Source organism: Dermacentor silvarum, chromosome 11, assembly GCF_013339745.2.
Source record: "Dermacentor silvarum isolate Dsil-2018 chromosome 11, BIME_Dsil_1.4, whole genome shotgun sequence".
Taxonomy (NCBI): Eukaryota; Metazoa; Arthropoda; class Arachnida; order Ixodida; family Ixodidae; genus Dermacentor; species Dermacentor silvarum.
In genome coordinates, this window is record NC_051164.1 from 70,350,411 (window position 1) to 70,421,987 (window position 71,577).

Sequence of the window (71,577 nt, forward strand, 5' to 3'; positions counted from 1 at the left end):
GGAATTGTAAAAGGCGACGATTGATCATTTTTCCAAAGAGTTTGCAGATACAACTTGTGAGGGCTATTGGGCGGTAACTTGTTACTAATTTGGGGTCTTTACCTTGTTTCAGAATCGGAACGACAAGGGATTCTTTCCATGCCGTAGGTAGGTACCCGGCAGCCCACATAGCATTGAAAAGTGCGAGTAGCGTTATTTGGGTATCACTGCGAATGTGTTTGATCATGTCGTACATGATCCTGTCGGGTCCAGGTGCAGAGCTCCGACATGCAGTCAAGGAGGCTCTCAATTCGGCGATGTTAAAATACATGTTATAGGGTTCGTTCTGTCTGCATTTGCGGTCAATAGCCTTGCGTTCTGCGATTTCTTTGTGCTTTAGGAATGCCTCGGAATAATTATTTGAACTAGACACGTGCTCGAAGTGTTCGCCAAGAGCGTCAGCTTGGTCTTCCAAGCTGTTCGCTTCGTCGTTCACTAGCAGCTACGGTTGGATTTCTTTTCCCTTTAGCCTCATTAGCCTGTCCCATACTTTTGCCTCTTGAGTATACGAGTTGATACCAGAGAGAAACCTTTCCCAACTTGCCCTCTTAGCCTGTCTTCGCGTCCTTCTTCCCTGGGATTTAACATGTTTAAATTCTATGAGGTTTTCAGCTGTAGGACATTCACGTAGTTTGCCCCAAGCTTTATTTTGTCTCCTTCGTGCCTGTCTACAATCGTTATTCCACCAGGGGACCCGTCTTTTAAATGAAGTGCCACATGTTTGAGGGATGAACTTCTCAGCGGCGTCAATGATAAAAGCAGTAAAATATGATAAGGCATGATCTATAGTAAAATTATTTATAAAATCTCGTGATAAGTACGTGGATTCGCTAAAGCATTCCCAGTCAGCTGAGGACAGTTTCCAGCGAGGGACATGGGGAAGAGAGTCATGTTCGGTTACTAAGTTTAGTGTTACTGGGAAATGATCACTTCCGAATGGGTTTTTAATTACATGCCATTCTAAGTCAGGGAAAAGTGAGGCAGAGCCAATTGACAGGTCTATTGATGAATATGAACTATGATGGATATTGTAATATGTTGGTTCCTTCTTATTGAAGAGGCACGCACCGGAGTTAACAAGGAAGTTTTCAATGAGTCGACCTCTCGCGTCGCATCGCGAATCCCCCAAAGGGTATGATGAGCATTAAAATCACCAGTGATAATGTATGGTTCTGGGAGCTGGTCGATGAGGCTGTAAAATTCCGTTTTAGTGAGGTGATGGTTGGGTGGTATGTAAATGGAGCAGATCATTATAAGCTTGTTGAATAAAATTGCTCGCACAGACACAGCCTCGAGAGGCGTGTGAAGGGCAAACTGTTGGCAAGCAACAGACTTATTTACAACTATGGCTACACCTCCGGACAAGGCAGAAGCATTGTCACGATCTTTACGGAAAATGGCATATTGCTTGAGAAAGTTGGACTGTGTAGGTTTTAAGTGTGTTTCTTGGACACACAGCACCTTCGGATTAAATTTATGTATGAGTTCTGTGATGTCGTCGAGGTTACGAAGTAGTCCTCTGACGTTCCACTGTAGTATCTGTGTGGCCATGTTGCAAACGATGTTTGTGTTGTGTGTCTCGTGTACAAACACTAACTTAACTTACAGAGCCCTTGTCGGGCCCAGTGATGCGGGCTTTTTCTTTTTTGGAGCGGTCGAAAGATTCTCGCCGCTCCTTTGGCGCTGTCTGCGCCGTCTGGCTGGAAGATGTGTCCATCGGCTCTTGCGGAGCGCTGGACACCCGCTCTTGAGAGCGGTTTGTTCGCAGTGAAGGCCTCCTCGTCTCGAGAGACAAGACCTTGGAGGCCACCGGCCCAGAGGTGGATGGACCCTTCTGCTGGGGTGGCGGAGCAGCGCTAGCTGCAGTCGCCGAGGGGGCAGATGACTTCACCGCCGGCTCACTACGCATGGGCCGGACAGCAGCCGGAAGCCGCTGCGACGCTGCCCCCTGACGCGTCACATCGGCAAAGCTGGTTTTAGACAGGTAGGTAACCCGCCTTCGTGCCTCTTTGAAAGTTATGTTTTCTTTACCTTAATTGTCACTATCCTTTTCTTTTTTCCAAGATGGGCACGACCGCGAGTATACGGCGTGCTCCCCATCACAGTTAACACAATGTGGAGAACCTTCACAAGACTCGGAGGAGTGTTCGTGAGCACTGCATTTCGCACAGGTTTGGCGGCCTCGGCAGTTCTGCGAACTATGGCCGAACCGCTGGCATTTGAAACATCGAAGGGGATTTGGCACGTATGGCCTAACACGAAGCTTGATGTACCCGGCCTCGATGGACTCGGGCAGGACACTTCAGTTGAAAGTAAGTATTACGTGTTTGGTCAGGAGTTCTTTGCCATCTCACCTCATTTTAATCCGCCCCGCAGGGGCGTCTGCGTAAGCAGGCGTTTGGTGCGTTGCGACACCACGTACCCGAGCACATGAGGGTTGGACCCTCCCGCGTGTAGCCGTGCGCGGCTTAGCCGTGTCCGGGGAAAAGGGGATCCTGGGGTTGAGCCGATGCCGGGTGTTTGGACCTTTACGGCCCCTCGGCGGAGGCAACACACCTCTTTGGCCTCTGCTTCACGTAGACGGCACCCCCGGACCGACCCGCCCGGGGGAAACCGGTAGTCGTCTTTTCCTATCTCTCTCTACCCTCATCTTCGTCTTTCCCTTCCACTTTTAATCTGTCCTGTCCTCTCATTTTTTTCATTCACTTCGACTTTTCCTGGCGGCAAGGGTTAACCTGGTGTGGCTGTCCTACCTTGGGTATACCATATTGGGTTATAGTAACGGCATACTGCTGGCGCTGTGCAGACTTTTTTCATGTTCTGCCACGTCCCCTTGTTGGGCTCCGTGGTGGGTGGCAGACGCCGTTGCCGAACTAAGTAATTTCTTTCCATGGGATCCCTCAAACCCTTCTCTAACCGATCGTGCCTCGAAAAGGGTACGCACCGACGCAACCTCGCTATTCTGGCCCAAAAACAAGGAAACGTTTCCCGAAATTCCACGTCCTTCACTGTGAGCAGTCATCTACGAAAGCTAGATCAATTTCGCCATTTCTTGTGGCCAAGTGCCTAAAAGAGACTATTGGAGCTGGTTATAAGGTAACAAAGATGTCAATTGGAGATCTGCTCCTCGAACTAAAAGACAAAGAACAATACCTCGTAGCCTTTGGTAACATCCCTGTTTCTGTAAGCGCACATCGAACAATGAACACAGTAAAAGGCGTAGTATCAGACGAAGACCTAATGACATTGAATGAAGAAGAACTCCTGGATGGATGGAAGGACCAAGGGGTAATCCATGTGCAGCGCATCAAAATCAGACGGAATGACAACGAAATCCCAACAAAGCATCTAATACTCACTTTCAGTTCAACTACTTTACCCGAGACTCTTGAAACCGGCTACGTAAAACTTCATGTTCGACCATACATTCCGAACCCGCGACGTTGCTTCAAATGTCAAACATTTGGTCACGCATCTCAGAGCTGCCGAGGGCAACTTATGTGCGCAAAGTGTGGCACAACCGGTCACTCTTCTGACGATTGCAATAATGACGAGGTAAATTGTGCTAACTGCGATGGCAGTCACCCTGCATACTCCAGAGCTTGTCCAGCCTGGAAGAAAGAAAAAGAAATAATTACTGTAAAAGTGAAGGAGAACATAACATTCCGTGAAGCACGACAACGCATCTCCTCGTTATTCTTGCTCAAAACGTCTTTTGCCGAAGTGGTGCAACGGGGGGCGGCACCACAACGGCATCTGGCGGCAGCCCGGACCACGCCTAGCGTACCGAGGCTAACGCCACCCGCCCCTAAGGTGGGAGCAGCCAACGCTGCCCTGCCATCTCTCAAAGTGCCCACACCAGTGGCCTCTACAAGCTCCGGCAGCAGCCAGGGCACCGCAGAGGCCCCAGGGGTCCTGTCGACCTCCGGTCCGGTGGGGACGAAGACTTCGTCGCTCGAGATGAAGTCTACGCGACGCACACATCGCTCTCTGGAGCGGGTGTCCAGTGCCTCGCAAGAGGCTATGGACACCAGTCCAAGCCAAACGGCGCTAGTAGCGTCGATGGAGCGGCGAGGTTCCCTTGACCGCTCCAAAAAAGACAAAACACCAATTACAGGGCCTAACAAAGGCTCTGTAAAGTAAGTCACTCTCGTCCCTTTAGAGCCACACAGCACATTCTTTTTTTTTTTCAACATGGACAACATCATACAGTGGAATATTAGAGGACTATTAAGAAACCTAGATGACGTCCAAGAAATTCTCTGTAAGTTTAATCCTAAAGTGCTGTGTGTGCAAGAAACGCATTTAAATTCCAAACACACCAACTTCCTCCGACAATACTTGACTTTCAGGAAAGACCGCGAGGATGCTGTCGCATCATCTGGCGGTGTAGCCATTATTGCTGATAGGAGTGTAGCGTGTCAGCATTTGAAGCTCCAAACGGCCCTTGAGGCAGTGGCCGTTCGAGCCGTTCTTTTAAATAAACTCATAACCATCTGCTCATTGTATATACCACCACATTATCAGCTTCATAGACGCGACCTAGAATCATTAATAGATGAGCTCCCAGAGCCCTATCTGATTCTTGGTGATTTTAATGCACACAGTAGTTTGTGGGGCGATTCACGCTGTGATGCGCGAGGTCGCGTTATTGAACAGCTCCTTTTTTCCTCTGGAGCATGTCTCTTGAATACGAAGGAGCCTACGTATTTTAACCTGGCTAACAAGTCATACTCTGCCATAGATCTTAGCATTTTATCGCCGACGCTTTTACCGTATTTTAAATGGAATGTGCTTAATAACCCGTATGGCAGTGACCACTTCCCGATAATCCTGAGTACGCCGAAACAAGATCAGCTTCCCCCGCAGGTCCCTCGGTGGAAGGTTGACTCAGCCGATTGGGAACGGTACCGAACTCTTACTCACATGACGTGGGCTGAGATGTCCGGTCTAACCATGGATGATGCTGTTAAATATTTTACAGCTTTCATACTTGACGCTGCCTGTAAATGTATTACTCAAACAAGCGCCATGGGCTCCAAGCGGCGTGTTCCCTGGTGGAACGATGCATGTAGGCAAGCACGGAGGAACCAGAACAAAGCGTGGGCGCTACTTCGCGATTCTCCAACAGCAGAAACCTGCAAAACTTTAAGCTTGTCAAATCGCAGGCAAGGAGAACGCGCCGACAAGCAAGACGAGAGAGTTGGGCAAAGTTTATATCAAGCATCAACTCGTACACAGACGAAGGAAAGTATGGAATAGAGTGAAGAAAGTTAACGGGCAACAAACGTATTCCCTGCCTTTAGTAAACAGCCACGGAGAAAGCTTGGAAGATCAAGCAAACTTTCTTGGTGCTCATTTTGAACACATATCGAGCTCCTCACACTACTCCGAAACCTTCCTAAATTACAAAACGCGAATAGAACAACAAAAGCTAGAAAGAAAATGTACAGGAAGTGAGGCGTACAACAAACCATTCTGCATAGCAGAACTGCAGGCAGCACTGAACTGTTGTAATACATCCGCCCCAGGTTCAGACCGCATAATATATGATATGTTGAAACAACTACCCTCCGAAACACAAAAAACCCTCCTTTCCCTTTACAACGTTATATGGTTTTCTGGCGAGATCCCCTCTGTTTGGAAGGAGGCTATCATAATTCCAATTCTGAAGCACGGAAAGGATCCCTCCTCTGTATCAAGTTACAGACCTATAGCATTAACAAGCTGCCTCTGCAAAGTATTTGAAAAAATGATTAACTGTCGCTTACTACACTTCCTCGAATCAAACAAATTGCTCGACCCATACCAGTGCGGATTTCGGGAGGGCCGATCCACCAGTGACCACCTCATACGTATCGAGGCACGTATCCGTGAAGCTTTTGTTCATAAGCAGTTTTTCTTATCTGTATTCCTTGACATGGAGAAAGCCTATGATACTACGTGGCGGTTTGGGATATTGAGAGACCTCTCACACTTAGGTATACGCGGTAATATGTTCAATGTCATCGAAAGTTATCTGTCTAACCGCGCATTCCGTGTTCGATTGGGCAATGTATTGTCACGGAAATTTCTACAGGAAACTGGAGTGCCGCAGGGCGGGGTGCTCAGCTGCACGCTCTTTATAGTAAAAATGAATTCTCTTCGCGTCTGCATACCACGTAACATCTTCTATTCAACATATGTTGACGATGTGCAGATCGGTTTTCAATCAAGTTCTCTCGCAATCTGTGAGCGACAAGTCCAGCTTGGTCTCAACAAGGTCTCCAAATGGGCTGATGAGAACGGGTTCAGACTGAACCCACAAAAAAGCACCTGTGTAGTTTTCTCTAGAAAGAGAGGCCTGCACCCTGATCCTGAAATTGTGTTACATGGTGAGCGTCTGCCTGTAAACAGGGAACATAAATTTTTAGGCATAATTTTAGACGAAAAATTAACCTTTGTAGAGCACATAAAGTATTTAAAAAACAAATGTATGAAAACAATGAATATATTAAAGGTGCTGTCACGCACAACCTGGGGTAGTGATAGAAAATGTCTTATGAACTTGTATAAAAGCCTCATACGCACACGACTAGATTATGGAGCCATAGTGTACCAGTCGGCTACTGCAACTGCTCTGAAGATGCTGGACCCTGTCCACCACTTAGGCATTCGTCTGTCCACAGGCGCCTTTAGAACAAGCCCAGTAGAAAGCCTTTACGTTGAATCGGATGAGTGGTCACTTCATCTGCAGAGAACATATTCGTCTTTTATGTATTTTCTAAGAGTGAACGCAAACAGTGAGCAGCCCGCATATTCCACTATAAATGATTTGTCCAGTTCTCAACTTTTTCGCAACCGGCCCAGAGTGGCACAGCCTTTCTCACTGCGCGTTAGAGACATAGCTGAAGAAACAGGGGTTCCACTGTCTGAATACCACCTAATGCCCCTGCTATACGGCCCCCGCCGTGGCAGTGGCAACTTATACACTGTGACACATCTTTTGTAGCTATTACAAAGCGTGCACCTGTCGCGCATATCCGAATGTACTTCCTCGAACTACAGCACAAATACTCCTATCCTGAATTTTTTACAGATGCTTCGAAGTGTAATTCCGGCGTGTCTTACGCAGCGGTCGGTCCGTCCTTTTCGGATGCCGGTGTTCTGCACTCTAACACAAGTATTTTCACAGCAGAGGCCCACGCGATATTGGCCGCCGTTAAACACATTAAAGAATCTAATATCCCAAAGGCAGTTATATACACAGACTCTTTGAGCGTCGTAAACGCTTTAAAAACTGTCAAAAAATATAAAAACCCTGTAATTCTATCCCTTTACTCTGTACTATGCACCGCTTATGCGTCCAAGCAACATATCGTGGTATGCTGGGTGCCGGGGCACCGAGAGATAGAAGGTAACGTGTTGGCTGACCAGCTAGCCACATCCGTCCACGCGAACGTTTCCAACTCTTCTACGACTGTCCCTGTAATGGACCTCAAGCCCACCTTAAAGAAAAAGCTGAGGGCTTATTGGCAGCGGTTGTGGGATAGAGCAACAGAAAATAAACTGCATGTTATCAAGCCGTATCTTGGCAACTGGCCGCCGGTATCGAAGAACCGCCGCACAGAAGTAACACTTTGCAGACTTAGGATAGGACACACATACAGTACACACGCTTACCTCTTGTCCGGTGGTGATTCACCCACGTGTGATAAATGTGGTGAGCCACTTACCGTGCTTCACATCCTGCTGCAATGCACTGAATTGAACGCTAATCGGAAAAAGCATTTTCCATTACCACACCGGCAGCAAATTCCACTTCATCCTCTAATGATCTTAGGTATAGAACCTCTGTTTAAATATCAATCATTGTTGGAATTCTTAAAAGATGTACACAGTTTTCGTGTTATAGCCCCAGGCAATCCGTAGCACGGCCTCTTAACAGAGGTTTCTGCTGCGGTAGCTGCGTTAAACAAAGCACCTGCCTCACAGCCTTTGGGCTCAAAGGCCTTAAGGAGGCATACGTGCTATTTTCATTCTCTTGCATTTTAGCCTCATGATCACTTGTCATCCGTACTGTACCCATAGACCACTCCACATATCACTATCATATTTTTATACTATATATCGTTTTACGCTACTACGATAGCGATTGATTTTAGGCCACTTTACAGCCATGTTACATCCTATCATCGCAACTAATCAATCAGCGCTTAACACAACATTATCAGTCATGGCGCTCTTTGGCCATACCTGGCCCTTGCGCCACAAAAAACCACATATCATCATCATCATCATCAACCTTGTTACACATCTCATACTCATAGCATACCCCACTTCAGTCACTATCATATTTTTAATTCCTATATATTTTAATCAATTTCTAGCTCTGAGTTTTAGGCCTCTATACAGCCACGTCACATGAACCATTAGTCCATTGAGCACTCATCATTACTGCCTTGGCGCTCTTTGGCCACACTTGGCCCTTGCGCCATCAAACGCCACATATCATCATATACGTCTTGCCAGAACGCATTGTCAAGAGTGTACCTCAAAAAAATAGATATATACACGGCGTTATTCCAGAGTTCCTTATTATTGCACTAGCAGAGAGCGTAAAAACTTTTGGATGTGATTTATTTTTCTGAATAAGTAATACAGTCTGATTAGACTCTACATAAAAGCCAAGATAATTACGTCATAACAATGCACCCCTGCGAGTCATTTCTTGCAAACATCGTTCATCATTGTTCAGTACCCCCTTAATGTGCCTTTTAATTAACAAGAGTGTCCGTTTCGCAAAGCTGAGTAATTAAATAGTCTTGAGGTGTGAAATAAGTACCACCAAGGCACTCTAATATTTCGTGATGTCAGACGTTAAGCGAGGAAAGTATTTCTGAGTAAACCACTTTCATCGCTGCTGGTAGATAATCTTGAAAATTTAGAAATGTTGTGCGTGGTTTAACTGGACATTTCAATAACATTGAATGATAGTTACGTTGTCGACCTTCCGCGCACCTAATGAAATTATTAATTCTAGCACTTCACTATATCTTCTTCGCAAGTGCCAACTCCTAATGTTTCTGTTATAATGAATTTTCTGTAAATACATTCGGTACTAATAAATTCATCTTGGGTAGCGTGTAATTAAAAACATTAAAATGTCTTCCTCGTGCGCGAATGGTGGTACGAGAAATAGATATTTATGAACCGCTGCGAAATGCGTACGTCCACGAATTTTTCGCTGTCCGTCGTTTCTGGTGAGTTACCCAACCACTGTTAGTTTGGGCAAAATAGTACCCATGTGTCCCCAGCTCTCCCTAGCAGACGAAAGGGTGGCAAACCAAGAGAGAGAGAGAGAGCAAGGAGAGGAAAGGCAGGGATGTCAACCAGAAGAGCATCCGGTTTGCTATCCTGCACTAGGGGTAAGGGAAAAATAGGGAGAGAATGAGCACTGAGTACACGTGGGACGATGTACAGGGACACTATAGGCGGTCTCTTAAACCAGTGCACTTCAAATACAGTACTAATGCACGCTACGCTTTTTGTGCCAGTGACGGGTGTTGCCACGGTCCGAGTATCTTTGACTCAGAGAACGGTCTCGAGTCCAGCCGGTTTAAAGTTGTCCTGAGAGAGAGGCGTTGTACGTCGTAGCGAGGACAGGTACACAATAGGTGCTCGATGGTTTCCTCGCACATACAGGAGTCGCACATCGGGCTCTCGGCCATTCCCATACGATGTGAGTAAGCGTTCGTGAACGCCACTCCCAGCCACAAGCGGCACAGCAAGGTGGCTTCACCGCGGGAAAGGCTAGATGGCAGTTGTAGCCGTAGCAAGGGGTCCAACTTATATAATCGGCAATTGAAGGCACTTGAACTCCATAAAGCTTGTGACGTTTTGTGTGCAAGCAGACGAAGTTCCCTGGCAGTGTTCGTCCTCGCCAAAGGTATTGTACTCGTCTGGGTATCTTCGTGGGTAGATCGGGCAACCCTGTCAGCAATGTCGTTGCCGATGATGCCACAGTGAGCAGGAATCCACTGGAAGACTATGCTGTGCCCTGTTTCCAGAGCATGGTGATGTACTTCCCTGATGTCGGATATCATCTGCTCGTAAGTTCTGTGATGTAAGGTTGACTTGATACTATGAAGGGCTGCCTTAGAGTCACAGAATATGACCCATTTCTGTGCCGGCTCTTCTGTGACGTAGGTCCCCAGCTGCATGGAGGGCTGTAACTTCTGCCGACGTAGATGTAGTCATATGTGACAATTTGAATTTAACTGCAACTTGCTTGGCTGGAACGACGAATGCGGCAGTTGAGCTGGTAGGTGATGTCGAGCCGTCGGTATATATATGTATGTAGTCATGATATGTCTGGTGCATTAATAGGAGCGTCAGTTGCTTCAGAGACAGCGATGGATGATTGGCCTTCTTGGTGATTCCGGGAATAGAAAAATTCACTTGAGGCTGTCGCAGGCACCACAAGGGAAATGAAGGCTTCGACGCTGGTGTAAACGATGACGGTATACACTCTTGATGGGCGCTAATCACTTTTGAAAAGGTCGCTTGAGGTCTCTCCGCTGGCAGGGAAGCTAAGTGATGGTTGGGATCCTTGACAGATGACGAGTGTGCGCTCTGAGGGAGTCGGCAGCTACGTGTGTCTGAATCGTATCGTCACTTGCGATGGCTATTGTTGCTGTTGTTGAGGTGCACCGAGGCAGCCCTAAACACGGTGGCAAACCAACATGCCGCTTAAAGTATAGTAGCTCTTGTGTGACAGTGTTTTCGCTTCCCTTATTGACTGTCAGGGCTCTTAGCATTGGCTGTGCTGCGCGAAGTGGGTGAGACTCAGTATAGCTCGTTGAGACGGCCGAGCAGCGCCAATCGTTTTCTCACCGCGGCCGGCGCTCTTCATCACGCCAGCGTTGTTGTGGCAGCGAGGGTTCGTGGTCATCGAGTAAGATTGGTTCATATTGTGCGCGTGCGACACCGTATATAGTAATATAATTTGTAAGCGAATATGTACTGTAGTTTACACGACGCATAAAATTGCGAACCTTACTTAATGTAGTTGTCTAGTACGTTGCGACGTTATCAATGCGGGTGAAACGGGTGAAACAGCGACTTTATATTATAGCAGCCTCCACAGCTAGCTATAGTTACACACAATGAAGGCAGTCGTTCGGACCATAACGTGCCCAGGAAATTGTAAATTACGAAATGTGGACAGCAGTCGGTAGTAGGTAGCAGTAGTAGCAACAGTAGGTAGTTATTTTTCCAACTATGTCGCGCGAAAGATCCCAAATGCAGCGATAATGTTCCGACACTTTTGAAATTGGACGCATTTAATTTTTCATGGGGGGAAATGTAGACTGCCTGTTATTTCTAAGAACAATTAGGCACCTCTGAAGAACGTGATCTATACTGCGCTGAATAATTTCTTCACCTAAAGCTAGAAAGTGTAGTCCATGTGGCACACCTTAAGCGTTTTAGCACGCGGAAGCTCTCGCCGCAAATTATAAGTTCGAATCACTAAGTTTTCAAATATGTCTAAAGGATGGCAAATGACCTTCCCTATAAAACTAATAGCATAACCAGAAAATTTGATACAGCTAGCGTGGTCGAATTCTCCATGAGCAGCACTTAATTCTTCTCGTCGCCGATTTCAGTTGCAGTTTTATATATCGAGCAATGTCAACTACCTTCTTGACAGCATTCCTGTAAAAGAAGATATATGTTACTGAAGTATTTAGGACACTACGACGGAAGTGAGAATAAATTGTAGAACGCTCACACTGAAAGGTCTGCTTGAGTAAATGCGTCGCTTTCAGAACTCTGAAGCTCGTTTTTATAAGCATTATATTTTACCAGCAAGAGCGCAACTGTGTGCGTTCGTAACGAATTTAAATTCAAGTTAGGTATAAGAACTTGGACTTACCTTTAGAGCTGCACTAGATTTCTTGCTGCAGGACAACTATGAAACGCAGGTAAGTAGACTGAGAGTGAATATTTCTTCTTTTTATTTCTGAATTTCGTTTTGTGCCGTTCCCCAGTGAACTTGCTGAATTCTTCTAAAAAATCCTTCCCAATGTTGATTACGGAAACAGCAATGAACGTCAATTGATGTAAAATTGCGATAGAAGCAAGACGGAAAGAAAATAATAGTTCTCACAAGCTGCATTCACTGACCTTCAAAAAGTGGACTGTTTTATAGCAGTCAAATTTTCTACAGTGTGACTATGGCTTCATTTATTTGGAAATGTTCAGTTTGAGCTAAAAACATATATAATCCGCGTTCGAACATACATTTATATTTTGCTGAAGACGCAATTCCGATGCAGCGGTCAACGCTCTGACAAGAACAATTAGATGACGCTCCTTTTTCTTCAAAAATCTGTAATCTACGTGTCACGTCGAACGATCAGTTCTGTAGTTTCTCGCTGAAATCAGCACTGTCATCACGGGCTTTCTCTTACTCCATGTTGTACATCGCCCTCCAGAACGCGACTTGTAAGGTCGGCTGCAGCCCATTCCTGCCTTGATGTGCTGTGCACATATGGAGTAAATTTCGTTTACCCCGGTCCCTTTACGATCATTACCGCTTTCTTAACCTCATTTGACAAAGTTCCCGGAGCGAAAATTCTGTGGTTAAAAGTACAGGACTCGTGAAAAGTTTACAATGAGCGGACGTTGCGAAAACCCTTAATTTCCGAAGAATTTCGGTTAAACTTCACCGCAATTCACCATGGTAACGTAATGACATCGGCAAATTAAGTGTCAACAAATTTCTATTAGCAATTTGTGATGGCTCTTTCTTGTAATACCACGTGAACTTACGGCTCTTAGTCAGCACTTAGTGCGGTGCTATAGCATTCAAGGCTAGAGGCTAGGGCGTGTTGGTAATTCATCGTAACAGGTGCGCTGTGAGCTCTTGGCAAATCAAAGTTCGCCACTGACACCCTAACTTATAAGACGTGGACTAGAACACAAAATTTGATAGCTCATTCGTTACTTCTCCGTCAATCGCGCGGACAGCAAGAGAGATTACTTGCCTACATCGGTTCTAACTATGTACAGGTGTCTTGTGAACTGTGAACACGTGGAAATACAGGGTGTTTCAGCGAACAATTTCAAGAATTTTTAAAGATTGCCTCTGGCAGATAGCACAATTCCAGTTCATGAGCTGGTCTACTCGAAGACGCGGACAGTACTCGCGCAAAAAATTGAAGTGCATAATGGACTGAAAAAAAATTCAATAATTAAGTGTTTAACTAATTACTTTATGGCACATATTATAATTTACCAATTCTATACGTGGAGTTCTCAAGGCGGATCCGCTTGGAACGAATGGTCAGGATCACACCAGTTTCCAGATATTAATTCTCCAACTCTGCGGAGAAATGCACTGGCGTTGCAGTTACTTTCTTAAGACAGCGTAATTTATGCATTGAAGCACAAAAGTAACTGACATATATATATATATATATATATATATATATATATATGGGAACTTATACTGAAGGGACGTAGAAGGTGCAGGTGGGGTGGTACCACGAGTCCAGGGTCCACTGGCTGCTCGACTGACCTCGCCGAGGAGCGCTAGTTGCGCCTCTCGGTCCTGGCTGGCGACCCGAGTCTCCCACTACTCCCGTTGAAAAAAGTTTCCCGGCAGAGCTGGTTCGTTAATTTTGGGGCGAGCGAGATTCGCATTTCCACGAGATGTGGTTGATAGTGGGCCTGCCTCCGCACCAAAGGCACATATTTGAGTAGGCCTTGGGCACATGGCTAGTAGTCGGCGTCGATTTCTATACGTGTTGGTCTGGATTCTTCGCAAATCGTGAGAGTCCCCGCCATCCAGAGCTGGATGGGGGAGTGCGCATTCCCATCGCTGTCGACAGTGGTGTTGTAGGACGTCACGCACTCTGTCGGCACACAGATATTGGGGTTGGGACAGAGTAGACGCTCGGTGGTTAAGTTCGCGAGCTGCGCTAGTCCGCGGTTTCGTTACCTGCCAGGTCCTCATGACCCGGGCACCAAATCAGCTTGTGCTAGCGGGCTATCTTATCCTCTAGTATTTTTGGACCGCAGCGGGGCACTCTACCCATCATAGAGAGCCGCCATGCCACCTGGCAGTCTATGATTGCTACCGAAGTAGAGCCTACTATGTCTTTGGTACGGAAAAGCATGGCGATTGCCATCGCCTCTACCATATCCTTCGAGTGGGTGGTGGCAGTTGAGCAGGTTATGATACGGATTTTGGTGTCGTTACCTACAGCCACTAGTGCCTATCTGTTTTTTTCCCATAGCATGCCGCGTCGGTAAAGACCACTTCTAAACTATTCACGTACTGTTTTTGCAGATTCTGGACTCGCGCTTGTCGTTGGCCTTGATGGTATTTCGGACTCATCTTTTTGGGGATGGGAGAAACCACTATGTTCGCTCGCACTTATTTGGTGGATCCTATAAATCTTCGTTCATGTACTGCGGGCGCTGGTGGAAGCCCAGTCTGCTTAAGATTTCTCTGCTCGATGGGGAGTTGGGTGAGGCACTGCCGTTGCGACATCCGCACTGCCGCTCGCAGTTCACCAAAGTTATTATGTATGCCTAGAGCAAGTAGCCTTAATGAAACACCAAGTGCCGCCTTATAAGATTTCATCTTGGCGTCTACCGGCCCCTCCTCATCCTTACTGAGCTCAGGGTATGGTGGAGTATGTAGCCGGCTTTCATCGATAAACATGTTGGAAGTCAGTGCGGTGTGTCTCTTTCTTTATTGTTTTCGTCTTTTGCGCGTTTCTTGTGTTGATGTAGCATTGTTTCGATCAGGAGCAAAATACTACTATAACGCAGTAGCAAGTGTCGGCCAAGTGCCGTAATTGCGCATGTTATTCGACAGTTTTAGTTGCTCAGCTCATTACGATCCGCTCCGCTCAGACTTCACGCGCTGAGGCACTGCAGGGAACTGCGCAGATTTCGCCTTTGATAAGCGAGTCTTACCGAGGCGCGAGCGACGCGGTATGAACCCGGTTGCAAAACAACCAAGAAGCCAAGCAGACGCACTGTTATGCTCACCAGTACGTGTAAAGCATTTCGCATTCACCTATAGTGGTAGCTGCATAAGCACATGATTAAGCGGTGTGTACGCGGGCCACCCGCTCGCGTGTTCCATTCCAGGAAGGCGCTCCTTGTACAGACTGGCCGCAAGAAGCTTAACTTTGGTGCTTATATCGCAAAGTCTTCCTGTAATTTAATGATAATGACACATATGTTACCTTAGATTCTAATACTCTTTCATATTTCTTTTCTTTCAGACCAGAGGGTTGGCAAAGGATGCGATTGGTGATAACCATTGGAACAGTTTTGTTGGCAGTGAGTGCTGATTTCACACGTCTGTACACATTTTAAAACCATTAGCGGTCTTAGACTACTTCGCTCACTTTCCGGGATGTTTGTATGTTTGTTTCTGTGTCTCTAGCTATTTTCCTGCCAACTTGACTCACTGAGTAGTTAGAGTCTAATGGGTAGAGCACGGGGCTCCTCTGGTGAAGGAACCGTGTGTTCGAAACCATCGTAGGACCAGCTTGGTTCTGACAGAATGTTTTGGTTATTGAAGTTTTGCTTGGACAGCTGCACGTATTATCAGCTTTTTATTACATGCTACACAAAATATGCGCAATAACAACCTCAAACAAATCAGGTCGTGCCTAAGATTATTCGGCTGGTCAGTAGTAGTACGCGCATGTGGCATAAGAAGAGCGCGTAAAAAATCACCGCGCCTTCTCTAACCTACAATCCCGTTTGCGCAGGAGTTGTCAGAGAAACACAGACGAGAGACTAGTACAGCCTTGTCTTATTTCTCTCACAAACACTGTTCGAATGCATAAAAACTACGATTTTTGCTAAATAAAAATTACCCAATCACTCCTGGGCTTCAATTTTGCAATTGACAAATGTGCGCTAAACCTATTAACTACCGAGCAAAATAATGCTTTTTTGTGTTTAGCTAATATTACTGAACAGTTTCCCTCAATAATATAGTGTTCACCTATTCAAGTTATCCAAGTGAAGTCGCATAAATACAGTATTTAACATATAATATATTTGTGTTTATTTGTGGTTATAAGATATAGTGTTTTCCAATCGAATCGATAACCTTTTATAAAGCGTTTCACTAGTTTGTTGATGTATTAAGTTCTAATGAGACTTAAGCCGCACCACTATTTCAACTCTACCTTGAAGCCAAATTTCAGTTTATTTTCGTTTCTGCTCTATACCATGAATCTGCACGCAACAAACCCAGTCAAGATACTAGACGTCAATTTTAAATCCTCGATTTCTCATTCCTATATTCAACAACTCCTAAACAAAGTAATCGGCTCGATTATTTAGGTCTCGCGAGAAATCTGTTATTGGAATATTGTAATAGGCGTATTTACTGCTGTTATTATAATTACCTCCTTTCGTTCGTATTTAATCTGATTTTAATTTATCATTCAATTTGATCGCGGAAGACTAATTCCCTTTAGGTTATTTCTGGCACTCAAAATGGGAAAAAAATGGCGATGTAATGAATAATTCCTTACTTTGTAATTCAGCCCCGGTCTTCCTTGGTATAAACTTTTTCTTGTAATTTGCACAACCAGTTTCATCTACTGCAGCAGCTGATCATGGAACATGTGGTTGGACACAAAATTTCCTAGGTAGGGCGTCGGTCTCCACTGTATAGATAGTCAGTGAGCCTTCGATTCCTTAGTGGGGAAGCTGTTGATAATTTTCCAAACTTTTCGATAGCAAGCTCTGATTTACGATGAATGTCGCATGATGAAAGTCTGCTCGCCTTCGCTGAATACGTTTTCACCTGGAAAGCAGCCGTAACTACTAAAGCGGCGTTAAATTCTATTCCTTTGGCCATGAACTTATCTTGCGTCTTTTTCGAGAATCTACCAATTTGTCACACATGCTGCTGCGTGGCCGTCTTTTATCATAGAGTTAAATTTTATTGAACCTAAATATTTCATCTTTATTTAACGCTTTCACAAACCTGCATCCTTAATCTTTCCTCTTCAGCACCATGCGGCATTTTCCGATACGCGTTTATATTTTGAAATTTATATAGCCTTCTCGCCCACGTAAGCTTCTGTTCTAAACACGAATTATGCCCTATTAACACATTAGGTGCCTTGTCAACTATGACTAGCTCAGAGGATAGCTATGCACCCTCTCATTTACTCAAAAAGCAAACGTGGCAAGATTTAAAATTGGTAGAATTTCATAGCGTCCAGAAAAGCAGTCTAAATTATACTTAGCGTAATTATCGAAGTAGTGTGCTCTGTTGACTTGCTGCCCCGCTTCGATTTTTTGGACTGCATAGTTGGCGGGAATATAACGTATGTGAAGAAGAAGACGCGCCTCCGTCCAGCGGCATCGCCAACGCTCGGCCCGCTCTGCTCGCGCTGTTGGTCGCTGGTCTATTTGGAGACGATGCTCCACGCTGCCTCGTCGTTCTTGGAATTCGTATCCTTGAAGGGCACCGCCAATAGACCTCTTCTCAGGTACAATAAACCATAGGCGCGTTGTCAGTTGTAGCTTTGGTCACACTCTGAACCACATGTTGGAATTCATGTAAAGAGAAGCTTAGAGAACGCGGTTAATGAAACGTTTTGTAACTTTTAACGGCTATGCGTTAAATTTTGTTTCATTCCATCTTATGCAGCTCTAATCAATTGGTATGTTTATGTTTATTCAATTTCATGGAAACAAATTCTAAAGACGCTCGGGTGCATTGATTTAGTTCACGCTAAGGAACCCCAGGTAGTCAAAATTATTTCATTGTTGCCAACTCTCTTGTGCCTGATAATCACGCTGCGACTCACACGGGAAAAGGTTCATTGAAAACTTGAAGTAGGCTACGAACACGAGAAATGGCCGCGGCGCTCGTCTTTCTTTTCTCCTCTTTCCGACCCCCGTGTCTTTTTTTTTTTCGTACTTGGATGCAATATATCTCTCCTCGTGGACAAAGCCCACCGGACGAGTAAACTGGCTTCTAATTACGTGTATTAGTTAAACGTGGTGACATGTAAAAAAAAAAACATCCAGCTGTGTTCGTGAGGCGCGCGAAAGTGCAGTTCACTTCGCTGGTCTTCTCAAGGACTACATACGCTTCATCGTAGTTTATCAGCCGCTTCTGGCACAAATCACGCTTTCTTGAGGCAGTCCAAAGTCAAACTACGAGTAGATTACCACGGTCACAAGTAACTGGCCGATGTCGTGCTTCGTAGCGTGCTTTAGAATTTTCTTGCGATGCCAAAGTCCGCAGACGCGCAAGTCACTGAGCCTCTTCAGTGCGACATAGAGTATCGGTGACCATAGCGTTCTCAACGTGGTAAAAGGAGAGGACACTGTCAAGCCTATACCAGGGCGAGCAAGCATGTAGAAGAAAGGGCTGCAGCCAGTGTTCTCGTGTTTGGCGGTATTGTATGCAAAAGTAATCGAAAATAGAAGTTCATCCAAATTCTTTTTTTATCGGACGCAATATACATGAAAAACATATTGTTCATGGTTCGATTAGTGTGCTCTGTAAGACTGTTCATTGGTTGCTGATGCGGCCTCGAGTGCCTGAAGTTCGATTCACACAAACGTAAAATCTCTTCCAAGATATCCGCTGTGAATGGACTCCTTGGTCGCTTATAATAACACAAGGCTCCCCAAGTCGCAGAACAATGAAGTAAAGTAGGAAGAGCGACACTTCGGTGTCAGTGCTTGATGGTATGGCCGCCGTCTCGCAGTAGTGGGTGATGTGGTCGGCGCAGACAATTATCCAGAGGTTGCCCTGGGATGATTTAGAAAAAGGGCCTTCCAACTTGCTGAAGGGGCAAGCTTGGAGGCGGCAAGGGCGAAGGAGACCAGCTGGTGCTGTCGGTGCACGTTTTCGACGTTGTGACTGCGCGCAGCTGGTCACATATAACGCAACTAACTGTCGCCTCTGGGGCCAGTAAAATCGTATTTCCTAACGATACGAAGTCCTCACAGTACCTAGTGACCGAAAGTACGGTTGTCGTACATAGCCTGCAAAATGCTTGGCCAGAGACACGTCAACACTACTACAAGGAAGATGCACGTGGTTGTCGCGGCAAGGGCTCATCTGGGCAAACTCGCCCGTTCTTATCAAATAACTTAATTTGCCGAGGCGTTCTGCAGCAGACGCGGCATCCGTGGTGCGGACAGCTGAGTTACAAGGGCTCGAAACCAAAATTTTGGAAGTAAATCGGACCGATGCTGTTAGCTGCGCCATGGATGCGGCAGAGGGTCTCCATTTTCCTGCGAAGGGCTCTGGGCACATCAGCTCACTTGGGCAACAAGAATGAAGGACGCTTCCCTTTCGATCTCCTCCTCTTCAATTTTGGAGTTTCCATCACCAAACCCTTGATCGGAGTCTCTGACTCCGGTAAAGGACCTCGTACCTACGCCATCGCCTCCTGCCGATAAAGCCGGTGTGCCCCCAGGGTGTGCTAAGCAGCTCAATCTCGCGAAATAGATCTCGCTTGAGCTCCCCAGGGGTCTTTTACTGACGTCTCTTACGAGATCGCTTAAAAGAGTGACATTGGACGTTCGCACTGGCTGGTTGGGAGCACGTTAGCTGCACTGCTCTCGCCTACTCTGGCCTGACCGGGGTTAGATGAGCACCCAGCTCAGCCGAGTGCGCATGCTCCGTACTCCTCGGACTCAAAGACCGGCCAAATTCATGGTCACGGGAAGGTGGCACTGGGAGAGTAGCAGAGGGAGGGTAATGATTCGAAGCACGAAGGAGCCTTAAGGCCGACACCTGCACTTCCCTCGTGCACTTTGGACTGTGCAGTGAACGAATGCAGCCCGCCGTCGTGGTCAAACCTCCTGTTAACAGCTACGGTAGAAAGTGATAACATTTAGTATCACAATAATAATGAAACTCTGAGTTACGTCTGCCTCACTCAGCTGTCCGTGCTGGCCGCCAGTCAGCTGCTATCGCCTGAACCGGATGAGCTAGACACGGAGAGGATGCACTGCAGGAAACGTTCTGCAGTCGTACCCACTGCTAGCTCATTACTGCCAATGGACAGCTCCACAAATGCTCGATACTGGGTCGGGCCGAGTTGTCACCTCCTCCTGGAGAACGCTACAGAAATCAGAAACTGGCTGCCATTTATGCCTTGCGATCACTGGAAGCTATTAAATGGCTACGTGAGAGCCACACTTATAGAGAGCTATTGGCAGGAGGATCAGAGTTACCGCAGGAACGCCTTAAGTATACAGTTCTTGCTACAGATCTACAGGTGACAGTTTCGAGCAGGAGACTCGCACGCCAGTTACATTAATCAACGTCGAGGAGATTAGAAATACCTTTTCCGATTTCAATCCTAAATGCCCTGGTCAATGTAGCCGATACACCTCTCACTATGAACTATTTGGCCCTTAGCTACGAACATTTTGGGGTTCAAAAGGGTTCAAAAAATAAAAAGGGGCAAGCGCACAACAGCGCGTCTCATTTGTAAATCTAATAATAAGTCTTGACAGTTTAAAAGACGACAATACGAACAACATCAAAGGTTACCTCAATTAGGTTCGAAAGTCCTCCTTGAGGACCTTATATGCGGGCAAGGGCAATTAGGAAAGATCGAAATTAAAGACATGCATAAAATCTTTATAAAATACAAGGTGATGAATATATTTCGGTTGATCAGGTGGGTGTGCAGACAGACTCTCCACAATGTGACGCGAACCTATTTTCGGGAAAAGAAATTCAATGCATCACGAAGAGCATGGGCGTGGGTTCGGCCCCGGGTCGGGATGCTTTGACCGTTCGGGAGATGCGAAGGATTCCCTCTGCTGTTTTCATGGTGATCTCTAATAATTTCTAAGCGTCCGGCGCTTGCCGGATGAACTCCGGTTCTCCCGAAGAACTGCGATCCAGCTACCGCGACAGAGCTTAGGTACATATCAATTTGCTCGGCCCTTGTTCGCGCATATTCTAGATTACTTCACAGAGTCCAAAACTGGTACTTTTTCCACAAACTCCAGAGTGGTTTCTCCGTGGACCGCGCCGCGCAATCGAATTTTCTGTTCTAGCAGGGAGCCATGAAACATGCCTAGAAATTCCAGAGGCCTCTCTATACAGCCTCTGTGGACCTCCGCAAGGCCTTTGACTGCATAAGTCAGAACGCCCTTATTACGGTTTTGGAAGAGGGCGGTGGCCACAGTTCATGCACAGAGAGCACTTAAGACCTGTACAGCTGTCAGGCAACGACATTCATGTATATATAAAAATCCGATGAGGTAAGGGTCTATGTGGAAAGGGGGATCAAGCAAAGCGACCCTTTATCCCCTTTGCTAACTTAACACTTGATGCTTAATTGCTGCGTGGGTTCAACTCATCGGGATTTAGTTATGCTTCAATGGCGCGGTGATCGCTGCTTCGACGTACGCACATGATCGTCTGATCGTCTAGTTTTCGCATATTCTTACGAAGCCAGGAGCCAGGATGTTGCAGGAGCCAGGATGTTGCAGAGCCTCTCTTAAAAAAGAAATAGATTGGCATTAAACCCCTTGAAAATCCAGAATTTTGGTTGGCAGTTCGGCTCCCATAGCCTGAAATGGTTCGACTATGGCAGTCCCCCCCCCCCCCCCCCCTGCATGCCGGGGTGCCATGATCGAACCTAAGGATCGGAATGATCTGATTCGGTGCATGGCAGTCGACATCCTACGGCTTGAATTGATAATATTCGGAGTGATTTAAAGCTTATTGCTTCGGCCAAGTTGAAACCATTTCAGAAACTTAATTGCATATCCACCTTACTTCTCCCAAAAATGATGCTTGCAGCCTTCAGCTCTGTGACAGTTAAATCACTAACCCTGAAGCTTGATCACGACATACGGCAGGAGACCGAACGCATGCTTCATCTGCCGGCTTCATTCCCGAACATCATTGTTCATACACCTCATTGAGCAGGGGGCCTGGGTGTGCTGGTGCTTTCGAGGGTGGCTGCAGGATGCCAAGTGAAAGCATTCGCTCGGCTTCAGCGCCTGTGTTTGAAGGCGCACTTCACGGGGACTGGGAGGAACCAGTGTGCCGACGGACCTCGTGGAGCCCGCATCGCTGAAGAAACCACTACAGCCAGCGCGTAAGACACACCTCGAGGCCTGGAAGAAAAAATTACTCCAACTCCCGCTAAAGGGAACCATGTGTGGATTCAAAGCAGCGGGGAGATGGTTAGCTTGAGCGGGAGGTGGTGTAATTTTAGAGAGAGGACGACTGAGAATGTATAAGAGAAGATAGAGAACGTGGTGGTTGCCTGTTTATTTATTTAGAGACCGTATGCGATTCCTAGCGCCGGTGCACGCGGCGCTTTGAAGACGACGTTGACGTTTCGATTCGGCTTCGCGTTGCCGGACCGCCTCGGGATCCACCGCTCGACGTTGACATTTCGATTCGGCTTCCCGAGCCCGGAGTTCAGGGTCCGCTTGCCGCCGTTCACGTTTCCTTTCGGCTTCGCGAGCCCAAAGTTCGGGGTCGCCAAGTTCTCATCGGCGGCCCGAGTTCTCATCGCGGCGCTGCGCAGGAGAGAGAATGAGGCGCGCGCTCCGTCATTTTCATACCGCGGAACTACCATGGCGCCACCAGCAGAGTATGCAGCTGTCGCACCACCTGGTGTGCGCGCCGCTCCGTAGATTAGAAGATTCCCAGAGGAGAGAAAGGGGGAGTGTAGGAGAGCAGAGAGAGAGGGAGGGACGCGCATGCGCTGTGGGGGTGTGGGATGCCGCGGGACGGAAGGAGGGACGGATAAAGCCCCCACCATAACACTGCTTCGCATCTAAAACTATTCAAATAAAAGCCTTTCTTCTTTCGAGAACAATCCCGTTGGAAATGGTTAGGTTCGGCCGGAAGCCAGGTACGTGGGGGATGGCGATCGTATTCGATCCCTCCGCCTGCGCACAAACCTATTCCCCACGAGGACACTCTCCAATCGGCATTATAAGGATGACTCGCCGAAAAGGTTTGTAGAAGATGCCATCAGGCTAAGGAAACCATACATTATATCCTCCAGGTGTGTCCATCCATCCACGAACCGCGTTGCTCACGGCGTAATGTCATCTCACAGACCATATTACTGAAATGGGGGAAAACTATAAGGATGCTGAGATTTCAAGCGAGTGATTCCTTGTGACCAGAAGTGGTACCAGGCTTACGCCTGACAGCGTTCTCGAGCTCAAGTAAAAAGCATTCATCTTGAATGCAGCGATCACTAGAAATGTTAGAACAGAGACATGTGAAGGCATGTGGGAGCCAGAAGTACAAGGCTTTGGTGCCGGTACTTCAGGCCAAGTGCCCTGGTAAGGAGGTGAAGGTCCTGAGACTTTCGTTCGGCACGCGCGGTCGCCTTTGTCCCAGCACCAAGAAGGCTACCAAGAAAACTTGCTTAAAGGAGGTGGAGTTGGCCTGGCTTGAGGCCAACTCCAACACCCAAAGTGATCGCTTCATCTGGGGATCTTGAAGGATTCTTGGGGCAATCGTTGTGCCTTCCCCAGCTTTTTTTTTCTTGCATTTTTTTGCATATTTCTCGTCTTTTTTAGAACTCATGCATTAATAGTAACACAAATTTCAAATATGTTTCATCAGTATAGCTCCTTTGGGATATCACTAGCCTGTACTTGTATGTATTTCGAGACGCAGTTATATGGGAGGCACTTTCTTATATCTGCAATAGGAATAGGAGATCGGACAGTACTAGGAATAAGTACTTTTTTTTCGTAAACCTATAGATTGTTTGAAGTAAATAATAAAGTTTTCGGTCTGTCGTATGGCTGCATACTGTAATGTGGTGTTATTGTAGTTTTATTAAACATATTACACAGTTTGGACGTTAAGTTTTGAGGCTATGACTCTCTTGTCATAGGCATTTTTTTTTCTTTTCTCTCTCTCTCTCTCTCTCTCTAGTGTCCTATTTGTATTTTTGTTTAAGCGTAATATATATAAAATGCACATTTCATGTCGCCTTCTATGTGTCTAGGTATTTCCAGCTGCTACATTCCTATATTGCTAAACATACCACTTTGTATTTCGGCCTCAAATGGGGCCCCATCAGGAAAAAGTCTGTATACAATGCCACTCCGGTGCACTTCCCAATCCGCCAGCGTGTCTCCCCGATGGCTTTAATCCCTTCGGCTCGTCCCTGTTAGAATACTTTCACTGCATGCTTCATTTTTGTGCCTTCTGTCGTCAGTTCTTTTTATTCTTTAGTAAACCGAGATAGGACTTTACGCTGGTTGGTGCCTCTCGAGGACCACAGTGTCAACACGGAAAAGAAAATCTACAAAGGCAGCGTCGTAACAAATGATAAACCTTCAAACGCGTCATCTCTGGCGGAACCTGAGCGGAAGCAAGTAAAGAGTTTCTAGCCAAATGCCTCGTCATATAATTAGTGACGCGTGTGAATGACATTACGAAATTCCCAATCTCCCTATATTTACTATCTAGCGAAATCACAGCCATATCTTCTCCGGCTTTTTATTCGAAAGTGAATTAAACGCGGTAGGGCTGCCGAGAAACAGCTGGCGCTCTCCTCAGAGCGGATTTATTCTTAGGAATTCTGGCTGGCTTCGTCAGATAAGTCAACTGAGGCTGGTCGAAGCCTGGCAAGTCGGCGGCTTGGGCGAAGTTCTTGGAGCGCAGGCTCCATCATTAGGATTTGCACCTCCCCCCCTTCACCAAACTGTGACGCACACGGGAAAATATTTATTCACGACTTGAAGTCGCCTACCAAAAGCAGGAATGGTCACTTCATAATTTTCGTCTTTCTATTTTTTTGCGTTACAATTTCCGTGTGACGCAACTATATTGTGATTCCGGCGCGCAAAGCCACGTCATTTGTTTTTAATTATTTTTCACTGTTTAAAATATTCAGCTGTTCTTTTTGTTCGGGCTATTTTACTTGTAGTGATAAAGTTGAACGGTTTTAACATTGTTGATTTGGTTTAATTATCGCAGCACCTACAATTTAGCAAGCTTTATTATATGGTCAGGTTTGAGAATTTGCAATAGCAGTTTATTGAAGCACAGCGTGGCAAGCCACTGAATGTGCGGAATGTGTATTTATAAACGCTCTCCAGAGTACGCGTACCATCCAGACCGGTTTGGCAATTCCAGTATTAAATAGTCACACCGATAAAGAATCCTTATCAGTATCTTGCTCCCACATACGGATAATATGGCTTTAACCTCACTGCAAGGAATGTGAATGCTCATGTCTGTGATTGTGCAGTACAGGCGCTAATGTTTGTGCACGTACGCCACGCCTAAATGCTACAATTTCTGTTCAATATTTCAGATATTTCCAAGAGAAGGTAAAGTATCTTTCTGCTTATCCCTCTATATAGATACCCCAGTTATTTTAAGTTCTCCATGTTTGCTTCCCTCGCTCTAACGGCGAGTGGATGTTCTTAGTACGGTTTTCGCCGCGTACTAAAGCTGCTTTTAGAGTATGAGACTCTATCTGGCGCAACATACCAGGTGTTTACTATTTCCAACAGAATACTTGTAGCTGTCCTGTGTCATGTGACCAACATTTGTCCTTACTCCTGGAAAACATTTAGCCGATATTCTTGTCGAACATACTTAAAAATATACATTACGAAAGTTGGAAGTCAGTCCTGCAAAACTGAACTACGGCAGGCCAGCCAAAAAGTGAGCATTGATTAAAAACTGCTCAGAACCAAACTCCCGGCCAATACGCTGAATCTCCCAGGTCACGTGTTGGGCTGGCACTGCAAGGGAAGAAGCGATTGGAATGGGTTTTTGTAGAATTCACTTTCCAAGGCTGGCTATGGGACGTAATGTTGTCTCTTAGTTAATTCCATCCCTGCATAATGCACTGCATGGTTACCTGCCGTGGCAGATCATCAGCTATGGCGTTGCACTCGTGAGCCCAAGGTGAAGGCTTCGATACCGGTGGCGAGGACCGCATTTCGATGAAGCTCATGTGCAGTGCATTGGGTGCACGTTAAAGAACTCTAGGTGGCCAGAGTTAATCTTGGGTCCCTCAGTATGGCGTGTCTCACAATCAAATCGTGGTTTCGGCCCGTAAAACTCCATATTTTGTTTAATTGCATGTTTAAAAATATAATGCAGTCAGCGCGTTCGCGGGATGTTTGAGAGCATAGACTGCGTTAGCGCTGTCGTGGCGTGCAAGCGGCAAGCCCTTCGGCTTTCGTGAAGATTGAGGACTGTTCTTTAATTACGAGCAAAAAAAAGCGGCGCAAAAAAGGTGCGCGGTCAACAAGTGAAACTTATTTCTTGCTCATATGGATTCAATGAGAATCTTAACACATTGGTTCTCTTATAAACTTCTGAAGATTAGGTTTTTATTTACCTTGGAAGAACACTAAAGATACTTGTTTATTTCATGTGACTGCTTAACACGCGCCGATGTTAATTTGCCGTTCAAGTATATTTACTGCAGGCAAACAGAAATTCCTTAGGTTTTTGAGGTGGCTTCTTCTAATCGCATAGAATTAGCAATATTCACAATATCCGCTGTTTCTGCAAGCTGCTTCCACCGCATAGCATTGACAGAGGTAGCTGGGGCAACTCTGAATAACAAACCGCTACCTGTGATACGTCGTCTCTCCTTTATTCTTTTTTTTTCACTTGTTCCGTTTATTTCTGGATTTCAAAAGCTGCTGGGCTGTAACATGGCACCATGCGCACTTTTCATCTATACTACACCTAAAATCTTTCGTCACTGTATTTTTGTTCTTTTCATTTTGGTTCTGCAAGGTTCATTGATAAAGGTCGCGAAAGCGACGCGACAATGCGGTCTAAATTGCCGTGAACATCAGCTTTTTCACCTGCAGTCGTAGCGCAACTTGATCTTGCGGTGTGTTCACGAAAAAAAAAAAACACCGCCCAAGCACTCCGTACAGATTGTTAACCAGCGAAGCTGAAACGTGCGGCTCAGGTTTTTACCAGTGAGTTAATCCCGACGCTGTATTGAAGCGTTTTTCAATTATTAGTTACATGTTTGTGTTTCTAGTGGAACGCAAGCGCCAATACCGGGTGGATGCGGCTAACCACGTCGCCGAGCTAACTCGAGATATCTAACGCATGCGACAACGGCGAGCCGAGGTGGCGGCGTTGCGGCCAGAGCAGCGTCAACGTGGCAATGGCGGGAACGCGTTCGCTAACGACGTCGCTAACGGGGCTGCCAATGGCGCGCGCACATGGGTGCGACGTAGAGAGCGACGTAACTGACGGCGCAGCCAATGGAGACGTTTATCGAAACTTGGGATGAACGGTTTTTCGTTTCGCCTATAGCCACATACAGCTTTCGCTCTAAAACAGTCATACTGTAGCTCACTCGTGGAAATATTTTTAAAACTACAGGCAGAATATGGAAACTATGAAACCATGGCTTGTTTCCTTCCATCCGCGAACTATGTGTGCGAAACTGCCTCAGCTTTCGGCCATTTTCTTTATGTTTTGTGGGGATGCGTGCTAAGATATTCCGAGATGATGTTACCGTACTTGACATTGTGATGTTGGCAGAATCTTGTTGTGTATGTAACTAGAATGTTATGTAACTTGCTAAATATTGAGCGCCTTCTAACGTGCAGTGGGTGAACTACAAAATGTGGTTGTACATACGGAATATCCCGCTATCGCTATTGGTGATACCTGGTCGTATCTCGGGCAGAGCCAATTTCGTTGTATGAGATAGCGATGACATGACCTCGAATGCGCGCCCTTCACGACTAGTTACCTCTTCGCCACTGATTACCCCTTCGCCACTGGTTACCCCTTCCCTGTTTACCACTTCACACATCACCACTTCCCTTGACTGGTTACCCTTTCAATGGTTCCACCACTTCACGAACATAGCTATTGTCACGTATGTTGTCTCAAACTAGAAAAAGGCGCGTCAACCAATGCCGACGGCAGAGACAACAATGTCTAGATACATGGTATATGTGTCTATATGTATGGAAAATGGGGGGGGGGGGGGGGGGGGGCAATAAATGACGCATTGCCGTATATTTGCACGATACTTTTGTACAATTTTCATTCTTTTCTCCGTTACATTGTCTGACCTTGCTTCTTTTTTTTTTTTCAGGACAATCTCATTTTTTATTGATTACAATATTGTACCTTTTCTTGCGCACATTACACTACGTCAAGGTTGTTTTCTTTCGCGTCAACTTTGGTTCTCACGCCTTTGTCTTTTTTTTACCATGTAGCCAGGCAGGCCGATCCCGGAAGTGTTTCAATCTATATCACAATTTGGTTAATTTTCATGCTAGATTGGTGCTAATTACGTTCCTACCGTCCATTACCGTTCATTTTTACCTGAATCGCAACTACTATTCGCTTCTTGGCTTCTTAAAACCTGTATTTTGATACCTTATGCGACTCGCTACGACGCTTTCGAGGCACAACGTGGCTGTTTTGTCATTAAGAGGCCCGATAGATGCCAACATCCCACGTACGCCAAACCCGTGTGAGTTCGCCAAAGAGGACATTGTCTTCGAAAACAACCGCGTTCGCGCCAACGTACGCCAACTCATTACGTTCTTTAAATCATGGCATAACGTCCAAATAGATGTCCAGGCCTTACACTAATGCATTAATCGCGTCAGTCATGCAATAACTTACAGTAAGGTACAGCGTGCGTGCTGACAGCATCCACATACGGCAGCGCATATTCTATCCAAATGGGAAATTCCGCATACTGACGAAGGTTACGCTGAGCCAGTCGCGTTGCTACACATGATTCGTCTGGGCGTTGCTTTCAGTCTCCGCTACACACACTTCATCGGTTGGTTATGTATCCTTAAGTGCCAGCAATGTCAGAGGCTTGAAACGATGCCACATACATGACTGCATAGCATATGCGCCCGGGAGACTGACGCTGGAAGGTTTCCAAACAGCGTCAGCAGACAACCACTGTCGGAGACTGCTGTTCTCAGCCCATGGACGGACATTACAACTACAATGCAAACAACAAAAGTGTTGTTGGAGTTATTGCATGACGCGGAACTGTACTGAACAAGCAGTTGGGTCGTTTATTTCAAAATACGCATCCACTTCTGTCCTCCTCATTGATCCCCGTAGTTTCCCTTTTCCGCAGTGCAGAGTAGCACACCAAAGCGCACTAGCTCAAGTTGACCTCTCCACCGTTAATGCTAATAACAACTCTCATCTTGACGATTATTCGTGTTTTCTGCCACATATTTTTCCTCCACCTCACGAAAGACTAAACTAGCTGCAGCTTTAGTAAATTTACCTGATGTGTGTAGAGGGATGTCCTTTTCTTACATTGGAAGTGTGACCATATACGTGCATTTTATTTTTAAACAACAAATGTCTCCATATATTTTGTAGCACTTGTAAGGTACATGTACCTGCAGTGTTCCCATTTTACGGCTAATTGTATTTTTGTGTGAAGCATGGTCATTGCAAATTATTCACATTGTTGCCAAAGGAGAATGCGGCCAGGACCATGAAGCTTCTCAGTGCCGTCGCTATTGTGCAGCTCATCCTTGCCTCTAATCAAGGAACTCAGCGTCAATTCAATTGAGTTGAACAAAAACCATGCCTACCAAGTGACACAGGCACTATCGATCACGGGAAGTCAAGAACACACGCGCCAACTAACAGAGAACTGACAACACATCAGAGTGCCCATAATCTGGCCCGATGTCGCACACAGGAAATAGCAGGTCATAGTGTTACGGGAATAATATTGCTACGGAATATGGTACATGGGTGGTGTTGCCCTTCTGTAATGTCTCTAATGTTTTTAAAGAATAATTTGTTGCATTTACTGTGTTTGTGTAACAGCCCAGATTTCTTTATTTCAAGGCATGTGCACAAAGCCGAACAAACTTAATTTAACGAAGGAGGTGGAGCAGTACGTGCTTTCCAAAAGGGGGAAAAACTTGGTCAGCTTAAACCTGACGGGTGGAGACCGACGGCCCAATGAGTAAGCATTACCGTTTTATTGCAATAGCAATTGTTTGGACACTGCAAGCGCATTCTTGCCATCGGCATCGCCATGATATTCCGTATAAAGTCCAAGGCGTAACACTGTTGCCGCGCCACGTATGCTGTATGTGCGAATAAATGTGTGCGAAGGGAACCGACGATCGCGGCTCAGTTTCGCACGCGCAGGGGGGAAAGCGGGAAGGAAGCGCGCAATCTTCCGTCGCGCGCTGTAGATTCCGGGTTCGGGGGACGGGAAGGAAGGGGTAGGGCGTTGTATTATCGCAGCAACTGGTAATTCCACTGCCGCGCGCGCCGTATCTTCAAAGCGATCTGCGTTGTGGGCAGAGTCTAGGGGCTTCGACGGCGCATACCTTTGTGCGGGCTGCGTTCTCGCCGCTCAGTTTGCGTTGAAGCGATATACAGCACGAAGGTCACTTCGCTCGTTGCTGCTGCCGCGCTTCCTCATGCCAGCGTTTTGACAGCGAGTGTGTTGTCTTCATGTTTTCCGGCGCGTGCTGCCACCATGTTTGTTGATTTAGTTAGTAAGTGAATGATTGCAAATTTATACGGCCGATAAAACTATACTATCCTTATTTTGTATAGCTGTACATTATTTTCCTTTCGCCATCGAACCCTCCGCTTTTCTGTGGCAACAAACTGTTTACAGAGACCGCTTAAGTCCTTTTTTGTAGGTAGCTTCAAACAAACGATGATGTGTGACAAGTGACCTTCCTCGATTATACGTTACACTTATCCAGTGCCTTATGGTGCTTATTGTGCTCCTTTCGTGCATCGTCTCGACATACGAACCCACAAATACGTTTACAGGCAGCATTCTTTCATGTCATAAGCGAATACACGACTCTCAAACCAGTCTCGCACATCGTGTCACCTACGTAAAAGTTTTTGGTCAGTTCATGGCAAAATGAAAATTAAGAAGGGTTGGTGGTGGTGGTGATGTTGAAGCAGGCGGGGTTAGCCTGGCATACATAGCCGGCAATTGTTCCACCTGATCCTCCTTCGAGTTGAGATCAGGGGTGTGTCACCAAGTGTCTATGAGACCCGTGTCTTGCAGGAAAGCTAACAGCAGTCATTGCGCTCTCTTCCTGGTTGTCGCAGGCCCTCCGGGGAAAACGACGTCTTCAAAGGTCCTGTGCGTAAGACCGCTCTTTTGTAGGCTGTCGACCATCGCTATTCTTTCTGTGTCAAACTGCGGGCATATCCAAATGAAATGTTCGAAGTCACCAATGTCACCACAGAAAGCACAGAATGGGGAAGCGTGAAGCCCAGTCTTGAATAATCACGCTGTGGTGCACGCGGAGTCAGCCCTGATGCGGTATAAAAGCGTCGCTTCTTCGCGGGTAAATCCATGAGTAACACAGGCTTCGTGGGGATTCTTGTGGATCTCCCTAAAGTGAAGGCTTTTCAGAACCCTTAGGGTTCTGAAAAGCTTTTGGAGCTTTCACTTTTGGGACACATGTCAGCGCTAGGCGTGCAAGGGCGTCAGCTTTCTCGTTTCCATCAATTCCTACGTGTGATGGTATCCACTGGAATCTTATATTAAATCCTTTGCTTGTTAGATCGTTAATCAGTGCCAGAGATTGCCTTGTAAATTTCTCTAGAGGTAGGCCACGATGCAATCTCTGTAACGCTGTATGACTTGGAAACCGTCAGCACCACGACATCTCGTGCAGAAAAGGCCCGTAGTTTCCGCAAAGCCGCGGTGATTGCGGCGCTTTCTACTGTTGTAGAGAAAACTACGCGATCCAGTCGGCCAGACCATGACACATCCAGGGATGGCATGCAGAATGCCGCTGCACAGCTGTCTGTTTGTGCGCACACCGAACCGTCTGTGTACACTTGTAAGTGGCTTTGAAACGCTGTGCTCAAGTGTTCCAGCACAATGAACTTTGTTTCTGCAGTTGAAATGGTGCGTTTCGCTGGTAGGTGGGGTACACTGAGGCTGCAGGTAACGTCCGAAAAAGACCATGGCGGGTCAAGGCGACTTCGTTTAGGCCATTTGAATCCTGAAAATTGGAAAGTGTTCAGCGCCACATGGAGCGAGTTCTTGCTCTTAGCCGCCGGTGAAGCGCCGTGTCTGCGCGGGACTCGCCCAGCCTTAATAGCTGCGTCAGCAACGCCTGAGATGCCAAGAGACGGAGTGGAAGAGACTCTGCCTCATTAGTGACTTTCTTGTTTGAAGCCGTCTGTGGAACTCCCATCGCCAAGCGAAGTCCCTTTCTGTGCACAGCCTCCAAGCGCTCGAATTGACTCGATGACGGTGATATCAGAGGAAGCTGATAGAGAATGCGCTTTGTTATCAGTGCAGCGTTCAGTTTAAGCGTGGACATAGGATTGCTTCCCCAACGTACACCTGCCAATCGACGAAGTGCGTTGACTCTTTGCACTGATGCAGCCACAACACTTTCGACCGCACGACGCCATAGTAGCTTGCTGTCGATGGTGACGCCCAGGAATCGAACAAGTGTTGCACGAAGAATTGAATGCCCTCTGATATTCAGCGTCAGGCGTGTTGACTTGCGTCTCACTCCCGGGAAAAGCATGAAGGCAGATTTTTCCGCTGATAAAGATAGGCCAAGCATCGATAAGTGGCGTTCGATGGCGGAGATTGCACCCTGGGCTATCCGGGCCAACCGTTTGTGTTTGTAACCCGATATACGTATCCGTTGATATACGTATATTGTGGTTTGTACTTATAGGTTTGTTATCAAGTCGCACGCATGCAACCTGGACCACCACTTGGTTTTCTCGAAACTACTGTGCTTTAATTTATTCATATGCACGCAGTACTGTCTTTTCAAGGATACCGTAAAACGCGCTGTATAAAAAAAAGCTACAGAAAACATTCATGAGCAAAACAACTACGGTCGGTGACGACATCGGAATGGAGTAGAAAATTCAACACCTGTTCAACTAAAAGAGAACTGTATATTTGTAAATTCGAACTTGAAATTTCGAAAAATACTTGTATATATGCGCTCGGTCATTTGCGTGACGTCAGGGGGGACACAAAGGTATTTAATATCAGCCCCTCTTAAGAACTAAGTTTTCGATTGCGGAGACCAAGAGGTAAGGTGCAGTGAGCTTTTGTGAGGGGTACAAGTACAAACTATGCCAGCCCTTTCAGCTGGCAAATGACTGCAGTTGCTGAAGTTTTTCGCAGAAAATCCTATCCATCATCACAATTAACATGTGCTGAATTAGAGTATCCAGAGTAACAGATTCTTATTCGATACGAGGATTCATTATTTTAAGTTGTCGAATATTTGTTCTGATCGCATAATGTTGAAGAAAGATGAGAGAGAGAGATTGATTGGTTGACTGCGAATACGAAATCCCGCTGACTACGCCGTAATTGTCCCGCTCACGGCCAGTGCCTCAACATTGTTCAGCAGTGTGGGGAAAGAGGATAATTTATGACAACACAACAAAGATAGAAATGAAGAGAGTCACTACTATAGGTGCGGTGTCGGCGGGAGCTTCAAAAATACACATGAATACATAAAACCCTAATATAAGGTAAAATAGTTTTTAACACTTGAAAGGAAAAAGACTGATGCAAGTGCAGTACCTTGTCAATGATTCTACTGGAGGAGAACTGCGATTGTAGTACAGGTGCGCCAGCTCATGAACAAATGCGTTGGAGGTGATCCCCCATGACCCCAATATTTATTCTTAAGCATGTCTCGCATAATGCAATCTATGAATTGATGCCTCGATTTAGGCAAAGGGACTTATTGGGCCAATGTCACCATCTTTGGAGCTTTCTTTTAACTATGTGCGTTGCTGTGGCATTGCGTTTAACTCATTGAACGGGCGTTATAGGTACACCTTAGTATGCACATAGTGGCATGTTTTTTTTTTTTTTTTAGTGGCGCGAGCATCGAGTGACACCCTTTTTTCTTGCGCAGCACTTCCGGTTCCCCTCCTGAGACGACCGGGGACAAAATTCAAAATAGATTCGAAACAAATAGAAAAACAATAGTACAGTGCACAATTCATGGATTTCCTCATAGATATAATATCAGAGAATAAGTTTAGTTACAAGTTCAGTTACTGAAGTGCCTGGAATAATTTGAATTATATAGAAATCACTGATTACCACGGACAACGTTGAAAATAAGTCAGAAGATTTTTTTTTTAAATTAGGGGCAGCTTCACACTAAGTGGTGCGAAGACTGGAAACAGCGAAGCTGGTGGCCCTTCCCTAGCTTTAACATTGCTTTCCTTTGCTTAACTTGGTTTGGCTTGGCGGGTTCTTCGAAAAAAAAAATGATGCAATACAAAATTTACAGATTTCTTTATAGATGTCAGATCAAAGCATAAGTTTAGTTACAAGTTGAGTTACTGAAGTGTCTGGAATATTTAGAATTATTTAGAAATCACTGATAATGCAGTAACGAAATTCAATGTAAATCACAAAAAAATTAATTGAAAAAAGAAATAGTACAGGTGCAAAATTCATGGGTTTCATTATAGAGCATAAGTTTAGTTACAAGTTGAGTTACTGAAATGTGCGGAATAATAAAAATAATTAGAAATTGCTGGCTACCACTCACCAAAGCACAGAATCGTAGACTTTCGTGACCCGCCACGTGAGCACGAATCAGGCGAAATTCCTGGAAACCCGGAAGTAGAAAGCGGAGGCAGTGACGTCACTAATGACGCCATCACACAAGAAGGTGGCGTTATATTTAACCGGCTAATTAATGGAAATAGTTGCCTGGCATAAACTGAACATCGGCCTAGCAGAGCGGATGTGACGTCACTCCCTCCTCTCTCGCTTCTCGTCTCCCGGCGCGCACCTGCTCGCTCGCTGGTTTGCTCGCAACAGCTACGCGCGCGCGCTCGCTACATGCTCTGACGTCAGCACCCGAGAGGGCACGTAAGGTCCGCTTCGTGCGCCGCTCGCTAGGGGGCTACGCCCCACCAGGTGGCGCGCGCTGCGCTTCCTTCTTGCCCTCCCTTGCTCTTCGCCCGCATATCGTGCCAGACGAAAAGCGTTCGCTCGCTTGCTCTTCGGAGTTCGGTTCGTGCGTTGTGTTCGCCACGATGAAGCCGCCGGGCCAAGCACAGCCTACCCACAAGAATAAGACCTAAAGACGATGGTTTTCTGTGTCTGTGACATTCTTTCGAAACATACACAGACAACGTTAACCTAAAGAACACCAACCCCGAGGTTCGAGTGCCACTACGAGACACCTAAGTGAAAGATTAGGGTCGCCTTTCGTTTTTTCACTATTGTCACTGGGAAGGTGCTCCAGATAAGACTGCCTTTTTATACTTTCACGCTTACAAACTTGCATAATAGCTGAGGTTACAGGATATGCCAAAAACAACCAATACGCTTTCTGTAGCGAAAGAGACTGTACAGAACTTTTCAACTTCACTTTATAAATTGCAAGATATTCGTTATTCGATTTGATATTCGGAGGTAGTTTTTCTCCAATATTTTCCATTCCATTCGGAAATATCCCTATTAACAGCCCTAATATTCACTGAAAATCAAGCTCATCTATGCTGTATGCATGCAATGGGACACCTGAAAGGATATCTTAAGGTAAAAATTGCATTGTTTGTTAATGCTGTAGCAATTAATTGACCGGCTGTTACTAATTTGTGTGGCATTTTATCATTTGAGATTTCGGTGAGTGCCTGTGCCATATTCTTGTTTATAACAAAGAGAAGCTTGTTATGGCTGAGCAACAGAAAACTGCCACAGATAAGCCCCTTCAATAACAACTTCACGCAAAGGTCTACAAGACAGCAAGCTAACGTTAAGCTAAGCAATTATAAGGCAGCTCTAACATGCACGCTTTCCACTACAGGTGACCGTACGACGGGAAATTGTTCTGCTGACCCCTATTAGTGTAACTATATGACTGAATATGCATTTATGTTTTCGTAAGAGGTAAGATGGGCCGAGCTAAATATACTATAAGCTGTAAAAAGCTGTATGCGCTTGCCTAAATATACGTGTATATATTAAAGCAGTAATTTGTTGTCCGCGCTTCCTTTGCTCTTCACGCAGCTAAATAGATATTTTCACACCTCGTTCTTCTAAGATGATGCACAAGCTGAAAAAGAGGCCCTTATAATAACTTCAACGCTTCAGGCATATTTCAAAGTGAACGTTTTATAATAGGGCCACACCAATGATCAACGAACTTGTTTCCTCGAAGTTTCAGTTGTCATCCTAAATTTGCTAACCATAGGCCAATACAGGAATATATGGTCCTACACTACCAGTGCATGCTACCAATTCGTCTTATGCACCCGTGATAGAACACACCAGAGCTCATAGATCGCTATGGTACGGCTTTATTGCTGGAGCTGCGAAGGAGTTGGCTATTTAAAAGAAAAGATTTCCGCTTTTCTCAAATGATGCACTAAACGTTACCAAAACATTAATGAAACCACTAGCGAGCGTCATTAAAATTATGCGCTTATACTGTCCTTCTTAATATTATTTCCAGTAATTCATTTTTGCGCCACATTACCATACCAATTGTTACTAATTCTCAGCGTCTGCGGTGTCAAGTTCCTTTGATTTTGAGCAGCTATCAATGGCAGTATTTTTTGTCCTGATTTTCAGACAGCCAGTTACGGCAACAGTGCATAAGCTTCAGTATGAAAGTGGTTGTAAGCACGTGCAGAAATCGGATTATCCTAGATGCAAAGATTTTTATATCTGGTACATATATGAAAGTATTGTGACTCCATTCACTTTGCCCGTCAACCTCACTGTTCTTTATAAGGGAGAAAAGAACGAAACATTGCCATCTGACCTGAATGATGCCACCCATGTATATTGGAACCCCGAAAACCTGACGACCCCAATTGTTTATACTCAAGAATATTACGAAGAGGTGCGTATAATTAGATTTACTATATGGCACAGAATCCTTAATTGAATTTGTGTCATGTAGGAAACGCTCATGGTAATTGCCATGGCGTAATGCAGTCGAATTTACATGATGTGACTAGATTAGCTAACCAGCAGTCAAGAATGTTCTTGTTTTCTTTTACTACCAAAGAACGCGTAGCGAGCTCCCTATGTGATAACGCCTGCGGCGTAATATAAGTCCACGTGGAGCAATGAACATCATGATTATTTAACATAATACTGCGTGTGCGTGTTCTCTATCAAGCGCGAAATGGTCAAAAGTGGCATCAAGAAGGTCTTACCTGTGCTAACGTCTCGAAGAACCTTGTTTCTCTTGCGTACGCTCGCCAAACGGCGTTAGTCAAGCATGGCTAAACATTGTTTATGATGTAACGAAAGAAGACACCTTATTAGCTACTTGCTGCAACGATGACGTCAAACAAACCTTGACAAGAGTAGCATGAAGCTTCAGCAGTTCCTTCACATTAATGACCAAACGAAGAATACCCAAGTGATGTATGAAGCGCGCAGCCATTCGTGAATATTTAGTCGTGAATTTTAATCTGGTGTTTTGTCTCGCACTAATAAAACAATTATTTAGTGCGTTACGACTCCTCTGACTTTCTTATTTCGCATCAGATGGCTTCTTTGTAAGTATTTCTTCAAGCTAAAAAGAATTCTCTAGAACTTGCTTGCCGTACCAGCAGTCACATCATCGAGCCTTGGATTATCAGCCTGGTGCAGTGGAGAGTCAGCAGCAGCCTTGTAACCGCAATCGTTCTTTAATATTACGAGTTACTGCTTCTTGTAGAATGCACAATGCAAGGTGAATGCCTGAATGAGCACTATGTGCAAGTAACGGTTAGGACGCCGGTGGCGGTAACATTATGCAAAGAAACACGCTCATCAGCAAACCGGCCTAGAACGAGTGTGAGTCTGAAGAGGAACAGCCAATAGTCTTTGTCGCGGAGACCAAAAAAATCGTAACACTTATAATTTGTGGAGTCACAACTTAATATCATGACCTACTACCCCCTTCGCCTGCCTTCACGCAAATGTATCACAGCCGCCATTGTTTCACTGGGGTCGGCAGCGTCGAACGTGCCGCTACTTCGCTCTCAACGCTCTCGAATTCTTAATTCAGAATTTTTGTTGTGCCGTTATTTGTGTCTCAGTCGTTGGACCAGTTGCAGGTGCTTGCGCCGCTGAAGGTGTTTTAAAGCAGAGCTGTATATGACTAGGATACCAAGATTTCTTCGTCTCCAGAGACAGAAAACTCAACCAATCGCAGCGGAATGCGCGCGCCCCGTGCGCCGCTGGGTTCCTTGCAGCACCACCAGATGGCGCTTGCATCAGCGCATCTTGCCATAGAGCAAGTGATTAGAACAAAGAATATTCCCGTTGGATGGCGTGAAAGCAAGATGAATCTTATCTACAAAGGCAAAGGAGATAAGGATAAGACGAGCTCGTACAGGCCAGTTACAGTAACGTCGGTGATATATAGAATAGCAATGCAAGCCATAAAATTAGAACTGTTGAAGTGGGTGGAAGGAAACGGTGTATTGGGGGAACTACAGAATGGGTTCAGGCCAGGCAGACGCTTAGAAGACAATATGTTTGTACTAACTCAGTGCATAGAGATTTCAGTAGCTCAGAAAAGACCTTTATGGATAGCATTTCTAGATATTAAAGGAGCTTATGACAACGTAGACAGGGAATTGTTGTGGGATATTCTTCAATACGAAGGCATAGATGACGATTTCGTGGAGCTGCTGAGGGAGATATATCGAGACAACCAAGTACAAGTGGCATGGGAAGGCCGAAAAGGAAATGAAATGGTGGGAATTCACCAAGGATTGAAGCAAGGATGCCCTCTGTCACCATTGTTGTTCACGCTTTACGTCAAGGGCATAGAAAGACGACTGGAAAACAGCGAATTAGGTTTTGATTTATCCTACATGCGTAATGGACAAATGGTGCAACAGAAGATCCCTGGACTGATGTACGCAGACGACATTGTGCTACTAGCGGACAATAAAAAAGATTTACAGATACTTGCGAATATCTGTGGGAACGCAGCGACAAATCTAGGCCTTAAGTTTAGCACAGAGAAATCAGGGATTATGATCTTTAATGAGCACACGAGTAACTTCGTGGTGTCAATTCAACAGCAAGTAATACCCATAGTGAAGCAATATAAGTACCTCGGCGTACACATAAACGAAGGAAAGAATTACTCAAGCAACCACCAAGATAATCTGAAAATAAAGGGGAAGCGGAATGCAGCATTAATGAAACACAGAGCACTGTGGGGCCACAATAAGTATGAGGTGGTGCGTGGAATCTGGAAAGGAGTAATGGTGCCAGCGCTAACATTCGCAAATGCCATTATATGCTTAAAATCGGATATATTGGCGGGTTTGGAAGTTAACCAAAGATCAGTAGGCCGGTTGGCTTTGGGAGCACACGGTAATACGACAAATGAGGCAGTGCATGGAGACATGGGTTGGGCCTCTTTTGAAGTCAGAGAAGCACAAAGCAAAATTAGTTTTGAAGAAAGGCTCAGGAACATGGATGAAAATAAATGGGCGGCTAAAGTGCACAAGTATCTCTACATGAAAAGCGTGGACACAGAATGGAGGAAGAGGTCAAGGAAGTTGGCAACCAAGTACAGGATAATCGAAACTGTAAATAGACAACCAGGGGTCATCAGAAAGAAAGTGAGAGAAATAGAGACCGTGAATTGGATGCAAAGAATGGAAACGAAAAGGACAATGGAGATTTACAAGAATGAGAAGAAAGAAATTAGAAGGGAAAATCTGTACGATAACACAAAGGGCAGTGCCTTGCTATTTGAGGCTCGAGCCGGTTGCCTAAGGACGAAAACATATCGGAACAAATATTCGGAATTAGATGAGACATGTGTATGCTGCAGTAAAGATCCAGAGACCACTCAGCACATCCTAATGGAATGCGACGGGATCCACCCAGCGAGAACCGTAGGTAACGTGCAACTCCAGAAGCGCTTGGGTTTAAAGTGGAAGGAAACATAAACAGATCAGCCGTAGAGATCAGCAAGAGACGATTAGAGTACTGGTGGAAAAAAAGTAGGGAAAAGATGGATGCGACCTGATCTCTTAAAATCATAGGCAACGGTACAAGGTAAATTTTTGAAAAAGAAAAATAATGATAGGTATACAAAAATGCAAGATAAAGAACATGTATAGTATACCTGATTAAATCAATCAGGCTAGGTGACTATTTGTCGCCGCCCCGTTTCAAAGGGGATGCCAATAGATCATCATCATCATCATCATCTGTGGCAGCGGTGGCGCCAGCAGTGCTGGGGAAATAAAAAAAAAACACAGAAAGCTCGCCTTCGCGCGCAGCATTCCCCTGAAAAGCTTCGCCCTAAAGATTGCGGTTGCATGAGCTGCAGTTGCCGGGAAGCGGCAACTGTAGCATACAAAGTACGGATGACGTCACTACACTTTCATATTTAAAAGAAGAACCTGCCTAGCAGCTGATTTCATTTGTGTTGTGATATTGCTATGGAAAGGTCACTCACAGTTACGGTGCCTGAAGAGCAGCGCGAATACAATGAGCAACGAAAAGACCAGCAACCAGTTCAAGGCTACGTCACATTGCTCTGGGGGATCGGGTGATACCAGAGCGTCGCTGGCCAAGCATCCTGACAGCGTGCATTGGAGCCAATTTTTTTTATATATAGCGTAGTTTTAAGGCGCCCCTTCCTGCGGCTAGTTTCGGCGGCGTGGGCAGCGGCGTCGGCGGCATAACCGAGCGAACGAGCACAGCGAAAGATAGAAGACGCGAACGGCGAACGGCGGAGACCAATGAAAGAGGCCCCTTCATTGACGTGCGCGCGGCAAAGTGTTGCCATTCGGACCCGCCCGACCGCTCGTTTCGTACTGTCGTCTGCTTGCGCCAGCTCTCGCTCGCGCTTTTATGGTTTCCTTGGTTTGGTATCGTTCGGGCTTGTTTCGATTGGAATGGTTTGTGATTGACTGTTACAATGATGAGTTTAAACCGATACATCCTGATGGAATGGTTTTTGGAGACAGTGCGAGCTATCTGATTCTGTACGACAAGAAGGATTCTGAAAACAAGGACGCGGATGCGACACCCTGTACTTCATTCTCCTTGAATTTTGAACGCGGCGACGCCGCAACAGAAAAGAGCACCACCAACATGATTATGATCAGTGGAAACGACGTCGTCGTCTTCATAAGACATGGCTCGAGTGAAGAACGAATGACGAATAACGTAAACACAGTGCCGTCCTGTCAGCGGACAAAGAAAAAAGCACGCCACATCTCGCCTCTATTGAAAGGAGGCGAGATTTGCATACTATCGCATGACTATCACGGCGGCTAGCCGCCAGTTATTGTGGCCGCTCTGCCGCAGCTGCGTTTTGACGCCGTCGGTGCGCCGAGCGCGTTTTACCGCTACGGTTTGTGGTGCTTTCTACGGCGGAGATCGCTCCGAGATAGCGCAGAGTAGCGCGTGTCGTCTGTTCACCGATGACGCCATTGATAAGCCTTGCGGAGAGCCCGTCAAGGCAAAGTACTGCATGAGGCCAATCGCGCCCACGTGTCTTCCGCGCGCTGCCTCTCGCAATCTCGCGATTAGCGAGTCAGTCGAGCCACACTTCGCTCCGTTCACAGCGTGCCGCACGAGACATATTGTCCGCGCCAGCCAATATAACGCCAAATCAAAACACGTATAGAGCTGCGCTCCAATTTCGCGGTATGGAGTATTGTAATCGTTGGTGCATTTTTAGTGGCTTTCTTCGGAGTGGCTCTCTTGAAGAAATGATGTTGTCAAGCTGTTAACCAATACAGCCGTATCATTGCTATCAAAATGAAATGTATTTTGAGACAAATTTAAAATCACCTTGATAGATATGTTCACAGAGAAAGCGGCAGAAGACGAGAGACCTTATAAGTAGCACACACGCCCCCTCTCCCTCTCTCTCTCTCTCTCTGTTTTTCTTTTACCATTTTGACTCCCTTCACCCTATTCTGCAACCCCCCCCCCCCCTTATCCACCTCACATTCGGGCGTGCTGGGGAGTCGGGTATTTAAAACAGCCAACGAAAACAGCTGTTTCCATTATGAAGACGTGACAAGACCTGCTTTCCTTTGTATAAATGTTGGCTCCCTTCCGGGACATCCTTGGTTGGACCAGTGTCGACCGCCACAAGCCTTTCTCTTCCTTTCAACCTTTCCCTTAATGTAGTCCGTGTGATTCATTTTGATGATCGCAAACTTTGCTCGTCACTGTGGGTGTTGCTGAGTTATTCTTTTATTGCGCTAGCACTAGAAGGGCCGAAGGGGAAATATGTATGTGCGTGAAGTGTGGGACGCTGTTCACATGGTAGACGTGGATAGGATATGGGAGAGCTGGGAAGAGATTGTATGTGTGTATGTGTGTGCGTATACGTACGTACATATACAGTGCAGCTGACGCTGGTCTTCTCCGGACTACCGACCGTTTCACTTCGCTCTTCGAAGAGGGAGGACGTGTGCCGAGTGAGCTCCTGAACAACAATTCTTAATGTGGTGAACATGGTTTAAATCATAGTTCCCGGACCTCAAATAGGTGTAACTTATGCTAGTGTAGTTCTCTCGCATTCACCGCTGAATCACCACTGAATTACGCTTGAGAATTTAGGCCACCAAAGGGTTGGTATATTCCAGTTAGCTCTAAAGCTTCCCTGGCCCTCGGGCATTCATTCACGAGTGACGACGTACATAGGGCCTTCGGCCTTCAACTAATACAAATTCGAATGCGCTCAAGGCGTATAAGTCAGTTGCGCTGCCCAGGTGGCGCTCTGATAGCGCTAGTCCATCAAATAAGTAGACTGGGTGACTATTTGTTACCGCCCCGTTTCCCAGGTGATGCCAATAAACACCATTATAATCATCGTCCACAGTGCCCAGCATTTCGCGTATTTCTGTTTTGGGTGAGCTACCAAACTCGGTACTAAGGCAATAAATGCGCAAATGGTTTCCAGCAGAACGTATGGACACGGACAGAAAAAGGACGACGACACACGCTGGACTAGCAACTGATTCCAGTTGCTAGTCCAGCGTGTGTCGTCGTCCTTTTTCTGTCCGTGTCCATACGTTCTGCTGGAAACCATTTGTGCTATGTGCAACCAATGAGCTCAGGCCAACACTATTCTGAAGTTCCTTTCTAGTTCTCTGAGCCCCTCTTCTGTGTTCCAATAAATGCGAGCAGCCACAGCCACGTGTAATCTGTCGGCTGCGTTGCGGTGGCAAGTTCAGAAAATTTAATGCATGGAAAGATTTGTTACTGCCCACAAAGAATAATGAGTATGTGGGGCCCAATATGTACACAGAACATGCGAAATCGTAGGCGCCGTTTCCCCGCGTTGCTGTTTTCTAGTACCGCAGGAGGTCAGGCGAAAGTGGACTTATACTTAAAAACTCGCTCATAAGGATAGACTGAAGGAGGGAGATAAAACACATGCGCTGACTACAACTGGGTGATTGCTTGGAAAAAACCGCTGGTACATAAGGCAACATACAAAAACAGTGCACATGCGGCCCCCCGACATCCTCTTAACGCTTATCACGCATCCATCCTCTTGTACCTCGTTTAAGGGCTATTTTTGTGTGAAACACCACCAGCTCGCAAAGTTTGATACTATTGTGGACAATGAACCGTCGCAATGTGTGTCCATTGATTCGATTCACACGTGACCACTCAGAAACATTGTTCTTGAACAAACAGCTAATTGAGCTAATAAAGTGACAGAATTAGCCGCACCCGGACTGACCGTCAAAGCGTCTGAGCAGGTGTCTACGTTCTTCTGTTTGACAGTCGGCTACAAACATGCGCCAGCGGCAAAATTTCCAGCAGTCATCATATGTAAATCGCACGAATAGATTGCGAAGTCTCTGCGAATACGCAAGTGAAATTTGCTTTGGTGCGAGAGCGGCGTGGGGGTGATCGTTTTGTCGCTATGGCAAAGTGTAATGTCACGTTTCCATCTATTTACTAGCCCCCCCCCCCCCCCCCCCCCCTCAAATAGGTATCGTCGTATCTGGCTCTAAGAACCGTGTCACCTGCTTCTGTCATGCTTGTCAACTGGATAACGCGGATCACAGACAGCGCATCCTTCAATGAGCTATCACTTAAATTGTTGTGCACGACTGTTGTAGGTTAGAGAACCAACGACTGCGTGCTAGACTTGTTCGGTTGCTTTCGTGTTTTGTGGGGTATGGAAATGAGTGGGCACCCTTTTGGTGCGCTGCGGCACAGGCAAATCCCAGTAAATTTATGTACCTTTTCCACTCCTTGAAAACCCAAAATACCTACAAAAATGAGCCCTCACCAAGTGCAAAAAAACATACAGCCAAACGAGTTATACTTCGTAATACCAGCGTAAATTTGTGCGCCAAGCGGTGACTAGTTCTAGCAAGCGACTTTTTCCGCATCATGGTCTCTCGATGAAATACCAACTTTTTCATCATGAGAAGCGTTCCTGTCAAAGAACAAGACTCAAGAGGCGCACGCGCATAAGACAATACAAATAAAAAAAGTATAAGTACAACTGACCGAAACGCCCTATAAGAAAGAAGAAGAAATGAACTTTATTGAAAGGGCTGGCAGTTTGATTTTCGTGGCCTCAGGTGGTGGCTCGAAGTCCATGGGCTCGGGCGGCATCTTCGGCTTGCCAGATGGCCCAGAGCTGGTCTTCCAGCTCCAAACTGCAAATTATGCAAACCAAACTACTGGTCGAGGGTTTTCGAAGTGCTAGAAACAACCATAATAAGAAATTCCTAAGCACTTTGTTGAATCCGCAGCACTAACCCGGCGCCACTGAATCCGGCACCACGTAGGACGCTGTGGCGAGAAATCTGGCGTCACTGGTGCCGATGTCACTGTGGCTCGGCGAGAAGGTGAAGCATTCATCAGACCTATGCGGCTGGAACGCTCCATGGAGAGTGAGAATAGGCACCGTCTCCAACTGCTCAATATACTACACTTAAAGACATTTCAGTGACACCCATGGAAAGCTTATTCTACTAAACTGTATCAAATATTATTGCATTTTCTGATAAAATTGGACATTGCTTGAATGAATGATAGCTGCAGTAATAAGCAGCAACTTCAAAGCCTAGAATATGAAAATAAAACTCACGCCATTATTTTACACTTTTCACTAAACATTGTTTAGGGCTTTAGATGAGACATACAAAGGGAAGGACACACTAGGCAAAACGGCTACTACCAACTGATTTATTGACGCAAAACACCGAGCATAGTGCAATTTCTGCGCACGCGCAACACAAGACAGATGGCGTGACAGTAAAGACTTACCTCTCTTGATACAGCTTTGCTCCGAACAGGTGCTTCTCTGAAGAATATAAGGTGCTCAATTATCACTGGCACACGTGGGACCTTTCTGACAAAGTGTACCTCCAAGATTTGTGATATATTGTCTTTTGCACCATTAATACGTCGGTAGCTGACGCTTGGGTTCGGTGATGTGCCGTTTCCTTTGCATGCCTCATCTATGGCCCAAAACAAGGTTCAGTAAACCCCGCCACCTAATTGCGCAAGAAGTTGTTTCCGGCTAGTGCATTTCGCTGACGCGTTTCAACTTTCTCAGGCTAGGCTTATCAACAGCATTTGCGTAGCCTGTTTCCCGCATTTATGGAATCCGGTTTTACTAACAGCATGAATTTCTGTTTCAGAAGTGCAATTTCATTGTCCCCATTACCTTCAAGGGCTGGTTCACATATGAAGTCCAACAGTCAGTGGGAGACACCCCGCTTAAGGACGCTCTGGGAATAGGAAATGTCGTGGAGAGTAGTAAAAAACTTACCGCAAGCGATAGCTTGACGGTGCTTTACAACGTTAGTGGTGTATTTCAACATACAGTCGTTTGCACATCTAAAAAAACGACATAACGTCGAGGGATTTCATAATAATTACGACTGATACGGTGTTTGGACAAGCCTGGGACATTGTTTTGTGGACATATGACAGAATGAAAATTCGGAGGTCGGATTTACCCTGTGCGTTTAGTGTTCTCAACCACTTTTCGCACCACAGTAATAATCCTGAAAACATAAGTGGAAGCAATAAAGTTTCTCAAATATATAATGCATAAAATGTGTGTTTCTCTAGTGTTTCTGCAGGGACTTTCCGGCTGCATGTTTAAGCTTTTTAGTCACAGTTATCGAAGCGCTTAAGTGTTTTCATACTTTCCGCACAAAATTTCAATAATATATACTACATGCGCGTTCCTTTACGGTATTACGCGAACGATGACGCAACAATAACGTGCACAAGAAATTATGCAGATCCAACGCACGTGTTCGAATCTATCTGAAACGAAGTTTTCATGACAGGGTTAAATAAATGCACATAGAAAAGGGGCTTACTTTCATTTTATGCAGTGTACTATCTCTTAAAATGTGTATTTTTATATCCACCGCAAATGTTTGTGCAGTGCTTCGCTCACAAGTTATGCCTAAATGCAAACTCCAAATAAGGCGGATGCATTGTGAGACGTATGCGCAGCGATACCACAAGGACGAAGGCGATGCACGATGCTTGTCGAAACAAGTATGGTTTGCACACAGCATTTAGCGCTGCCATTCTTGGAAGGACAGTGAGAATACTACTTCGTTTATAACATGATATTACTTCTGAGAAAGGTTATCTAACCTAGTAAAAGTAAATTGTGAACCATCGTTCGTAACAGTTGCTTCTGTCCATCGGCAACCTACAAACAATCTGCGCAGTTTCTCCCCCATATTTTCGATATTTATTACATTCATCATGAACACTTCGGCTCTTTTTGGGAGGACAATCCGCAAACACAAGAAACAGTGTGGATCCCGGTTGGCCAAAATCAGTGAGCGATCTGTCCTAAGCGCGTAAGGAGATGCCAAGACTATAAAGAAGTTTTGGACACAGCATTTCTGTCACATTCATTGTGTGGCGCTATCTATCACTGTGCGTTCATATAGTGTCAATAAGTGGTACGTGAATCACGACCATGCCACGTGGCTTCGCGGCAGCATCTTTATAAGCGTTATTCCAGAATGACTAAAAGCTTTTCGTGTAGGGACCCGGGGATGGTATGCGCTTGTTACATGTTCTCGTTCGACAGAAAGTTTATTGCGTAGATCCAGACAAGGTTCTAGCAAATCATCTGTAATGTTAAGCGTAAATCGCATTCTTATTGACAATTTGTCTTTTGGCGGGTGGAGCCTGATCTGTTTTGAATAATGTAAAACGTCAAGCACTGAAAAGCGGTGCATTCGCTCTGGCTTATTTGCTTCGCTAGCAAGCGGCAGCCTCTACAATACGACAGCAGTTGCAATATCGCTCGACTTGCAGCGTGCAGCGGTGTCCAATATTGGGGGGAACACGGCTCAATATGGCCGCGTAGGCTGCAATCCGTGGAGCTCCAGTGCTTCCGGCGCGGCCGCGCTTCAGCGATGCGGCACCGGCACACATGCACCCAGGTGAAGTGCTTCGCTTCGTTTGCTACAGCGTTGGCGCGAACCAACGGGTACTCGGTTGCCTAAACGCAGGCGACCGAGTACCCGAGGCGTCGTCGAGGGAAAGCGCACTTCACTCACTGGAGCATTTTCCGGGTCGTTAGGCTACAGCTTGTGAATATGCATAAACATAAACAAGCTTCTCAACTCATAAATGACTTCAATTTTTTGTATGAAAGTAAAAGAGGAAAAGTTATTGTTTGCGCGCTCTTTATTAAGCTGGTGCCATTTTATTTTACTGCCACAGCTGTTGGTGCAGAGCATCCGGAGAACCCATCAGGAGTGCTTTTAATGTATCTTTCGCTTTAACAAATCATCCCAGAGTCTTTCACTTGTGAGTGACCAGCCACTCAATTGAGCAGCCGCTGGCAGCAGCGTATAAGCATCGTAAGCTCATAAGAGAGGGTAGCATGACGCAAACGAAACATGAGCTCGGCGGTAGGTCGCCTTGACGCCCATGCCAGTAAAATGTAGACAGCCAAACCTCAGTCTATCTGGGTCAGGCCTGGCTTGGCTTTTGCCAATAGCCACCCCATTCGCCGACCACTGGCAGGCGACACCGGGCCAGTGACTTCCCCGCGACGGCAACATCATGGCTTATCCGCGGCTAGCGTTCCTTTGCCGGTATTCATGTTTATAATTTACCCACTCATTCTACCCCCCTCCCCCCTCAAGAAAAATAAGCTCATCATACTCACCAAATTTGTCCGGTGCCCACTTCTATAGCGTAACGCAGAGGCCATGTGTTGCTTCAGGACGTACACGCCACAATTAACCCGTTATAACATTTTAGCGTGAATATGCATATGACGTTTTGTGAAGAAAACATGAAGCAAATAACGGACTTAATTACCTGGCAAGGCGTAATGTAAGCTAGAAAACCCATACGTTGATTACAGAATTTCACTCCAACCACCTATTCAAAATGGATCGAAGCAGCATTCGCATGCTGTGCATTGACTCCAAGGATACGAAAAAAATTAAACAAAAATGTCCGCACCGCCTATTTTACATCAGCTTATCAATGTAATCAAATGATTGATCGATGATTCCCCTAATTAAGACCTACTTCCCGCATCATGCTTGCAACAATGGACCGGTACTGCTTCCGCAATTTTACATAAAGTATGACAACAAAAAAAAATCACCGCCCCTTCCACTCCGTAAAAATGGTCGAAAAGCAAAGCTGTGCATTTGCGGCCCCTTCGCTGGCCCGAACGGCGCTACTTGCGAGGGATGGGACGCGTCGGCGTACACGGGCGACGGTGTTCCTATAGCGGGTTCCTCACGCTTTTTTTTTTCTACGACGCTCTCAGGCAAGAGCTCCGTATAGACCTTTTCACAAACCGACGTTTGAGCAGCGCCATTTGCCGACGCGGGCGACGTCTAGCGTCAGAACATGTTATGCCACCATTTTGGACTGTGCGTCTTGCGAGAGCAGGCCGGCCGCACTTCGTTTGTGTGATGTTCGCCGAGGATTGTTTCAATTTTCTCCCGCTTCGCTTGACTTGTTACGTGTTGCACGTGCTCGCGTGAGCGATCTGTGTGAGGAGCAATGGGAACAGCAAGCCCAGCCAGTGGATCTGACATTTTGTCGTCGGTAGCGGCGGTAGCCGCGTCTGCTTCGTCGAGACCTGGCGTGCTAATCAGCGGTAAGTATTTTTCATTGCTGTTGCTGGGAACATGTGACTGTAGTCGCAGATTGAATCTGATCACCATCGCGGTTGAGGGTTACCTCATTTAGCGACAGCAGACGCGTACGTAGCTGTCGAGCTAGAACTAGGCGCCGGCGGCCAGCCGACGCGTGTCAGCGGTTGGTAGATATGCGGTGGTTACTCCGTACGCTTCCGACGCAACTCAGCGCTCAGTCATGCTAAATTTATTGAATCTGGTGCAGCGCAGGGTGCTCATAACCAAATGTCAAAGCAGGAGCGTGACGCTCGAGCAGCGCGGTACCTGCAGTGAACTGATGCGCGACAGCGATCACAGATGTCAGCGCAATTGATACAGCCCAGGTGCTAGATTTCGAAATTACCTTTATGTGCAGGGCCGCGCAAGGCGCCTGTGAATGTCGAGAGAATGTCTTGGCGGACACAGGGACTGCATACATCTTAGGAAACGATTTTTCCAGATCGTTGCGAAGTTCCAATTTACCGACTAGTTCTCTCGCAGAATGCTTCAATGTGTCTTATACCGGTGTCACACGGTCACTTTTGATCGCGATCGAGCCCGATGGATCGAAATTTTCGACCGCGATCGGCTCCGTTCCGCCGATCGAGCAAAGCAATTTGATCCAGATCGGGCTTGATCACGTTCAAAAGTGCGCTGCGTGACCCCCGTATTGGGCAGTGGAATGAAGTGTTTGAAAGAATAAGAAATGTAGTCTCTGCCACTACATACGAGAAAATATTGCATCGAAGAGCTGACAATTCTCACATGTGCCAAAAATGGTTTACCAAAATGCGTTATGTAACTGATGTGTGCATTGGTTCATATTAGACTGAAATGCTACGTCCTTCTTCACCGGCATGCTATTTCAGAAGCTCATTTGTAGCAGAGGTACTTAGCAAAATAATTGCAGGGAAGTATTAAGGAACATGAGTGAGCATGTGAAAAAACGGTGCTTTACACGCAAACATAGGGTGACACCCTATTTCTTTATTTGCAGAAAACTTCGTTTATGCCCATCCGGATGACATTAAAGAATGGACCGAGGACATGCGGGACTGGCCTGAAATTAGGGGACCAGATATAGTGTATTATTTACTGCATTCGAAGGCCTGCGACCTGCAAGAAGTACGATGTTACAAGTCCTTGCAGTCATACAACTATCTGCAGTCAGGCTGGGTCGGCAAAGTTCTCCTGCACAAGGTGAATGAAGACATTGTGCTTTTAAAGGCAGATGTCACGCCTTCACAAGCTATAAATAGCAAGCCTCATCGTGTGTGGGTGTCCGCAAAGAAGCAAGGTGAAGTTTTACGTGCAGGCTGCACCTGCATGGCTGGACAAGCCAGAGTTTGTAGCCATGTAGGCGCCGTACTATGGAAAATAGACTGTGCTGTTTCCCGTGGCATGACTGGAAAGACTTGTACCGACGAAGCTGCAAAATGGAACAAGGGTACAACTCGAAACGTCCAGCCCTCTGAAATTGAGGCAATCAACTTCAAGCTTCAAAAAAGAACTGTTGACCCAGCTGTACAGCGTCCAGCACGAAATGTGCAAGTGCTGCTTTCTGAAGCTGAAGTCAAGAAGTTGCGTGATAACTCCGGTTACCCTGAGCTGTTCAATATACCAGGTATGCTTCGTAGCACCTATGAAACTCCACCAGTGATTACAGAACCACAAGTGACAGCTTAAGAAAGTAAAAAAATAGCTTGACTTCTTGATGTAACTGGATTAACTGGCTAAAAACACCATTAATGCATGTTTTGCTGTGAAACATCAATGACAGTATTCTGAAAGTGACAGCTTTACATTTGAAATGTAAACATTGCGGCAGACTTGCCTCCAAAACCTGTCCACCCTAAAGAACGTGTCGAATTGGCATCGAAACGTCAGTTCTTTAATGAATCTTTCGTTGGAGTGCAGTATTTTCCCTCTAGCTTTACATTTTGTGATGACGCTGGATGCTAAAATCAGCTTCTTAGTTCCTAAAGGCCATATTTATTCTAAAGCTGTGAGCTGCAGTGATAGCGATGTTGTTAGCTTTACATATTCAATAAGTTGCACTACAGTCTCTCCACTGACATGCTTTCTTACATTCACTTCCAGGAACACTGTTGCACACAACGTTTACAGCAGTACCCCGCCTGGCTGCACCAATAGCTGACCATGATGACTTGCAGCACTGTGCCCATGACGACATCAGTACACTGCCCACGAGCTGTGACCGGTGCAACAGTTTCTACACAAAGTTTATAGATATTTCACCAAGAGCTGCTGCATGCCTCGAGGAAAACACAAGAGAGCAGGACAGCCCGCTTTGGAAAGTTGCTCGCTGCTTGAGGCTAACGGCATCAAATGTTAAAAGGGTGCCTAAAAAGAGCACAACTTCATGTAAAGCTGCAGTGGTAGCCATGTTGTCACCTAGATTTTCAGGGAATGCTGCTACAAAACACGGCCATAAATACGAGCCTGTTGCGCGTGATCAGTTTTCAAAAAAAACTGGGCTAAATGTGACACGCTGTGGCACAGTTGTACATGCGACAATGCCTTGGCTGTCTGCTTCACCTGATGGTGTTTTGCAGGCAGCTGACGCACTCCTAGAAGTGAAATGCCCATATGTAATGGATGCAGTAGACCTAATAAGGGCAGGGAAGTATGATGTGAAGGAAGTCGGAGATAAATACATACTGCCAGAGAATGGCCCTAACGGGTATTATGGCCAAGTGCAATTCCAGATGTATTGTACTGGCCGCAAGCTATGCTACTTTTACGTTTGGAGTGTAAAAAGTGATGCACTAGTAACGGTGCCCTTTGAAAGCTCTTTTGTAGTTGCTCAAGTGCCAAGACTACAAAAGTTTTACTTCTGCGAGCTGTTGCCGGAAATGGAAAAGCAGCATGCACAAGGCAAACTTTCATTGTGTAAGGAGTATATGAAACTATGTGAACTGTGATTGCTAGCAGCATTGAACTTTGCAGCGCTGGAAAAGTGCATGCCAGCCCAATTTGTGTAAATAAATGTCTAACCATGTAACACACAGTGCAATAAAATTTATTTCCAGAATGATACTGTGATGAACTGCATGGTTGAGTGCCTACTCATCCCTTCCTTCGACACATCTGGCAATTAAAGGGCCTTTTAAATTGCAGAGGCCAGCACAGACAAATATCATGTCACTTATGATTTTCTTTGATCGTATTGGCAGGGCTTGCTTGAATATTCTAAATGTCTTCATTCTGTTTATGGCCCTTTCAACGTGTATGCGCACAGACGCAATTCTCCTTGTTTGAGTTACTTCACTTTCACTGAGCTGGGATTTACCTGTAAAGAAACAGCAGGTAAAACAAACAGATTAGTGAAGTTTGGAAAACAAGAGAGGTAAGTTTAACGCTTACCTCTTGCGAAAGAAGGCACATTGAGTTTGACGCCTTGAACGTCAAGATATTGGCTCAGCACAATACCTCGGTCGGCCATCACTTCATCACCTGAGCCTAGGAAGTCTTCCACGCCACAGTGACCCATTATATATTTGTCCGAAGCTCTTCCACCATATGCACGAGACACAAACATCACATAGCCATTCGGTGCAATGGCAGTAAGGAACTTCACTGTATTGTGCGCTTTATAGCTGCTGTAGGTTTGAGCTCTAGCAAGCAGCTTCTTAGGCCGCTGAAGGAAGACCTCGGAGCAGTCTATGATGCAGGTTGTTTTCTCATAACCATTCTCAGCAAAAGATTCTGGCATGCTATTTCTGATTAGTGATCGTGGCAGCCACACCACAACTGTCTTCATAACCTTCTGCAACACAGACAGGGTGTGCATGAACAGCTTGTGCACGTATGAAACGGAAATTCCAAATATTTTTGACAAGTGTCCGTAAAGCAGGCCAAGACGCATTCTCATTAAGGTCAGTAGCAGTTGGTCCTCGACTGAGAGTCTTAGGAAGTTCTTGCTGCTTTCAATTTTTACAGCTTTGACTAAGCTGTCAAAGACGGGTTTTGAGATTCCTGTAAAGAATTCACAGTCTTCTTTTGTCAAGCTTGATGACAAGCCTTGCTGCTTTCCGAAACTGTATTGCAGCCCAGATTGGGAATAGGTGTGGTCATTGTGGCCAATTTCCTCCCACTGTGTTGACTTGTCTTTTGTCGATACCTGTTGAAGGGAATTGTTGTAGTTATTGCACTTAAGCTATTCCTTAATATGGGGACTGCTGTCTACACTTAACTCGGAAACTGGTGTCCCTGAGACTATGAGCACTAAAAACACCTGCCAAGCAAGTTTATTCACTGTGCAATGTGACTTTTCTCAAAATGTCCTACAGCCAGAAACCAGTGTGCACAGTGGTGAATTGTTTGCATAATGTGAGTAAACGCTGTACTTCATCAACTTGGGCATTACATTATGGACATTTAATCAGTGGTAACTGCACACATTCTGGGCTTCACTAATACCGGCAGTGTGCCTTGTAGTCCTCTCTCTTATGTGCTCGCTGCGTAATGGCTTGCAATTGTGATTAAGATAAAAAATACCTTGCAATGCTCTTAGTTACCCTAACATGTCAGATGGCTACCTGTATTACTCACACTGTAATATAAAAGTTGACGCAGGAATGCCTAGTAGGCTACCACTATCTGTCACGAGGAAAGTATGTAATAATTGCATCTTGCCAATACTCACACTGTGGGGCAGAAACTTAGGCTTGAAATTATATTGAGGACAGAGCAGTGAGCTATGGAATGGAAAATGACAGGCATAGCATTAAGAGACAAGAAAATACAGTGAGTAGGAGAACAAAAATGAGTAAAAGATATCCTAGCAGCAATCAAGAATAAGAAATGAGTGTGGACAAAGCAAGTAATGGAAATCAGAGGTAACCGCTGGTCTTTTAATGTAATGGAGTGGATTCCAAGAGAATACAAGTGTAACAGGGGTAGCAAAGAGACAGATAGGCAGATGACAAAAAATTAGCGGAGATAAGGTGGCCACAGCTGGCACAGGGTAGGTTAATCAGAGGTTGACTCAAGCCGTTGTCCTGCAGTGGACACAGTTATGCTGCTGCTAATAGTGATGTGTGTAATTTTATGGTCTAACTTGTGCTCTCTTGCAAAGCATTTATTCATTCAAACTCTAGCTGGAATCTGGAGTGTTCTCAAAACGTTTCACACTCTATGACAGGCACAACTTCTATCAAAGGCAAGAGGGCTGTCACTGATAGTAAGAAACCCATAGCGTGCTATCATCTCGGTCATGTCAGCTGGTAACAGCTGTTACAGGTGTTCACCCGTGAAAGTGGTCTCTGAAGCCAATGCAAAACAAATAAAATGCTTTGATGACACTTACTGTGGAAAAGTGTGCATCTTGAAACTGCTGACAGTCTTCATGTGCTCCCTTGGGTAGCACCTGTGTAAAATACACCACATAACCAACCAGCTGAGATAGCAGGGCTTCATATATTACAGTTATATGAGTCGACAAAATACTCTGGTTACTTACAGTGGAAGTGTCTGCGTCCTCAAAGCGTTCACTGTCTGCTGGTGCTCCCTCAGATGGCTCCTGCATGAAAAATATCACGTTGTCAATCAGCTCGGCATGCGACAGCTTCATTAATTCTGAGGTGTGTTTTCAAAATGCTCTACTCTTTGGTAGGCATCACTTTTATCATAGGCAAAACTGCTGTCACTGAGAATAAAAAAGCCATAGCATGCTCTCGTCAGCAAGCAGATATGGTGTGCACCAGTGGTACAGACCCCTGTAGCATTAGAAGATAAAAAGCTTTGTGGCTACTCACAGTAGAAGCGTCTGTGTCCTCAAAGCATTCGCTGTCTGCTTGTGCTCTCTCAGATGGCTCCTGCATGGAAAATATCACGTTGTCAATCAGCTCGGCATGCTACAGCTTCATTAATTCTGAGGTGTGTTTTCAAAATGCTCTACTCTTTGGTAGGCATCACTTTTATCATAGGCAAAACTGCTGTCACTGAGAATAAAAAAGCCATAGCATGCTCTCGTCAGCAAGCAGATATGGTGTGCACCAGTGGTACAGACCCCTGTAGCATTAGAAGATAAAAAGCTTTGTGGCTACTCACAGTAGAAGCGTCTGTGTCCTCAAAGCATTCGCTGTCTGCTTGTGCTCTCTCAGATGGCTCCTGCATGGAAAATATCACGTTGTCAATCAGCTCGGCATGCTACAGCTTCATTAATTCTGAGGTGTGTTTTCAAAATGCTCTACTCTTTGGTAGGCATCACTTTTATCATAGGCAAAACTGCTGTCACTGAGAATAAAAAAGCCATAGCATGCTCTCGTCAGCAAGATATGGTGTGCACCAGTGGTACAGACCCCTGTAGCATTAGAAGATAAAAAGCTTTGTGGCTACTCACAGTGGAAGCGTCTGTGTCCTCAAAGCATTCGCTGTCTGCCTGTGCTCCCTCAGATGGCTCCTGCATGAAAAATATCACGTCAATCAGCTCGTCATACTGTATAGCTTCATTAATTGTAAGGTCAGCTTTCAAAATGCTCTACACTCTATCGTAGGCATCACTTTTGTCGGAGGCAAAACTACATTTAACTTTCGAACTATCAAACATCAGTGTGCTTTTCCCGCATGCCTAAAAAACATGCTTCCCTGCACGTTTGGACTGGCTGACTTGCAATGTTAAAAAAGCAGTGCTACACAGCAAGACAACCGACACAAATGTATACACCATACAAGCAGCACAAAAGCACATAACCAAAAAGAAAGCCAGATGCCACACAGCACTGTGTGGTGGCAGTCTTTTTTGTTTTCTTGACCTTTTTATTCCATGGCACAAAACCAACATACTCAATTGTCTCTTGACAACTGCACTGTATGTCTTTTCTTTCTTTAGTTGCCTTTTGCGCTTACGCTGCTTGCTCCCATGCATAGACTGCTAATGATCAGGAATTAGATTATCACCGTTCAGGGGAAGTTGAAGCTAAGCTGCCTGCTAGCACGTCACAAAATATTTTGAAACAAAGTAAATACATGCACACGAGTATTTGTTAGCCTTCTATCATCCAGATTATTTTTAGCACATAAGTGACAGTAACAATAGCCAATTTTTTCAAGCACCAATGTATTCAGAAACTTCTTTCCTCACAGCATTTGTGAAGAGTCAGGTTATGCCAGTGCTCACTTTGATAAAGCCTTGGATGGTTCCCTGCTTCTGCCACAAAGTGGTTGGAAATATTTGGCATTCTAATTTGAAATCCTTATAGTCTCAAGATATGGCCCTCTTGGAGTATGGTAAAATAATTTACTCATTATTTTTTATTGAGGTGAGAAAGTTATCTCATCTGCTATTCTGCAGGCTTTTATGAAAGCTGTCATGTATTATTTCCTTGGACATTCCCACTGTACAAAACACTAGTTCCTGCTTGCGTATGCCGACAGGAGACAGGGTGTTGCTTCATTGAAACTATTGATGCAAAAGCTGCTAACTAGAACTAGACAGCGTCCTGTTCCTTGTGATTTTCGTTTTTCGGCTGGCTTTCATCGCGCCGTAAATGAACGATTGCGCAATCTGCAGCTAATACACCAACTTTTCTGGGTCCAATATTTTGAAGTATCGAAAACGTTGGCTCCATACTGACCTTATGTGCGCAGGCTTCGAAGCCAGAATCTAAGGGCCGATCGTCAGAAGTTCCTGTGCTCTCGTCGCTGGGCATGCACTTCGCCTGAAAAGCAAGTAGAAAAAGTCATTACAACGACCACTGCAATGTCGCGCTTGAGTACCTTCTTAGCTGGCGGGATGTATTCGTGCCTCACCAGACGACGCCGTCCCAAAACCACCTAGAGATAATGAGAAGGCTGAGCAAACTGATCTAGTGCGCTTTTCAAAGAAAGAACGGGAACTCACTTTTCTGTCGTAGCCCAAATGCAGCGCGGGCACAGCGTTCTCGTCAGTCTTTCTTCCGCCAACGAAATGTCGTGAGCAAACTCGCGACCACGAGGACACTGTAAAATCTTTCCGGTTCACAGCAGCTATCCATTGACGCCGCAAATCAGGTGATGCAGGAAACCGGTGCAGCGTGAACATACCACATCGGCAATGCTCTCGCGGAGTGCTGTGTTGTGGACACACTATAGTCCCCAAAATCGTTCTTTTCCGCTGGTTGTTTGTGCACCCATAAACTGCACAGTGCTGGCCTGTAGACTTTTCATGAGTATAAGCCATTATTTACGAGCGTAAGTCATTCGTGACAAAAATAAACGGAAACATCGAAGGAAAGCTACCACTCCGCAATGCAAGCGCAAGGCAAGCGCACAGTCCAGACCGAACAGGCAACACTGACACATACTCTCCACGCCAGACCGTCGGAAGCGCCCTCGTGAAAACGTCTATATACAACCAACGCTAACGCGAACTCCTCTCACACCCCACTCTTGTTTTCCTACACCGCCATTGGTTGGCGCGCTTCACGCTCTCCCCCTCCAACGCGAGTTTTGGAGGGCGCGACTTACGTCGACCCCCTCCCCGTTCTCTTTTTCGTCTGCACCCTCTCACACCATTCTCCAACCCCTTTGCCCCTGTTGAGCTCTTCTTTTCCGCTCCTCTCCCGATAGGTCATGTGGCCCCTTTTTAGCGAAGTCCGATAACGACGGCACAGGTACCGCATAAACAGCTTCGCTGTTGTATAATTAGTTGTATAATGTATGGGATGTCAAATAAATTAAAACGGGGCGTAAAATTACTGCCAAGTCAATTGCTATACCGGACAGAGCAGTTTCCTACATCATGTAAAGCGATCTACACAAACCTACGAACGACATTAACACGGCAATAAGAGAGCCGCGGAGCAGTGGATGTCACTCCTTAGTTACTTTCGAAGTACTCTTTCTTGCACTCCTTAATGGTAGGATCGATGACAAACCTGATCAAATATATATGCACGAATGAGCAACTGCTCACAATTCTTCCGTGAAATTTATGGTGGGTGTTGGTCATTTTCTTAATTAAGTCAACCAAATTCGTTATAGAATCAAGAGATGCGCAAAACGGCGCATTATGCTCATCACGTCGTGACTCCAATCACGAAAAGTGCTACCTGATGGGTATATCCGGTTGCACTGCAGCTATAGCTGTGGCAGTAAAATAAAATGGTCCCGTCCTGATAAACAGAGCGCAAAAAAATAAATTCGTTCTTTTATCCTCATCACTTACAAGAAAATTCTATTTCGCTTATGTACTGAGAAGCTTGTTTCTGTTTATGAATATTACTAAGCAGTTTCTTCACAAGCTGTAGACGAAAGCAGCCGGAAAATGCTCCAGTTAGTGAACCGACCTTTCCCTCAACGTCGCCGCATTGGGTGCTCGGTCGCCTGCATTTAGTGACGTGTAATTCACAGCAAAGCAGGAGCAGCGCGCGCCAGCGCTGTTGCAGACGGCGCGAAGCACCTGACCTAGGTCACTGTGCGCCTGCGCCGCGGAGCGCGGCCACGCTGAGTCACGTTCACCCCAAAAGTGGACAACCCTGTACGTACTACATACGGATTGTGGTACGTGGCGAACTATAATGCCCAACGCCAAACAAGTGCCGCAGACGACGCAGGACTGGGTCTGTGATGCAACAAAATGGCATGTAATGTTTCATGCTTAGACCAAAGGCACATCGTTCAAGTGAACGTTCAAGTGAAATACAAACTTTTCGCCAACCGAACACGACTGCAACTGCCTTTTTTTTTCAATAACCCTGAAACTTATTCCCACTTCCTTAAAGTCTCAAATGCGAACAATGTAGACCACTCGACGAAACCCGGCCAGTTTCTCAATAAGTGCCGCCGCAAAGGCATAATGCGAAACCATTGCAGAGGGAGGCCAAGATCATGTACGGCTTCGTAAAGTCAGAATAAAATTACGCTTAGGCCAGCGTTTTGTCATTTGAAAACGCCCTCAGTGGGCGCTGCTAACGACAAGTTTCTTCAACTTCAAGAAACCATTCATCAGCCTATTACACAAATAAACAGAACACACCAGAGCAAGATGTGATTATAGTAACCGAATATGTCACCATTAGCCCATTTTTGTGTCCACGGCAGGAATAAGGCTTCTCCCAGTGATTTCCTATTAAGCCCGTATTGCGTTAGGTGATTCCAACTTGTGGTAGCGAATTTCCTAATTTCATCACCCCACCTAATTTTCTGCCGTTCTAGACTGCGCTTCTCTTCCCTTGGAACCCATTCTGGAACTCTAATGGCCCACCGGTTATCTACCCTATGCATTACTAGGCCACCCCAGCTCCATTGTTTTCTGGTACTGTCAACTAAAATATCGGTTATTCCCGTTTGAACTCCGATCCCCGCCGCTCTCTTCCTGTTGCTTGACGTTCTGCTTAACATTTCTCGTTCCGTCGCTCTTTGAGTGGGCCCTAATTTGTTCTCGAGCGTCTTTGCTAACCTCCTAGTTTCTGCCCCATATGTTAGCACCGGAGGAAGGCTATGATTGTACACGCTTCTGTTCAACTACAGTGGTGAGCTCCCAGTCAGGATCTGGTAATGCCTGCCTTGTACACTACGGTGCTTACTCTAGAGGCTGACTGGCGGTCCTGACGTCTTGTTCCCATGATATATCTTTGTCTTCTGGGTATTAATCTTCAACCCCACTCTCACACTTTCTGGGTTAAGGCCCTGAATCATTTGTTGTAATTCGTTCCCAGAGTTGCTGAACAGGACAATGTCATCTGTGAGCGCCTATCGCGCTATGTGTATTTCATTTCTCTTTCATTTCATTTTATTTGGGATAGAAGAAAATGGAGGGGGCCAAGGTAAAAGCTGATTATTGGCAGCTTGAGTGGTCCCTGGCCCCCTTTACACATTGGAAGACTGGTGGCAAAGAACACTTTCAGAAATGAAAAAAAAACTAAAAAAACAAATAACAGTGGGTTACATATTAAAGGGAGTAATCACATTTCTTTCACTGCGAGTACACGTGGTTTCACTGTACAATGGTGATTTAAATCATAGTTTTCGCACGACAGATCAGCTCCGATGGTGTCAAGGCATGGATGTCAATGCCGGCTTCTAGATAAAAATTTAGTAGCCGTGGCAAGGTGTTTGCGACCAATTGATGGCCGTAATTTCTTCTCGAAAAAGGTATGAGCCATTTTTATGGCTGCGCGTGTCATATGTTGGTGTATACTCTTTTAAGTTTGCTATGTTTGTTATTAGGTTGCTTCTATCTTTTACCTGAAAGTACTAAGTGCGTAGGAGAGTTTGTTTGTAGAGCTGATGACTTTTTGTTATGTTTTACTTTGTGAAAAGGCTTTCAGTGTGTGAGTTGTACGGCACATTTGCAATAGCGCGTATTACTTTTTTTTGCATCAGTAGTATTTTAGGGAGATTGGAAGCCGATGTTGTGCCCCATACAAGATGGCAATAATTTACATGCGAGGCAAACAGCGCATTATAAATGACCAGTTTAGCTGACGTTGGTAAAAGGTACCGATTTCGATGTAGTATACCTGCTATGCGGCTCAGTTTCTGGAGTTTAAAATCCACGTGAGCATCACATTGCAATGTGTCGCTAAAGTATACGCCAAGTACATTTACCGCGTCAACAACCTCTATATTCTCAGAGTTGTAAAATATATTGTGGGTCAATGGAGTACACGTACCTCTTGTTTTAAAGATGAGCGCTTGTGTTTTATTGGAGTTTGCTTTTAAAAAGTTGTCCTGGCTCCATTTTGAGAGATGGGTGAAGAGATTGTTCGCTGCACCAATGAGGCCTGTATAAGAGTTGTTTGATAAAAAAAAAACACTTGTATCACCTGCGTAGTTTATGAATTTTGCCTCTCGATGGATAAGAACAATGTCGTTTATGTAGATATTAAAAAGAAATGGACTAAGTCCACCATTAATCCCCTAGAATTAGCCTCGTGTACAACCGATGGCGGCGCTGCGACCGGCGCTCAGGTGACGTCAGCCGGGGGACTCTCCTTTGTCGTCTGCGATGCTCGGGTTAGAATAGTTGAATTGCCATGCCTTTGCTCACGCTGTGACAGCGCACTCGCGTAGCGCAGCGCTCTCCAATTACTCTCAGTATTTTTTTTTCTAGTGTTGGCTTTATAAATACCAGCATTAGGAGAATGAAAGAATTCACCGACGATTACCATAGTCCCTAATGCGAAATTTGAGTGCAGCTGTATACGCGTTTCCATTTCGCGATATATGGGCTGGCGCGGCCAATCTGCCTCATGCGTCACGTTGCAAACGAAGCGAAGTGTGACGCGACTGCATCGCTAATTGGGAGATCGCGTGAGGCGACGCGTGGGTGACGCGTGGGAGGGTTCACAGCAGCCGCCGCACACAGACCTCTGCTCATGTGGCGCTATGTTTCCATGGAGACGACACGCGCTACTGTGGCACCATCTCGTAACGATTGTCGCCACAAAGCCCGTCTTGCGCGGAACCATTCGCTTGTCTTCTCACGCTTTCGCCATTACCTCCTCCTCCGGGTTCCTCCTCGCGCTCTCTTCGCTGTCACCGTATTTCATCTCCCGCTGCACTCCGCCTTCGCTTTCATCTTTCGCTATGCTCGTTCGCTCGGTTACGAGGGACAACGCCGACACCGACGCTCGCCGCAAGAACGGGCGCCCAGGAGTTGCGTTCTAAAACGTTATATTGTGGGTGGTGATTACGCACGTGTTCTTCATCTGTATATTATCATCATCATCCTACGTTGCTCGATCCTTATCTTCAGTTCTGTGTGATCATCATCATCGGGTGTGTGCCTTTGCTGGTTCGCTGCCGAGTACTCGGGCCGAATAAACGTCGTGCCAACAGAAACGTCGCAAGTGGTAGAGGTGGCTCTTCGATCCTCAGTTTTCGGTCAGCTCAGTCTACCCCCTGGAGCTTGCTTCAGGCCGCCGCTTGTGCCCCCCGTCCGCTGGCATGTCTCAGGACGAACCACCCTCCACTTCTACCGCTACCGTTCTGACACCACCAGCCACCCCTTACAGCCTAAGCAGCCACCAGCGTGACCCCCATCTTTTCGATGGTCTTCGTGGGGAGGATGTGGAGGACTGGATGGACGAGTACGAGCGAGTAAGTTCCGCTAATCATTAGGACGACCCTACAAGCTCCGCCACGTCTCCTTCTACCGGACGGCTGTGGCGAGGACATGGTTCTTCAAGCACGAGATAGACTTAACTGAGTGGGCTGCCTTCAAGAAGCAGCTCCGCCAAGTATTTGGTACACCGGCGGTTCGTTCTATCATCGCAAAGAAAACCCTCGATACTCGCCAACAGCAGCCAGGCGAGTCTTGCACATCGTATATCAAGGATGTTCTTGCGTTTTGCTGCCGTGTGAGTTCATCTATGTCAGAGTCAGACGAAGTAATAGTAGTACTGGTTTATTGACGAAAATGACTCTATTTCTGCTGCCTAATAGGGATCACGGCGCAGCGTCAGGGGAAGAGGAAGTGGGAGATAAAGATGAGAGGAAGATAAAAGAAGAGAAGGAGAAGCAGCCCATTCTGAAAGCCATTAGATCAGTCGCCTTCAATGCCCTTGCCATCAAGAACCCCCCTACAATCGCTGACATCGTCACCACGAGTCAGCGCCTGGACGAACTTGAGTCTGTTCGCCTTCAGCCGGACGTTGGCGACTTTTCCTCGACGGCGGACCCACATCTGCATGTCATGACACGAGCTATGATATGCGAAAAATTACAATCAATGGGCTTGTCGTCACCGTCGGTGTGCCCCAGTTCGCCCTCTAGCGCGGCATTGCGTGACGTCATCAGGGATGAACTGGCGTCCTTGATCTGCTGTGCGCGCGTGCAACCCTCCGTCTCTCGTCCCCTACCAACGTACGCGGAAGTTGTTGCCACGCCTCCAGGCAACGGCAACTCAACTGGAACCTAACCTAACAACGTACGCGTCGGTTGCTGCCGCGCCACCAGTGAACATCCCGTCTATTCCGCCCGAGCTTTCATCGGCCCATCTGACTGCACTGACTACCGGAGGACCTCGCCTACGGGATGACTACCCGCCCTGGCGTCCGTCACGGCCTACGTGCTATTACTGCGGCTATCGCGGCCATATTTCACGTTTCTGCAGCAAGCGCCAGCAGCACGCTACATCGGAGAAAATGCTCCTTCTGCAAAGCACCACAGTGGCTTGCGCCGCCGACCCAGGGCCTGTATGCGTCGTGCCCCTTAAACCAATGTCTTCCATAGACCCTTCTACTTGTGATACTGATTCTCCCTCCGCCCTTACTGCAGTTATCAGCAGTGACTTGCCACCTTCACAGATGCAGCAGCTGCTTCCTTTGTTGAACAAAAACGCAAATTATTTTGATGTTCATTCGTCGACTCTGGGCCAAACCACAGCTGCAGCGCATCGCATTCATACAGACGAAGCGTCTATAGTGCGCCGACGCCGGTACCACTTGCCCGGAGCCGACTGGCAAAAACTGGAGGACGCTTAAACTTCGCTTTTAAGAGTGGAAAGTGATAGCATTAAAAGATCCCTGACTGCAACTCACGGATCCCGACCACTGCAGCTTATGCAACCGTAATGGTTACTGGCAAACACTGGCAGCCAACGTTATGCACGTAGGCGAGCTTTCTGGTGGAAATGCGACCTCTTGCTTGGGTCGATCCCGGAGATAGTGCTAAACCGCGCCAAATAAATTACATAATTTTCAGGTTTCCGTATTTCTTTCGCACTTTAATATTTCAGTCTCAGAAGGTTTAACATAAAAGGTATGCGCTGTGGATGTTTTGTTTCGTGAAGCGCGGCTTGTGCCAAATGCTGCTGGCAAACTACGACGGACCGTATTTTGTTATCGACAAAGTCAGTGAAGTGCACTATACTCTCGCGCGCCTCACGAACACTGGTAGACCTTCTGCTAGGACACAAGTCGCGCAATGCGCCAGGTTTAAATGATGCACGCCACGACAAGCCAGTTGACTCGCCTAATGGGCTTTGTCTGCTAGGACAGGTATGTTGCGTCCAAGCGCGTAAAACACGACACGGGGATCAAGAAGAGAAGGGAAGAGGAGAACGACGACGGTGCAGCAGCCATTCCTGCTGTTCATAGCCTTCTGCTCCTGCTGTTGCACGCCTAAATAAACCCCTTTTCCCCGTACTCGTAACAATATATTTATCGTCTCTTCCATTTGCGCCCCCGATGTGGTAGCCCAGAGAAAATCACGTTGCGATGCTGAGCGGCAAGCGTATTTAGATGGGGTGGAAATGCAAAACGCTGTTGTATAGCAAGATTTAGGCGCACGTTAAAGAAACCCGGGTGGTCAAAATTAATGTAGAGTCCGCCCCTGCAGCGTGTCCGATAATCATATCGTGCTTTTGACAGGTAAAAACCCAGAATTAAATTGTTTAAACGAAACTTCTTGCACAGCCTAAGCCCTCGCGAGCAGCGACACGATCTCGTGACTCAATAATGAAACATTGAGTAATAGAGTCTGGGCAACTTTGCGAATGAAGCATGATCGCCGATCTCATCCGCAAAATTTTGCGTCGACTAAGCAGCATTGCAGTTGAATACCAATTTTACATTTAGCTCATAATTCTAATCACTGGGCGGGGCATTTATAAAACTATTTCCGACAAACAAAGTCTCATTATATCACTCACAAGCGGTTTATTTCGAACGTTAGTTGCACCACACTGTCATGTTTCGCAATCATTAAGCATGCTTTACACTATTTTCTTGCAAATGAATCGCACTTTCTAATGCAAAAAAATGTTTAGGTTAGCATCTGGCTATTTCTGCTTAAAGCACCTTTAGACTACCGAAAACTATTGGCAAAGCATCACTTTATCAGCGTACGAATAAAAAAAATTATGCTATAAAGAGAAGAAAACGCAGGCAAACCTGTGATTATTTTATTGCGCCTTTCTACGGGTCCTCTTATTTTTGATTGAGCCGGTCATGAGCTCTGGGCTGGCTGCCATCTTTTTTGCATACGCACACAAACTGCCAGAACTTAGCGTAGAACAGCACCGCTGTAAGATGAGAAAGTTTTACTAGCGCAGCGATGTTATGGTGATGAGAATTCAGGGGTTCATTAAACATTCGGCGTCAAAAGATTAGAATGAGTGGACTTTGGTAAAAGGCTTAATTTTTGAATCATTTCTACCCGCTGATAGTGAAACCATGCGTCTTTTATTCTTCGCATGCACAGCCAGTCGCATGTTTAACTATATCGCGCGCGAACACTATAACATGGTCGGTGGGAAGATAGTATTAGACGACTACTGCACATTAGAGTGCTTAGTGCACTTGAGAGTACTTCTGCAGGTCTCGCTGATTATCGCTGCTTAAAAGCGCTAAAATGACGCGTGATGGACACTCGCGCGATATAGCTAAAAATGCCGGAGGCTGTACTCACGGCGTCTAATGAAACGTGGACAGCGTAGCGCATAACTGAAGGTAAAGTGCGCTCCATCCAGTCACCGGCATTGACAGGCGCGTATATCCGGTTTGGTTGTACTGCTGGATTATGCTACCCCTATATATACTGCGGTATTTTCGTTTACGTTCGGGTTCTCGTTTATTCGAAAGCGAGAAAAGATAATGGCGCAGTAAAAGTGACTGCGCAAATGTAACCACACGGTCCGCCGTTTGCGTTTCATTTGAGGCCGATAGCTCATACGGCTTCGTACTCATCCTTAGCTTCTGTTTTCTTTGATCTTTCTATTCCAGCGTTCAAATAAAAGAGAGCCGGAACAGAAATGGAAAGAGGGAGCATCATGGCGCAGTTCGGTCAAACTGGCAGTGCACACTTCTCAATGGAGATGACTGGACGACACGCAAAGCACCTTCAGAAATGTTCTGCCTCGTTCGCGTTTCATTTGGCGCCGATAGTACATTGTGTTTCAGAAAAATGCGTTCCGAATAACTTCAAAATGTTAAGGATGCAATATTTAAGCGATTTCTTTTACCGCAGAAGCACATTTTATTATGACTCGATTTAGCACTGCGATGAGTAATCAGGACTGTTGACTCACTTTTAAGCGCAGCTTTATGGGCTCACAAGTTACGGTGATGGTGGTGGTGGTGGTGTCACACTAAAAAGTGGGCCGATCCTGGAGACAGTGCAGAAAGGGTTCAAGGTCAAGGGCACATACCCCTGTCATGTGGGCCGATCCTGGTCATTGTGCAGAAAGTGTCACAGCTCAATGGCACATAACCCTGTAGGCTTGGGGACCTGTAACGCGCCCTTGAACACCCTTGTCACAAGTGGGACCTAAAGAGACAAAATCACCAGCCCTTCTCCTGTCGATTAAATGGGGGTAAGCGAAGCTCGGTCCTCCGATTCTAACGTGAGGGCTTCCGAAACCCTGGTGCAACGTCAGCGAAGAGCCGCGGACCCCGAGTTTAGGGCAAACTGAAGCGGAACGCCTGCGACAGTGTCGTCTTGCCAGAAGCTTCGCTTACCCTCCTTTTCTCGACAGGGGAAGGACTCTGAATTCTTTATTCGACAAAATCGGACGGTTGACCTTCACACAGACTTGTAGCCCCCCATTCATTGAATAAGAATCATTGAAACATACTAATCTCACATGACGAGAAGGTTAAGAAAGGCCGCATTTTCTTCTGAAAGAGATACCTCTGTACTCAGCGTGAACAGGAGAGAAAAGAAGGGAAAGGGTGGAGCAAAATACAGCACAATGAATTGCACCACTTACAGGCAGAGTTGAACACTGCACATGGCAGTCTAGTCCAGTGAATTATGAGAATTCCAAGACAGTTGTAACATTGCGCGTTGGCAACCGCTATCAAGTCCTCGTTTCACGGGTTTCACATCTTGCATTACGATCAGTCTTCTGACTGTTTGGGTTGAGAAGTTAGCCTAAATTCAGATTAGTTTCCTCATGCCACCTCGAGTCATTTTCCAAATCCAAAAATAAATCCAAATCAGACAGCTTAATCATCATATCTGTCATATTTCTAAGTATCTTGGAAGCATTTTCTGAAAGAACCTATACTACAAAAAAATGTAAACGGGCATGCCCAGGCTCCGGAAATATTCACCTCTTTCTGAGATACGGTGGCCCCCAATTTTTTTTGTGCGGATAGCACGTTACCTTTGGGACTAGTTCGAAGGAGAGAACCTCGCAGTCATTCACACATATCAACCTGCGTTTCGGTTGAACATCATTAAAACAATATATTCATTCCACTGTATTTACTCACATTTCGCAACAGAACAGCATATAATGCTCCTTATCGTTCGGTGTAACAGTTGTCATTGTTACTTGCCTCGTTTTTTAAGCAGAAATCGGAATTTACCTGCGCCTCCCGTGGCGTCTACATTCCACACACCAGCGGATAATGTAAACCAATCTCTAAGGATAGGTTTTGCCTTGCTTAAGTCACCGGAATCCATGATATCACTTAAGGCGAGAAGCTTCGATGAAGTCAACTTCTTTTTTTTATTGATAAACTAGGCCGTTAAATGTTTTAGACATTATATTGAATGATCGGGACCACATTTTGCAAGAAAACTGTCGTCTAGACTATTATTGCAGTAGCACTAAGCGAAATATCTGTTTTCAGGCGAAAGCCTTATATGTGTCATCGGTCAGTCGACCTTCAAAGTGCTTGATTGAAAACGCGGTGATTACACGAAAGGTGTACGTGGACGGCAGTAGCAACTACACTTGGGACATCCTGTGTCGCTTTGTTGAATCGCTACACGATACATAGGCCTTTTCGACAAATCAGAATAATATAAAGCATTCACGTTAACAATTATGTCAGTGCAAGTTTATTACCTAGCAGCTAAGTATATTATCGTTGGTCGCTGGAAAACAAAGCTGTGTACGCTCTGGTTAGAATCTCAGAAACAAGGTGGCGCCACCAGTTCGGGCCCTTCGTAATGTATCCATAATGGGCAAATGGTGCAACAGAAGGCCCCCGGACTGATGTATGTGGACGGCATAGTGCTACTAGCCGACAATGCATGGGATTTAAACAGGCTTGCAAATGTCCGTGGTAATGCAACAAATCTAGGCCCTAAGTTTAGCAAGAAAAAATCGGAAAGTATGATCTTTTTAGAAGGGATGAGCAATGACGTAGTATGAATTCAACAAAGAGACGTACCCCCATAGTCAGCGAAATGCAAGGACGCCCGTGTCCCGTATGTTGGGGGCACGTTAAGAGTCCCCTGGTGGTCAAAATTAATCCGAAGTCCCCCACTACGGCGTGCGTCATGCTCAAATCATCGTTTTGACACGCAAAACCCCAGAATTCAATTCAATTCGTACCCCATACACAAGCACTATAAACATTTTGGTGTATACATAACCGAAGGAAACGCCTACTCAAGCATCCATCAAGGTAATCTAACAATGAAGGGACAGCGGAATTCAGCCCTAACGAAACATGCAGGATTTTGGGACCAGAATAAATTTGACGTGATACAAAGAATCGGGAAAGGAGTAATAGTGTCAGCGCTAGCGTTCGCAAATACCATTTTGTGCTTAAAATCAGACATCGTGTTTCGGTTGGAAGTTTACTTACTTACGGTCGCTAGTGCACTGAAGGCACTGAAGGCCCATAGTAAAGCCACAAGTGAGGCAGTACAGCGAGACGTCTGTTCGGCGTCTTTTAAAGTCGAAGCATTGCAGAGCAAAACTAGTTTTGTAAAAAGATTCTGGAACATATACATATAGATGAAAATAAATGGGCGTCTAAAGTGGACAAATACCTTTACCTAGAAAGCATAGACACAAAAACGTTCGAGGATGCTTAAGCTTCGCCTTTAAGAGTGAAGCGCAATTTCATTCAACCATCCCTGAATACTTCTCACGCTTTCTGGCAACTACAGCTTATGTAACCGTAATGTTCACCGGGAAACGCATGCCGTGAACTCCATGCACGAAGGCGAGTTTTCTGGTAGAAACGCAGCCTCCCGCGGGGGCCGATCCCAGAGGTTGTGCACAGCCGCGCCAAAAAGAAATTACACCTTTTTCAGGTTTCTATTCTTGTTTAGTACTTTTAGTATTTCAGTCTGAGATGCGCTGTCGATGTTTTGTTTGATGGATGGATGGATGGATGTAAAACTTTAATCAACGTCCTGAGGTACGCGACTCAGCGCGCAGCGGGCCGCTCCCACGTTGGGACAGTCAGGGTTTTGTTGGATGACATTTCTTTTTGGGCTGTCATTCACAAAATTCTAGAAATGACTTCGTCAATAATGTAAGACAAGGTATGAGCAGCTTTCGTCATAGAATGGTGTGGCAATATAACCCGCGTATACCGCATGTCATATAGCAAGGCGTGGCATAAACATATACATAAATGCCTAAGGGCAAGCTTTCGAAATGATATATACATATATACAGGGTGTTTCAGCGAGCACTTTCAAAATTTATTTAAGGTTGCCTGTGGCAGATAGCCCAATTCTAGTTATTGAGGTGGTCTACTCGAAGAGGTGGACATTATTTCCGCAAAAAATTAAAATGCATAATCGACGAATTAACAAAAATTCACTAATTAAGTTTTTCACTAATTACCTGATTTTGTGCTTCAATGCATAAAGCGACGTTTTGTTAAGAAGTTAACTGGAACGCCAATGCATTTATCCGCAAAGTTCGGGAATTAATATCTCGAAACTGGTGTCATCCCGGGATTTCGTTCCAAGTGAATCCGCCTGGCGAACTCCACGGCTACAATTTGTAAATTGAAATATGGGCCATCAGGTAATTAGTTAAAAACTTAATTAGTGAATTTCTGTTAATTATTCGATTACGCATTTCCAGTAGCGCACCCAGGATCTCTGCCAGGGGGGGGGGGGGGTGACAGTTTGCCAATACCATCTAAACAACACTAATTTCGATTTATTCACAGGAAATTGTCAAAAAAAGCGCTTTCTGCGAGTGTGCAGATGATTTCGCGTCTTACATCTTAGTTGCAGCACTCAAATGCGTAAGGAAAGAAAAGGGGTTAAAAAAATTTGCCGCGTATCTGCGTGCATCGCTGCAAATGTCGTCGAAAGACGATAGTCTTCTGCCGGCCGTGCTACATGAGTGCTGGTCTGATCCGCGGCCACCCGTGATGCTGTTCTCGTACCATTTCCGTCCTGGCATGAAGGTTTGTTTGAACAGATTTCATTTTACCGCATTATTTCATCAAGCGGCCATTTATGTTTTGCCCTGCCTCAGACAGCGCTTCCTTTATGTTGAATCGGCCGCATCTGGCTGGCATTGATAAAATTGAGGAGGCGCTGCGTGAGACATGGACGCCATCTGGCAATACATCGGGAAACATGAGCTTGTGCAGAGGGTTTCCTTCCTCCATGGCAGAGGGCGCTCGTCGGCGCGCAGTCGGGGAACGTCGTTCGTCGGCGCGCACAGCATGGCATTTTGAGGGCAGCTTAAGAAACTAGGGTCTTTAGAGTTACGTATCTATGTATTTTCTATTAAAGGAACACACCTCCTAATACTTACCTAGTGATGTTGCGCCTCAGATATGCGTAATATTTACTTTGTGATCGATAACGTTCACAAGTCTGAACAGCCGTACCAGTTTAAGTAGTGTGGGCGGTAAGCAAGTGCATGGTCCAACTTTGGCCGGGTGGCTGAATCGGGTGACAGGCAGACAAACAGACAGACAGACAGACCAAATTTTCAGCGTTTAAGTTCCCCAAGAAAGACTATCGTCTTTAACAAAAGGGGGGGGGGTTAAGTCGGCCTCTGGGGGGGGGAGGGTTACAACCCCAGAATCCCCCCCCCCCCCCCCCGTCGGTGCGCCACTGCGCATTTGAATTTCTTGTGCAAGTAACGTCCGCCTCTTCGAGTAGACCAGCTCATGAACTAGAATTGTGCTATCTGCCACAGGCAACCTTTAAGAATTTTTGAAAGTGTTCGCTGAAACACCCTGTATATATATATATATATATATATATATATATATATATATATATATATATAGGGAAGGGCGTCTTCTTCACAACGGCAACTACCGCTCACGGGACGCAACGCAGACGCCGGACGCCGACAGCGGATTTTCTACGACACAGGGCTCTTAAGCCACCGCGTTAAAAGGAGGAATTGGTCGAGACAGTTGGCAACCGGGTACAAGGTAATTGAAAGTTTAAATAGACAAACGGAAGTCATCAAAACGAAATGACATTATTAGCACAGCCTAGAAAAACGCACTTGTACTGAGGCACTTGTACTGAAGAAACTACAAATGCAAAGCAACGGTCACGCTTTAGTGAAGAAAGCTTTTAGCTGCACTTCGAGTTTCTCCAACCATCTGTCAAGCTTTTTCCATTCACCTACTGGTAGCCACCTAGCCAGCCACATAAGCAACCACTGCGGATTGTGGGTCACACACTCTAGTGTCCTTTTTGATAAAGGTGTCCCATGTACGAAAAGGCCGGAGGAAACTTAGGGCAGTTTAACGCTAAACATTTCATTC

The 71,577-nt window shown here is 45.9% G+C and overlaps 4 protein-coding genes across 4 annotated transcripts; 2 read left to right on the top strand and 2 right to left on the bottom strand.

Annotated features, from left to right (window-relative positions):
* The first annotated feature begins 11,823 nt into the window (after positions 1-11,823).
* LOC125941577 (uncharacterized) lies at positions 11,824-45,933 on the top strand. The gene is made up of 5 exons (XM_049659138.1): positions 11,824-12,005; positions 15,327-15,384; positions 29,887-30,023; positions 36,642-36,915; positions 45,683-45,933. Exons 1-5 carry the CDS (start codon positions 11,995-11,997, stop codon positions 45,896-45,898), a joined length of 696 nt encoding a protein of 231 aa, XP_049515095.1. The 5' UTR covers positions 11,824-11,994; the 3' UTR covers positions 45,899-45,933.
* A 4,231-nt stretch (positions 45,934-50,164) lies between these two features.
* On the top strand, positions 50,165-50,674 carry LOC119432660 (uncharacterized; the record flags this gene model as incomplete). Its single annotated transcript, XM_037699817.2, has 1 exon — positions 50,165-50,674. A coding segment is annotated over one exon (510 nt), but the record flags the coding sequence as incomplete, so codon positions are not given.
* A 1,522-nt stretch (positions 50,675-52,196) lies between these two features.
* Positions 52,197-53,524, bottom strand: LOC125941322 (uncharacterized). The gene is made up of 3 exons (XM_049658344.1): positions 53,486-53,524; positions 52,562-53,354; positions 52,197-52,487 (listed from the first exon to the last, which is right to left on the bottom strand). Exons 1-3 carry the CDS (start codon positions 53,522-53,524, stop codon positions 52,261-52,263), a joined length of 1,059 nt encoding a protein of 352 aa, XP_049514301.1. The 3' UTR covers positions 52,197-52,260.
* Positions 53,525-53,841: 317 nt separating this feature from the next.
* Positions 53,842-57,339, bottom strand: LOC119432661 (putative surface protein SACOL0050). The gene is made up of 9 exons (XM_049658529.1): positions 57,042-57,339; positions 56,918-56,974; positions 56,776-56,859; positions 55,542-55,601; positions 55,250-55,309; positions 54,955-55,014; positions 54,660-54,719; positions 54,507-54,566; positions 53,842-53,895 (listed from the first exon to the last, which is right to left on the bottom strand). Exons 1-9 carry the CDS (start codon positions 57,219-57,221, stop codon positions 53,872-53,874), a joined length of 645 nt encoding a protein of 214 aa, XP_049514486.1. The 5' UTR covers positions 57,222-57,339; the 3' UTR covers positions 53,842-53,871.
* Between the last annotated feature and the right edge of the window lie 14,238 nt (positions 57,340-71,577).

Bases quoted from the DNA above. Each gene is read 5' to 3' on its own strand.
- LOC125941577 (XM_049659138.1), top strand. The intron at 15,385-29,886 runs GTGAGTGCTGAT...GTAACAGCCCAG, and splicing joins TTGGAACAGTTTTGTTGGCA to ATTTCTTTATTTCAAGGCAT. The intron at 36,916-45,682 runs GTGCGTATAATT...TTTCTGTTTCAG, and splicing joins CTCAAGAATATTACGAAGAG to AAGTGCAATTTCATTGTCCC.
- LOC125941322 (XM_049658344.1), bottom strand. From the start codon at position 53,524: ATGCAAACAATTCACCACTGTGCACACTGGTTTCTGGCT. The intron at 53,355-53,485 runs GTAGGACATTTT...ATTAAGGAATAG, and splicing joins GTGCACACTGGTTTCTGGCT to CTTAAGTGCAATAACTACAA. The intron at 52,488-52,561 runs GTAAGCGTTAAA...GTTTCTTTACAG, and splicing joins TGTGCCTTCTTTCGCAAGAG to GTAAATCCCAGCTCAGTGAA.
- LOC119432661 (XM_049658529.1), bottom strand. From the start codon at position 57,221: ATGTTCACGCTGCACCGGTTTCCTGCATCACCTGATTTGCGGCGTCAA. The intron at 54,720-54,954 runs GTGAGTAGCCAC...TTTTTCATGCAG, and splicing joins AGGACACAGACGCTTCTACT to GAGCCATCTGAGGGAGCACC. The intron at 54,567-54,659 runs GTAAGTAACCAG...TATTTTACACAG, and splicing joins AGGACGCAGACACTTCCACT to GTGCTACCCAAGGGAGCACA.